The 50,619-nt window shown below is 30.7% G+C and overlaps 4 protein-coding genes across 5 annotated transcripts; 2 read left to right on the top strand and 2 right to left on the bottom strand.

Moving 5' to 3' along the window:
• Positions 1–2,293: 2,293 nt before the first annotated feature.
• On the top strand, positions 2,294–6,846 carry LOC114162708 (1-aminocyclopropane-1-carboxylate synthase 9-like). The gene is made up of 4 exons (XM_028046669.1): positions 2,294–2,434; positions 3,672–3,803; positions 5,576–5,736; positions 5,864–6,846. Exons 1-4 carry the CDS (start codon positions 2,294–2,296, stop codon positions 6,774–6,776), a joined length of 1,347 nt encoding a protein of 448 aa, XP_027902470.1. The 3' UTR covers positions 6,777–6,846.
• Positions 6,847–8,542: 1,696 nt separating this feature from the next.
• On the top strand, positions 8,543–24,012 carry LOC114162707 (CSC1-like protein RXW8). Of its 2 annotated transcripts, XM_028046667.1 has the most exons (12): positions 8,543–8,843; positions 9,878–10,233; positions 10,942–11,088; positions 11,888–11,951; positions 12,074–12,283; positions 15,060–15,251; positions 20,161–20,459; positions 21,186–21,462; positions 21,660–21,938; positions 23,162–23,395; positions 23,473–23,641; positions 23,730–24,012. In XM_028046667.1, exons 2-12 carry the CDS (start codon positions 9,956–9,958, stop codon positions 23,795–23,797), a joined length of 2,217 nt encoding a protein of 738 aa, XP_027902468.1. In that variant the 5' UTR covers positions 8,543–8,843; positions 9,878–9,955; the 3' UTR covers positions 23,798–24,012. The 2 variants fall into 2 exon arrangements, with proteins under 2 accessions (XP_027902468.1, XP_027902469.1); XM_028046668.1 differs by lacking the exon at positions 23,730–24,012 and having other exon boundaries at positions 23,194–23,395; positions 23,473–23,637.
• A 6,995-nt stretch (positions 24,013–31,007) lies between these two features.
• On the bottom strand, positions 31,008–32,723 carry LOC114162504 (transcription factor RAX3-like). The gene is made up of 3 exons (XM_028046422.1): positions 32,361–32,723; positions 32,137–32,266; positions 31,008–31,989 (listed from the first exon to the last, which is right to left on the bottom strand). The coding sequence occupies exons 1-3, from the start codon at positions 32,494–32,496 to the stop codon at positions 31,227–31,229; spliced, it is 1,029 nt and encodes a 342-aa protein (XP_027902223.1). The 5' UTR covers positions 32,497–32,723; the 3' UTR covers positions 31,008–31,226.
• Positions 32,724–43,411: 10,688 nt separating this feature from the next.
• Positions 43,412–49,956, bottom strand: LOC114164385 (branched-chain-amino-acid aminotransferase 2, chloroplastic-like). The gene is made up of 10 exons (XM_028049036.1): positions 49,670–49,956; positions 46,556–46,620; positions 46,263–46,434; positions 45,405–45,581; positions 45,170–45,301; positions 44,973–45,071; positions 44,653–44,769; positions 44,388–44,483; positions 43,851–43,963; positions 43,412–43,659 (listed from the first exon to the last, which is right to left on the bottom strand). The coding sequence occupies exons 1-10, from the start codon at positions 49,739–49,741 to the stop codon at positions 43,545–43,547; spliced, it is 1,158 nt and encodes a 385-aa protein (XP_027904837.1). The 5' UTR covers positions 49,742–49,956; the 3' UTR covers positions 43,412–43,544.
• Between the last annotated feature and the right edge of the window lie 663 nt (positions 49,957–50,619).

The following is a 50,619-nucleotide window of genomic DNA, read 5'->3' as shown; positions in this document are numbered from 1 at the left end:
TTATATGTTAAATATTTTTAATATATTTTAACATATTAAAATTAGTGTATTTTGGAAGACAAATAATATAAAACATCTAATAGAAAATCTAAGTTCGATAATATGATATGATGAAAGTTTTGAGAATAAAAAAATATATTTAGTTATATAATTAAGTTAGCTCTTTAAATTGTAAACAATTTAAATACGAATAAAAACATGTAATGTCATGCTTATTTGACGTCATCATCGGACTAAATCTATAACAACCTAAAAAGACATAACAATTGTACTAATATAACTTATAGTTTTAAAGTTTTACCCAATAAAAGATTTTCAATATAGTTAAAATTTCATTTAATTAAAAGATATATACATACATATATAAATCAACACTACCAAAAAATAAACCCTTGCATTTAAAATTTCCATCAAAACATTAAATCATCTTCTACTCATGTATCAATTATAATCACACTAAAAAACCATGACATATAAATTAACAATGAATACATGCATATCAAAGGGCAATATAAGATTAAAAAACAATAATAAACTTAAGAGCCAAATATATCACTATAAGTCAATATAAGTTGTAAATTTGTAAATATTAGTACGTGTAAGAATTCTTATTCAATTTCTCACACCTAATATATTACAGATTAAGTAAGATGTTCTATGTTATAATATACATTACTCAATATTAAAAAAATGCATACAAGATCTTCATGTATGTAAATAAAACATCAATTACAATTCAACGACTCACAATAAACTAATTCACTTATATATATATATATATATATATATATATATATATATATATATATATATATATATATATATATATATATATATATTATCAACTTGTAAACATTTGATCGAGTAAAAAAGTTCAATAACAAAAATATAAAAAGTTAATTGCTGTCAGGATTTTTAGCTTGAACGATAATTCATCAGATACATAATGTGTATAATTGCTATTTTTTTGATATTTTTTATGACTTTAACATGGATTTTCCAAAAATAAATAAAAATAAATAAATAACATAACATTTACCCAGAAATATTTGAAATATTTATACATTTAACATATGTATGCAAAAGACTTGTATCATTAGTTTTAGGAACTTATATTATGTTATTTTGGTAGACATGACAAATGAATGAATTTGTTTTTATTTTGACGAAAATTTTTAGTATTAATTAAATATGAATATAAGTATTGATAATAGTAAGGAAGATGATAGTTTAACAAAATTTTTTTGACAAATTGCCTTTTTAAGTAAAAAAAGTATTATAGTTATTATTTTATTTTAATTAAAAAAATTAATCTATTTAATTTTATTTATAGAAACTTTGTCAAAAATTTGTTAAAAAAATTTGTCAAAAAGATAATTTTCCTAATAGTAATATTTAAAATTTTCAAGTAGATATGAAGACTAGAATAGATATCTACATACTCGCACTGTCCTTTTTCTCATGCTCCTACCAATGCATATCATCCGACAACTCCTGTCCATGTGTAAATAATTAAAGTATCCATAGTTTCTTAGGTAAATTCTCTCTCTATATAATTCTCTTTCTCTCTTTTCTGATTGTTTGATTTTTTCCATATTTTTTTCTTTTATTACAGTCTTGATTACATTTTTTTTTCATGTACTTATGTTTAAAATGGGATGTTATATTAGTTCAGTGAATTAAATAATCATAAGTCTCACTCATATATATATATATATATATATATATATATATATATTACTTCTTCTTACTATGTTTATTGATTGTTTTTCTTTTTTTTCACATAAAATTTTTTTATTCTCAATATTTAATATAATACTACTTATCAAATATTTTAAATTTAGTACTTATTATAAATGGTTATTTATCTCGAAACACAATCTTATCATCAGTGTTTCTATTCTTTAACTAGAAAGTTATGCTTAAACAAAAAGTTGCAGTACATGGTATGTTTTTATTATTAATAAAAACTCAAAAAAAGTCCATTTTAAATAATGTTTAATTTAAATTTTTATATCTGTTTTAAAAAATCTTCATCGAAAAAAATTTTAAATTTAATAAAAATATATATAACAATTAATTAATATAAATAGTAATGTTTTCATTTGATGCCTGACTTGATGATGTGAATGGAGGAGTTCATTCCCATTGTCGGGTTGATGTCTCTAAGTTCTCGCCCTTATAAATACACAACCCTAGCAGACCATTATATTCATGACACCACACCACACCACACGTTCAAACATTATCTTTCACCACTGACACTCTTTCGCTGGATTTAGTGTTAACAGACATGCTGTCTAGGAAGGCTAGTGAGGAGTGTCATGGCGAAGACTCTTCTTACTTTGTAGGATGGCAAGAGTACAACAAGAATCCTTATCACCTCATTCGAAACCCAACCGGAATCATTCAGATGGGACTTGCAGAGAATCAGGTTAACTTAATTCATTTCCTTCTTTCCTCTACTAACACCTATTACCTATATCTGTTCAACCTGTGATTAAAAGTTGGATTATCAAATATAGATCTGCTTCATGTTCATAAGAAATATCTTAAAAAAAGAAGAAAATGTGGCCTCAAACAAGAAAAGTAAACAAAAAAGTCCCCACAGAAAGACACGAGAATGTTTGAAGCTTTTATTTACAACCATGCTTGACCAGTTGACCTTGCAACATGGGGTTGGGATATGTCAACACAATGTTTTCTGAGTGCGGTGCACATGTAAATTTCTTTGGAGAGCGGCTATATATATATATATATATATATTATGAAGTATATAAAAATATTATTTTATTTCTTTAATTTTATATATTTGTCCCTTTCAACATATTGTTTTCGTTTTTTTTTTATTTTAGGATCGATTTTAAGAAAAAATTGTAAAAATGGATTAGTTAAATTTTTTTTCAAAATGGAGTTAAGTCATCAAAGTGGAGGACGACGTTAAAGGTGAAGTCGTCTTCCACCCAACCAATTTTTGTTTTTTTAAAGTAAAACCGTGATGTGAGAGGCTGGTTTCTATTTATATGAAAAGTGAAGTCGTCTTTGTACAAGACGACTTCACTTTTCACATTTTTTAATGTGAACTTGGAGTTTTAAATTTTTACTTTACGTTATTAGCATATTTAATGACATCTCACAACATTTTATTTATAATATTTATAGAAAAATTAATAAATATTTAATGAAAATCTTTGACAATCAGACTGATTTTAATGTATATTAAATACAAACTAGAAAATGTGGAATGACTTAATTTGTATTTAAAGGAAATCGTTTTAATAAAACGACTTAAATTTTGCATTTAAAAGGAACGTAAAATAAAAATTTAAAATTTCAACATCAAACAAAAAATGAAAAATGAAGTCCTATGTGAGGAAAATTTCACTTTTCATATAAATAAAAAGTGGCCTCCATAGCACGGTTTCATCTTTTGAAAAAAAAAAAAAATTGGCTGGATAGAGGACGATTTCATCTTTAATGTCGTCCTCAACCCTGACGACTTGACCCCATCTTGCAAAAAAATTTTAAACGAACTTATTTTTACAAATTTTACTTAAAATTGACCCTAAAATAATAATAAAAGAAAACTTATTGTTTTCACTTGGATCTGTCACATGTCTCTGTTTATTGTAGGTATAGTTAGATGTTTACTGAACTTTCTTATTTTGCAGCTTTCATTTGACGTTCTTGAATCATGGGTTGAGAGAAATCCTGATATTTTGGGGATGAAGGAAGACGGGATCTCTGTATTTAGAGAGCTTGCTCTGTTTCAAGATTACCATGGATTACCTGCTTTAAAAAAGGTAAGACACAAGTGTTTCTGTTAATAAGGGAATTGCGTGGTATTTCTTTTTTCCTTTTATAATTAACTTTCATGTGTGTGTTTTTTTAATATGCGTTTATTAAGGAAAATTGGGATATAGTGAGAAATAGAAATAGTTATATTACAATAGTAACAAATGTAATAATATTATTATATTCACATAATAGAATTAAAATAAATTATTGGTTAGTTTACTGTTTTTTCTTTTGGCCATTGAATATCTAACTATAAGACCTACCGTTTGTGTGGATATGTATGTATGAATATCAATATATTGTTATAATTGCTATAACTAAGTAGAATAAATGATATATCTATTACTAGTTCAATTCTAATGGGTAAAAAAATAGAGGTACATCATATATGAGAAAGTATATTTTCTATTTTCACTTACAAGAAGCAACATTATATTTCACTTTATTTTATGTTTTCAAGAGTTTAAAATAAACAGTAGGAAATAATAAACAGACTTTTTCTTTTAAAATTATGTGAGCTCATGTGAAATTGTGTGTAAAAGAGTTATAACTTTCTTTTTAAGAAAATTTTGAAGTAACAACTCATATAATTGATTAATGTTTAAATATAATCTCTTAATATATATTTTTAAAATATAATTGATAATTATTAAGCTTAATTTATTCTTTACGAATGTGAGCTTCTTTTTAATTGGAATAAAAATTAACATAATTGATTATTGTTAGAAATAATTGAGTATTTTTTAAAGGTCAAGTTTTTCAAAAACAATATGAAACAATCGATTATCTACTATTCATATCGATTATATGCGAAAGTGAGTAAAATTTAAGTTTGGTCTAACGTGATATAATCAATTATAACTCTATTTTTAACTAAAAGAAGCGTAATATTGTATCTATGTTTTTTCTTTAATACTTGGCCTACAGAGGTGCACCATTTTCTTACATGTAATGTAATCATTCTCTTTTCAAAAGTTGTACTATATATACTGTTAAGGTGTGTTCACTGATAGTTTTCTTAGACGATATGTGAAGACTTTTCTCACGTCCAACATAACATGTTTGCGCTACAATGGTTATTTGTACTTGATCATGAAAGTCATCAGTGTAAGAAAAAAAGTCAACACAAAAGGAAAGAAAAGAAGAGATAAAACTCTGGTACAATGATGCGACTATACTTTACACTCGTTTAATTAAAAGAAAATTATCTTTGTAACTCGTGTTGATTATTATTTCGTAGATAATTCGAAACAAGTCCATTTTTTTTTATTGAAAACAATATGAACATATTTATGTAACACATGTCGAGTTAAAATAAATATATGCAAAATGAAATTTTATTTAGTATTTTTCAATTAGTTAAATATTGTATGTATTATTTGGAGACATTTTGTATCACAAGATCTATCGTTAATAAAAAATTATGATTTTTTAAATTAAGTTACTAGTTTCTAAAAGAATAAAATTGGTTACTAATTTAATTAAAGACTAATTTAAAATCTGATTGCCATAATACTAATGCTAGAGATTAATCTTAATCACAAATCAATTTAATATTGTTATTATTATATAAAAAATCATTTAATATCAATTATATAAAGAAACGCATTTAAAAATAAAATAACGGGGTTGACAGTTAGAGTAAAGCGTAACTCGATAGGAAAAAGATATTTAAAATAGTTAACAAATATATTATTTAACTTTTGAAGTTTGTGTAGTTTATATTTGAATTTAAAAGACGAATAATTAGTTTCTAACCTGTTCTGGTCCCTTGAAGGAACTGGTGGAATTTATGTCGAAAATAAGAGGCAGTAGAATAAAATTTGATCCAAAGAAGCTGGTCCTTACCGCTGGTGCCACTCTTGCTAATGAGATTATGATGTTTTGCCTTGCTCATCCAGGAGAGGCTTTCATTCTTCCCACACCTTACTATCCCGGGTATAAATTCTTCTCTTTTACCTAACCATAATTTGGACTAAACTTAAATATTTATTTAATTAATTTTACACATTTTTGTAAAAATGTGTAAAATAATTTTATATTGTTATTTATTTTAATCGGACAGGTTTGATAGAGATCTGAAATGGAGAACAGGGGTTGAGATTGTTCCACTGCATTGCTCAAGTTCAAACGGTTTCAGAATCACTTCCTCTGCTTTAAAACAAGCCTATAAAAAGGCACAGAAATTGAATCTCAAAGTGAAAGGGGTCTTAGTAACTAACCCCTCGAACCCACTAGGGACAACAATGACCAGAGCGGAACTTAACCATCTAATTGATTTCGCAATCGAGAAGAACATTCACATAATCAGCGACGAAATCTACTCGGGCACGGTCTTCGACGCACCCGAATTCGTGAGCATAATGGAAGTCGTGAACGAGAGAACAAGTAGCATCAACGACATTCGGAATCGTACACACATAATATACAGTCTCTCCAAAGACCTCGGAGTACCGGGATTTAGGGTGGGGATGATTTACTCAGAAAACGAAACGGTGGTGGCCGCTGCAACGAAAATGTCAAGCTTTGGGTTGGTTTCATCACAGACTCAACATTTGGTGGCCAACGTGCTGAAGGACAAGAAGTTCAGTTTTGATTACATTGAAGAGAGTCGGAGGAGAGTGAAGAGGCGCATGGAGATGCTGGTTTGTGGTCTGAGAAACGCAGGGATTCGGTGCTTGAAAAGCAATGCAGGGTTGTTCTGTTGGGTGGACATGAGACATTTGTTAAGCTCTGCGACTTTTGAGGCAGAGAAGGAGCTTTGGATGATGATTCTTTGCCATGTTGGGTTGAACATATCTCCTGGTTCTTCTTGCCACTGCTCCGAACCTGGGTGGTTTAGGGTATGTTTTGCCAACATGTCCGAAGCCACGTTAAAAGTTGCAATGCGCCGAATGAAGGCTTTTATAGATTCCACCGTCGCTGTTGTCAACAACAACGGTTGTACTTGTGAGCAATCTGTGAGGGTCAATTGCTAAGTGAGGGAAGGGAACTCGTATGCTTCATTGATCTTCTTTTCAGTTCATTTCCAGATTATTGCAAGGTGATGAATAGTGAATTTCTAAAATATTCTACTGCAATAAATTATGTTGAAGAGGAGATTCTTTCTACCTGTGATTTTATATTCTTTGAAATGCAATTTATGGAAATGTTATTACTAGAAAATTATTTAATGTACTACGTTTGATTAATTTCTATATTCCAAAGAATACTCCATAAATTCTAAATTAATTGAAAAAATATAATTGGGTTTTAATAAAGTAACTTTCCTCTTCTCCACACACACACACACACACACACACATATATATATATATATATATATATATATATATATATATATATAAACAATGAAAAAAGGAGACGTATACTTAACGCTAAAAATAAAAATAATGAATTTAGGTCATATAGTTCAAAATAGATGTGAAAACTTAGAGCAACTTCAAACTAGGCCAATAAAAAAAAATTCAAAAACCAAATTTAGTTGAGGAAATAAAAATAACTAAACATAGTTAAAGTTATCATCACCAAAAACCGGATCGACAGTTAATGTGGTTAGAAAATTGAAGACAAACAACTTTTAGAAGATATCTATATTTATTGTTTCTCATTTTTATCTATAATTTTTTTTATTCTTATCTTTATTTTATGACGTGATTTGAAATAAATCATCAAATTAATGTATTATTATATATATATATATATATATATATATATTTTTTTTTTTTTAAATAATGACCAATACTACACTAAAAGATAGTGATAATATAATTTTTCTTTATCTAAGCGCAAGTTATTATCTCGTTCATTATCTAATTACTTGTTTATATATTATCTCATTTGTTGCATAAACAGGTGTTTATATTTAAATACACCAACTATATAAGTATATTTTTGGTATATTTAAGTGTATGGGAAATACAATTATAATGTTTTAGACAACAGTAATATTTGATTTATTTATTTTCTATCATGAAATAACATTTAAACAAAGAATAAAAGTGTAAAATATCGCAATTTAAAATCGATACAGTTTTGTCAAAAGCCATTTTTTCTCAATTGAAAAGAAAGAAAAGTTAAGGCCTTTTGAAAGTTTACATGTTTTGTGAACATTTACATGATCAGTTAATACAAAAATTGTACAAAAAATATTATTACCAATTTAACAAAATTTAATAACCATAATTTCAGGATCTAAGTGGGACAATTAAAATTATTTAGATTTTAATCCAGCGATCGTTTGAATTTGTGAATAGTTTTATCATTGTTTCAAAGTCATAAGAGATTTTGTTATACGCCGAGTGAATATAAATCAATTCAAGAAAATAATTTCACATGATTTATTTTAAATATTTAATTAAGAATATTTTTAAAAGAATTATTATTAATATCAGTGAATTTGTATGCTGAGTGAATATAAATGGATTAAAGAAAACAATTTCTCGTGATTCATTTTAAATATTTACAAGGGTTATATAAAAAAAAAAGGAGAAACAATTTTCGAGAACGTTTTTTAATAAGCAGGGATTTTGTTAAACACCTGAATAGGGTAAAATATGATTATAATTTTGTCGTGGTGTAAAAGTCAACAACTATATAATAGAGTATTTTTGTTCTAACATAACAGTATCCCATGCGCTGACGTGACATCCCGTACGATTCGAAAATTAAGAGTTTGGGAAATGCGTGGTATGAAACAAATCTTTGGTGGCCATTCTGGCATGTGGGATTGGGCACGTGGAGAATCCGTTACTCACGCTATTCGTGTGTTGGCTGGCTGCAAAGGAAAGAGAGAGCGACGCACTTACACGATTTTGAAGCGATTCCATGTTTAACTATCCACCACCTTCTTCTCATCTTTCGAAGAGCATAATTAAAGAAGAAAAAAACGCAAAAACTGTTAGGGTTTCGCTTATCGGTTTCTGCACAAAACCTTCCGTGAAGGCGAAGCCCCTCCACCTTCTATTTTCTTCGACATTGTGCTTTCTCCACCCCTTTCGCCCCCTAATTACACATCCTTCACATAGAATTATTTATCCCTTCCAGGTATCTTCTTTCTCGATTGTTTCCGTAACTGCATTTGATCTATCAGATATTTCCCTCATTACGAATGCTTGTGTGCGCATGTTACTCTCTAGTTGTATCAACATTGAATGATAGTATAAATATATACTTGTACCGCACAAATGTTTTGTATTTTAAAGTGATGATGTGCATGTTGATCTCCTTAGTGTTGCCAACTATGTGCGTACACACCGATCTCTTTCATTTCATGGATTGTTTTCGGGCTTCTCTATTATGCTGTTTTGTTTACTCTCTTGACTCGAGGCGAGGTGAAATCCATTGCGATTGGCTTAAATGATGATGTCATTACGAATCATTGTTTCCGTAAACAAAGTTAGTCTGTTTGGTCATATGTTATACATATATGTATATATATATATATATATATATATATATATATATATATATATATATATATATATATATATATATATATATATATGAAATATCTGTTTTCATTGGTGCCTAAATTTATTCAGTTTCACTATTTAGTGTTTATTTGAAACCTGTTCAGTTGAACTTAATGGCAACCCATCCTTCCCCTTTCCTTCTAAGTTAGTAATTTACTGCACAAGTTTTTTTAAACCCTTTTTATATTTTCCTTTTAGTTGAGTACACTACCGGCTTTAACTACGATTTCATGAAAACAAGGAATAGTCACAATATCATTTTTACGAAACATATAGTCTCTCTGGTATTCCTTGGTAGATTGCGTGAGGGTATTAGTTATTATGATGAAAGGTTTATAATACTTGATCCCATGCTGCTTTTGCATTTAAACTTTACGTCTCTTGATTGGTCTTGATGTATGCAAGTTTCAGCTGAATGATCATTCTCTTTTATTTGAAAAAGCTTTGCTTCTCGGTATATTCTACTACTGTTTTTGAGGTTAAATTCGCACATGTTAAGGTGCAACTTAACCAAATAATTAAAGGGAATAACATATGCTGCTTTCCTGAACTTGTCCTAAGAAATCCATATTTACCGGGCCCTTAATTGGAACATTATTCATTCAGGTGGTGAATTTGATTTGAATGTCTTGTGTCTTTCTTCTTGGGTAATGAGATCAGTCAAGCTTGCCTCAGTAGGCAGAGATGGACATTGCTGCTCTTTTAACCTCTGCTGGAATTAATATTGCCGTGTGCGTGGTGCTCTTTTCACTCTATTCAATATTAAGAAAACAGCCCAGCAATGTCAATGTGTACTTTGGAAAAAGGTTAGCTTCCAGGTGTTCGAAAAGCAGGGATCTTTGTTTGGATAGATTTGTTCCCTCTCCTACTTGGGTAATGAAAGCATGGGAAACGACTCAAGAGGAAATGTTGACTACCGGTGGCTTGGATGCTGTGGTTTTTAGCAGGATGGTTGTGTTCAGGTTGCTCAATCATTTTAAAATTGAAACTTTTCAAAGCTGCATGTCTTTAAAGAAATGCTTACACTGTAGTTTTAATCTGAAATCCACAAGATGCCCTCACCTACAGAGTGAAGATATCTTAATCTTAAATAAGTACAATTGAATAGATGGTATATTGTTAGGCTCAATCATTATAATATTAGGCATGACATTATGCACCCACAAAAACTCTGATCAATATTTTTTAAAATGCCCAATGTGAGCACAACACTTTTATGATTTGTTTGTCTCTGAAATAAATGAAGATAAACACTTTGTGCAATAATAACTGGAACTGAGACTTGTGCTCACAGAATAGATACTACGTTGACTATAAATTATGCTTAATTGATATAGGTAAGTCAGTTTGAGTTATCCAGTCACCAAAGTAGCTTTTGGTAATAATGGTCCTTCTATGGAGTTTTACCGTCTTTATTAGTTTCAGTTTGGTAAATTTACTTGTTTGAGTTTGATGCCCGCTACGGAATTTTACGGTTTTTAATAATTTCAGTATGGTAAATTTCTTTGTTTGGGTTTGATGAGTTTGCTTTCTGCACTATTTTACGTTACTGAATTAAAACCATGGTTAATATCCACATAAAAGTACATAAAAATGAAGTGGAAACTAATTTTGTTCATTTTTGTGGCTCTAGTGCTTACTAACTATTGGTATCAATTTTTCTCTTTCAGTATTAGAGTATTTTCTGTTGCTGCTGTCATCTGCACTATTCTAGTGCTTCCAGTGAATTATTATGGTAGGGACAGAATACATAAGAATATACCTTTTGAGTCACTGGAAGTGTTTACCATTGAGAATGTTAAAGAAGGTTCCGAGTGGTATGAACCCGTTACTTTTATTCTAAATGGGAATTTCCATTATGTCAAAGAGTCAATATTGTGTTGAAGCTGAGAAACAATGAACAGGAAAAAAAAGTGATTTCTTGATCTGATAACTTTTGTACCTGTTGATTATATGTTATTTCAGTTTAAGTATAACTACAAATCGATTTCCTAATATGAAATTTATTCTCTCTTATATGTTATAGTTTTTTCTTTGTTGTGAGTTCTTGAACTACTTTAAGATAATTTTTTTTTGGGCATGACTAATTAACATAATGTTAAATCTTAATGAAAACATGAAAGATGTTAAAAAAAAATTTCCCTTAAGACATTAATTTCACATCTTATAAAATCTTTCAAACTTTAATAAAGCTTAAATATATATATATATATATATATATATATATATATATATATATATATATATATTATATTTCAAATACATGATAATTTTTCAAACACTGGGTAAAAAATGAAGAGTTTTAGATAAAAGAAAATAGGCAATAGGAATGAATTTAGTTAACTTCAGAAAATTTTTGTTGCCTCAAAATCTAAAATATAGATGATAAATTAAAATGATTTAAGTAAAATTAGATCTTATTTATTATTTAATTGGGATAGCTTAACCTTTTTCTTCTAACAGCAACTGGAATTGTTTCGAGATAGAATCATTCTTATTATTTATTCTCACTTCCATTTTTAGATGATATTGTGTGAATAGTTAATGATTTCAATCTGGAACACTCCTACAAACTGCTTACTTATTGATTGTATTTATTCTTTTGCTTGATGTCAGGCTTTGGGCTCATTGTCTCGCATTATACATCATAACTTTAACAGCTTGTACTCTTCTTTACTTTGTAAGGAGCTGTGACATGTGACATTAAATCGCAAGATTAATTTCTTTATCTGTTTTCAGAGTGAACAATGCTTTATTTTTCAAATGTTTAAATATTGACTAATGAAGCGGAATAATATTCAGGAATACAAAAGCATTACTAATTTGCGGCTACTGCATATTACCTCATCCCAGCCAAATCCTAGTCATTTTGCAATTCTTGTCAGAGGAATACCCTGGTCTCCAGATCAATCATACTGCGAAACAGTGAAAAAGTTTTTTTCATTCTATCACCCCACAACATATTTGTCGCACCAAATTGTGTATAAGTCTGGTGCAGTCCAGAAACTGAAGGTTTGTCTCTTTTTGAATTTTTTTCTATTTTTATTGTGTTTACAGAATATTTCTGGAGTTTTGTGAGAATGCCATTTTAGTAGTGAAGGGCAAGTTTGATAAAGGGAAAATGGGAGAAAGAGGTACTTATACAGTTGATCACTTCTAGTTCTATTGGTTTAATACTAGTGCTCCTCGTAAAGTTATGATTAGGATTTTTTCCCGGCACATAATTGAATGAATACAACTGTTTTTCTAGAACTTTACCACAAATAATAGTCTACTTATATATTTTAGACCCTTCTAGGTACTACTCTAGGCTTACATTATAAAGATATATTTCTAGAACATGTTTCTAGAATGTCTTTAGAATATTCTAAACATAGTTAGAAATTGGACTTTGTATTATGAAAACTAAAGCCCAAAATCAAGTTCATATTTCAAAATCATGGGTCTTCACATATTCTAGTCATGTGTCCTTTCTCGCAGTGCGTATCAGTGTTCTTACATCATGGTAAACTGAAATGAGTTTTGTGACAAAAGATATAGTTGACTTGTTGTCCATCAAAATATTGGTTTACTCTTCTTGAGATGAACTCAACTCCTTTACGAGATTTTGCAACTAAATTGCATGACAAACACACGAGGTAGCTACCACATACTACAATTCACATGTGGAAAGAGTAATGATCGATTACTTCTTTGACATCCATGTGAAGATAGTGTCTCCCATGTAAAGCACAAAGCCAATTGTCCTCTTGTGATCATCCATATCTCCTCTCCAATCACCGATCAGTGCATAAAAGAAGCTTGTAATAGAGAATAGTACAAGCCAGAATTTATTGTTCCTTAATCCTCCTTTGTCGTCTCACAATTGGTTGTTCGATCCTAACGTAAGGTTCAACCTATGTTCTTGAAAAGTGTGGGATCCGCTCTATTATGCATCTTTAGCTTCATTTCACATTCTGTTGGTGTATCGACCAAACTACTGTCATCCATCTTGAGCTTTTTAATCGTCTCCTTCCATAACTTTCTTGAGTTGTGAAAATGTCTTTGTCTTCTTGCTTTACTTCAAACTCTTTTGTTACCTTTGCATAGCTTTCTTGAGAGATAAAGATGTCTTTGTCTTCTTGCTTTACTTCAAACTCTTCTGTCATCTCTTAAATTTCTTGAATGTGTTTGGATTGCTACATTTAAAGATAAAATTATCTACATTGATGTACACAATTAAAACATCATATTTTGATCTTATATAAATTGCTTCAAATATCTTCTCAAAATATAGTCATCTGTTCCTTGTTAGACTGAAAAAAAGAACCTTTTTGTCTCTCTTTCTCGAGTCTTTCAACCTATATCCCTTCGAGTTTGAGAGAGATTATCCTCATTTTTTTTGGTTCGATGTGGTCAACTATCTCGTGAACATCTTGTGCACTTAGAAGAGTCTTCATCTTATAAGGACCCAATTGTCAATAGTTGCTCTTGTTGAGAATTGGGACTAGGAATAGAACCATGCTGCTACATGCCATCTCTTTAGATAGGACCTTCAAGCTCTAATGTCAATTTGTTGAAATTGTATTTTAGTAATGAAGGGAATTTTTGAAGAATGTGAAGACTAGAATTTTGGAGGGGATATTTTAGTCATATTTGATCACTTCAAGGTTTTCTGGACTTGACACAAACTCTAGGACAACCACCCTATTTATACTAGTGGTTCCTAATAAACCTATAGGCAGGATTTTGCCAACACATACTTAATCTAATAAGTGCCTTTCTAGACGTTCTGCACAGGTACTAGCATATCAACACACTACCCTAGAATGATATCCTAAAGAGATCCTTTGTAGAACATGCTTCTAAAATGTCTCTCTAGAACATGTTAAACATTCTTAGATTTTTAGGCTTTTTGTTAAGACAAGTAAGGCCCAAAATCAAGTTTATATTTCAACAGTTTTTTTTTTCTATTTTAATGTCATAAATATTTTCATAGTTCAAGGTGAATTAGCTTGTATCAAGGCTTATGGAAATAAGTTTCTGTTTTTCTTTAATTTTTGAATTCATGCTATGCAATTTATTTGGTTATTTGGTTGAACTTTTTCCTGTACTTCTTTTTCTTAATGTTCAAATCCTAGGAACTTTTAGTTGAGACGGGTTTCCTTTCTTTTCAACATTTTCATATACGCCTCTTTTTGCATTTTGATATCCATTTTGAGATGATAAAAATATCATCAAAGCCTTTCAAGGCTACGCAATACAGAATTCGTAATAAATTTATGCATAAAATTATCAAGAATAAACTCTTTCAAGAGTTTAAGCTGTTGGATTAAGACTTATGGATGATCTTATATTTAAGGTGCCCTCAACGTGGTCGTAGTTTTTATGGCATTATGTTACGAAAATGCTCTAAAAAACTCAAGTTATTAAATGAAGGCTTATAAATAGTTATCATGGTCCTAGTTATTGAATGTTTTTCATGGTCATATTTATCTGTGACATGCCTCAGTTCCTGAATTTTATCATGGTCATAATTATTGAATTTCATTTGTACGAAGTTAGCGGAATTTCTTAATATCTATGACATCTTTCCCTGTTTCCCTATTTGATGGGGTAATCAGGCTTTTATTTATGATTCAAGAAGTACTAGTGCGAAATATATATCACTTGTGGTCCCAGGCTTGTTATATATCACTTGTGGTCTTAAGAATCTTTCAAAAATAATATAGACTTTTCAAGCATTCTTCTCTCTGTTGACATTACTGTTGTTTAAACTTTTGTTTTTTTTTTAATCTTTTTCTGCTAGGATGATGCAGAATATATGTGTAAAATGCTCAGTTCTGGTTGTGGTTCAATGGAACAGACGTGTAAGCCAAGCTTTACGCAATGTTACTTTTGTGGAGGATCCACTAATTCTTTTAAGATTATTTCTAATGAAACCGATAGTATACATGGAAGAACAGGCTACTCTGACGTGCATTTAAATGCAAGAAAAAAGGTCAATTTCTGGCTGGATTGATTTATATAATTACAATATTAATGTGTTAGTCCGTTTCATTTTTGTGATCTAGTGAACTCCCATGATAAGAATTTTCTTGATCTAATATGAATATGTGAAACCTCTTTAATCTCTATTTGATTTTTAATGATTCACTTATTATTTTCTCTTCTGCCGCATTGTCCAATTTAAACCTCTGAAACAATTATAAATTATTTCTAGTAGACGTTTCTCTAAGCCTCCCAACATCATTTGTCCAATTTAAACCTTATGAACAAGTATAAACTATTTGTAGTAGATGTTTGTTTAGGTCTCCCAACATCATTTGTCCAATTTAAACCTTAGAAACAAGTATAAACTATTTCTAGTAGAAGTATGTCTAGGCTCCCCACCATCATTTATATGACCTTTTAATGTGAAAATAGAAAAGGCAAGTTACTTATCTAAGCTGCAGGAACATGACAATGAAGGCATCGCAAAGAAGCTTCACTCTTTTTTAGTCAGTGGAACAAAAGTCGTTCTTGGACCAGCTCCTCAACTAATATAGCTGATTAGGATGGACTGGTTCTTTATTTAAACAGTATGATAGGTTTGGTATTGTCGGTAGAAGAAAAAAACAAGGCAATTAGGACAGTTATGTTTTATAGCTGTAATAGACATTATAATTAGTCTGTTTTAGGTGTGTGGGGAGATTATGTTGTTGTATCTTAGTTTTGGTGGTAAAAGGTTGTGGAGAGTGAGGCCTCTCGAAATACCTCAGCTTTAATTGTTGTTCTTGTCTATTTCCCTAATACATTGATAAGGAATAGACCTTCATTGAATAAGAAGTATCTCTCTCTGTATACTTGTAAATATTGTTCTTATCAACTGGTATTCAAAGCATAGATCTTGGTTTTGTGGGGGTGGAAGTTAGGTTATGGTAAATACAAGAATGGATGGCTTTTAAAAGATGGTGCAAGAATTTGTTCAAGATTTTGACATAGCAGAAAATGAAAATCATAAGAGGTTCCAGAGGCCTGAAGATTTGATTAGGGGTCTCACCGTTGTGGTGGAAAAGATGTCGTGCAGAGGGAAAATTTCCAACGACGTTTCTGTGATGAACAAAGGCAGTGGAACGAGAGGGGAGGAAGATAGGGGGCATTCGGTGTCTTCCTTAAGGTGGAGGAAATTGGACATCCCTGATTTTGCAGGAGAGGAGGCTTATGGATGGACCAATCGGGTTGAAGAGACATTTCAGGTTGAAGGAAGTTATTGAGGAAGAAAGAATGTTGGCAGTCCTGATTGCATTAGAAGGGAAAGCCTTAAATTGGCTTCAGTGGTGGGAGACGTGCAATCCCAATCCTACGTAGGCTGCCTTCAAGGTTGTTGTTGTGTGAAGATTTCAACCGATGATCCTTTTGAAATTCTTATTGGATTAAGACAAACAGGTTTAGTGGAGGAGTACATTGAGCAGTTTGAACAGTATGTCGGGCATTGAGGAAGACTATTTGGTAGGCACCTTCTTGAATGGGTTGAAAGAAGATATCAAGGCTGAGGTGAAGTTGTATGAACCCAACAATCTTGTTGTGTTAATGATGAAGGCTCAAATGGTGGAGTAAAAAAGCAGGGTCACATCAAAAAGAGGAACTCAAAACGTTAGCGGAACCAATAATGGATACAAATAGTATTCTGTGACTATAAGTTATTCAAGGGATGGAGGGAATTCAGTGGTTGCTTGTAGTTCCAGCAAAGAAAATGGGGAGGCAGTGAATTTTCGAGTACCATGAGTAGTACTCCAATAGTGCAGCGGCTAAGAGGAGCTCCTTTTCGTAAATTGTCAAAAGAAGAATTGCTTGAAAAGATCAAGAAAGGGCTATGTTTTTGGTGTGACGAAAAGTTTGGCCCTAGTCATGTGTGCAGGAATAAACAATTGCACATGCTGCTTATGACCGAGGAGGATTTGTTTGGTTTTGTGGATTTGCAGGACAATGTTGTTAATCAAGAAGAAGATTTGGAGGAAAAAAGATAGGTCTTGCAATTATCTTTGTGTACCATGGTTGGGCTTACAACTAAGAAGTTTTGGAAGCTTTGGGGGAAAATTGAAGATTTGAGAGTGGTCGATTTTCTGATTGTGGAGCTTCCCACAATTTAATTTTGAAAGATTTGATGCCTAAATGTGTGCTAAAGCAAGAAGCTAAAATTCCATGTGGTAGAGGTGGGAGATGGGCACAAGGTGCATTGCCAAGGGAAGTGTCAAGGGTTCATTCTAGATTTACTGGGTTTGCAAATTCAATAAGCAATTTTCGTTTTCAATTTGGAAAGTGCTCACATTGTTTTGGGGTTGGAATGGTTAGCAAGCCTTAGGGAAACATTATCTTATGGGCAGTCATTTTGTTTTCTGGTTTAAAATTTCTCGGTGAGTAGTGTTTGTTGATTGAGGAATAGTTTAAATGGGCTTCCAAGCTCGTTGGGTATGATTTTGAAATTGTTTCAGACCCTGAAAGGAAAACCAAGTGGATGATGTTTTATCATGAAGGGATTATTTTATGGCTATCTCTTTGTTTCAAACAGATGAATGGGAGGCTTGGGAAGCAGAAGTTCAACAAGATGCTAAGTTGACTTCATTAATGCAAGAATTTTTGGTGAATTCTAAAGCTCATGATGACTACAAATTGAAGAATGGGAGATTATTTTATCAAGGGAAACTGGTGTTACCCAAGAAGTATTCTCACATTCCTTTTATCATCAAGGAGCAACATGAGTCTCCTTTAGGAGGCCACAATGGGTATTTTCGAACCTTTAAGAGGGTGGTCGGAGTGGTCTATCGGGAAGGCATGAGGAGAGATGTTAAAGAGTTTGTCATGCAATGTGATGTGTATCAACGCAACAAGACAAAAAATTGACCCTTGCTAGTCTTTTGCAGCCATTGCTAATCCCTACCTAAGTTTGGTCTTACATATCTATGGATTTTATTGGTGGATTACCCAAGGTTGGAGGAAAAGATACTATTTTTGTTGTTGTGGATAGACTCACAAAATATGCACACTTTTTTTCTCTGGCTCATCCCTACAAATGTGGCTTAGTTATTCCTTAGAGAGATGGTGAAATTACATGGATTCCCTTCCATGATAGTTTTGATCGAGACTAGTTGTTCTTCAGTAATTTTGGTGTGTTATTTCGCCAACCAGGCACTAAGCTTAAATTTAGCACAACCTACCATCCTCAATTGGATGGTCAAACAGAGGCTGTTAATAGTTGTTTGGAAACCTATCTTCATTGTATGATAGGCTCTCAGCCTCGACAATGGCCACAGTGGTTGCCATGGACTGAATTTTGGTTTAATACCAATTATAGTGCTTCGGCAAAGATGTCTCTTTTTAAGGCTCTTTATTGCCGTGATCCTCCCTTGCATTTAAAGGGTATTACTATTCCATCTAGAGTAGAAAGTGTTAACCAACTCCAATAGGAATGTCATGAGATATTGAAGGAGTTGAAAATGAATTTATGCAAAGCTCAAGATCAAAATCAAGTTCAGGCCACAAGCATAAGCGGGAAGTGGAATACCAAGTTGGTGATTGGGTTTATCTTAAGTTGCAGCCCTAGCTAGAAAACCCAATGAAAAACTCAGTCCTACGTTGTATGGACCTTACAAGATTAATGAGCAAATCAGGTTGGTGGCAGTCAAGTTGGATCTGCCCGCTCACAGCATAATCCATCCAGTATTTCATGTTTCTCTCCTCAAAAAGAGCAGTCCAGCTAGCTACTACCATCCAGGCCTTACCTGCTACACCCACAGAAGAATTGATTCTCAAAGTTTATCCAGAGCAGTTGTTGGATACAAGGCCAAATAGCCAAGGAGAATTGGAAGTTTTAACCAAGTGACAACATCTTCCCACCATTGAAAATAGTTGGGAAGCGACAACTTGCATTAACAAGGAGTTTCCTGAATTTCACCTTGAGGACAAAGTGAAACTTCATGGAGGGAGTATTGATAGGTTTGACATTCATAGTAGAAGAAAAAAACAAGGCAGTTAGGACAATTATGTTTTATACCTGTAACATACATTATAAATAGTCTATTTTAGGTGTGTGGGGGGATTATGTTGTTGTATCACAGTTTTGGTGGGAAAAGGTTGTGGAGAGTGAGGCCTCTCGAAATACCTCATCTGAAATTGTTGTTCTTGTCTATTTCCCTACTACATTGGTAAGGAATAGACCTTCATTGAATAAGAAGTATCTCTTTATGTGTAGTTTTAAATACTGGTCTTATCACAGTATTTAAGCCTATTTCTTTTTAACTATTTAAGAGCTTGATCTTTCTTTATCATATATTAACTTTTAGTATATGGTAAAGTGGGTCTATGCGTTAGTTAGAGTCCAACTAGAGGCCCTAGCTTAAGGTGGGCCGTGAGAGAAAAAAAATCTTTCAAGTTCCTCAACCTAACAATGTGAGTTATTGGGAGGGTTGGACTTTTGGATAAGGATATCATAGGGTGTGATTAGCTTATAAATACTGTTATTTGGGGTCATTCTCATAAGATCGTTGTCTATTAGATCGATAGATGTGTATCCAGAACTAAGAAATGCAAGAAAGTAACAAGTGGTGGAAAATATTCAATTTATTTTAAGGTTCAACGTATATTTTGCACTGGTTTGTTACTTCGTCTCATGCTTATTATATGCATTTGATTATATCTCTAATTTCTGTGTCGACATATGGTGGTCTGATACGTTAAAATACTTGTAACATCTACTACTTATGTATTAAGCCACAAATGAAGCAGTTATTACCGGGATATTTGTTTTGCCACTAATTATAGAAGTACACATATACTTGCTCTGCTTTGGTCCTAGAATCACAATTTTATGTCATTTCAAATCTGTGTTCATTTAACAAACACAATATGGACATGTTTGGACTTCAATACAGGAATGTGCAGCTGCTTTCGTGTTCTTTAAAAGCCGTTATGCTGCTCTTACGGTTGCTCAAAGTCTTCAAACATCAAATCCTATGCAATGGGTCACAGACCTAGCTCCTGAACCAGAGGATGTTTACTGGTCCAACCTTTGCATACCATACAAGCAACTTTGGATCCGTAAGATAACTACATTTGCGGCTTCTGTCACCTTTGTTCTTGTATTCCTTATCCCTGTCACATTCGCCCAAGGATTGACTCAACTCGAGAAGCTTGAGAAAATGCTCCCTTTTCTGTCAGGAATGCTTCAAAAGTAAGTTGTTGTATTTACACAACGGACAACATTTTCACAATATTTATGGATTAGAATTTGGAAACAAATAATTATGCATGAAAAGTTAAATGTTGATCTTATTAGTAAAAACATTTTTACCATGCGAAGAATTCATTTTATTTGTCTTTCTATTGAGCTTATTAGTTAGTACCATCTGCTCTGTTTGTTTTCTGACCTGGTGTTTTTATATTTGAAATACTTGTTAAAGTTACTTATTATTTGTCCTTCTACTTCACCTAATTTCCGTTTATAACTTCACTCGTATACACGTTGTTTTGCTGATAAAAGAATAATTCATTAAGTCAGAAAATATTTACAACGAGAAGGGTGGATGGATGAAAGGATACTCACTGGCATAAAAACAAAACATTAAACAACAAAGTAAAATTTGTACATTAACGCAGCAAAGCTACCCAAACCCTCCCTGTATCTGCTACGGAAATCTCATTCAAAGACCCAATTTCCTTACAACAAACAAATCCAAGTATGTAATCTTATTGAAAATCGAGAGCAGTGCAATATGTCTCATTTCAAATACATGAGTTACACATAAAGAATGTCAGAACATTGTTTTTCTGTAAGGGAGATTGTTATAAATTGTAGTTGATGATTATTTGTGCATAGGATGTGGAAGGTTAGCTTGTTAATTTAAATCTTAAGCCGTTTTAAAAATTATTGTAAATTGAGCAAGTGTTTGTTTTGCAGGAAATTTGTGGTTCAGCTGGTGACTGGTTACTTACCAAGTGTGATTTTGGTGTTATTTTTATATGCTGTTCCACCAGTGGTGATGCTATTTTCAACAATGGAGGGATGTGTTTCTCGTAGTGAAAGGAAGAAGAGTGCATGCTCCAAAGTTTTGTACTTCCAAATTTGGAACGTTTTTTTTGTTAATGTTTTTGCCGGGTCTGTTATCAGCCAACTCGCAGTATTTAGTAGTATAACAGAATTACCTTCCCAACTTGCCAAGGCTGTCCCTGCGCAGGTGAGATGCCCATATTTACTTGGCAAATGCCTATTGAAATGCGTATCCCTTGTGTGGACTTCACTTGCATAAATTTTGTTGGCATCGTTAAACTAAGCTTTTTTTTTTTTTTTCCCTTCAGTTTTTTTAGATCAATGAATTAGTAATTCTTCCATGATTAGTTCTTCACTTTAATGTGACTTTTTCATGTCATACAGGCTACCTACTTCACAACATATGTTTTATCATCTGGTTGGGCAAGTTTGGCATTTGAAATTATGCAACTCTTTCCGCTTTTTTGCAATCTGTTCCAAAGATTCATACTTGGGTATAATGAAGATACCATGAATGGCTTCCTAACTTTTCCATACCATACAGAAGTTCCAAGGATCTTACTGTTTGGATTCCTTGGCTTCACCTGTTCTATTCTGGCACCCCTGATATTGCCCTTCTTGTTGTTCTACTTCGTACTCGCATACCTCGTTTACCGAAACCAGGTTAGTACTTCTTTCATGGTTTGATCCTTTTAATTTGATTCACCGTGAAGTTAAATTGCGTTAATGCTTTTATATATGCATACACATTTACCTTTGTGGGCATATATTTGTTTTAAGGTGGCTTAGTTGTAAGGTTGGAAGGGAGAGTGGAAAACTTTACCCTCTAACACTTGAGAATTATAAGGTTGGTTTGATGGGTTTGTATGGAAGATCGGAGAGGTTGTGAATTCAACTTCTTCCTCGACCAAAATACTAATAACTAACATTTGTTGATAAAAAAAATTATTTTTTTGTTTTAAACTGTTTTAATTTGGGCATTGATAGATTTTGAATCCCTTTCCAATTTGACATTTTCATGTGGTAACAATTTTCAAGCAAATTTATATTGTGATATTTAATGCAATTATTATGATGGGATAATACGAGTTCAGGGGTCAGAAATCCACAGTTTTGGTGTCACCTTTTTTTCCGAGTAAAATTTACAAGGTTGAATGCGTTTTCTTTTACCATGGTGTAGTGTGATATCAATGCATCACTCGAGGTTTTATTCTGACATTTTGTAGTTTATCTTGTGAAAGCAGCAACTATTTCTGCGTCCATGTTTACATGCAAAAACGTTTAGCAGGGGTATGAATGCTTTAAACCACCTCATTTTGTGATGAAATGCCTCAAAATAGCATTGTTGCACGAGGTATAAATGAAAGGAATATTATGGTGGTTACGAGTAGCTGAAATAAACCATAGGACAGCTTACATAGTTCAAACCAAGGTTCGCGAAATTGAATCGGGCTACAAGGTGGAAATAGGAATATAATTTGAAGGGATTCTTGGCATAAGAGAAGATCAAAGTGAATGCTTAATTTGATTCCCTTTGGACTATAAGAACAGATAGACTAGTCGCCTGAAGACATCAGTCGGATTGAGAATACAATCGTAGAAAATGATTTGCCTCATTTTGTAGATCATGTCCGCAACTTTAGAAACAAGACACTTTCTGCGTATGGTTTTGGTTAATTGACTGGAAAGCTGGATATAGAATTTGATTATCTTGTTTACTGTGTGTGTGGCAGTTTCTTCACTTTAAATTCACCTTGGGCAGTTTCGTAGAGAAAAATTTTTACTCTACCTTGTGTGACATCATGACATGAGTGAACTTTTAATGTTTAGTAGTAAATTTTTATGATGATAGAAAAAAAGGTTCGACTTAACACTAGCATTTTCAGATTCTGAATGTATATATTAAAAAATATGATAGCGGGGGACAGTTATGGCCCATTGCTCACAACACAACGGTCCTTTCGTTGCTCGTCGCTCAAGTTATTGCACTTGGGGTGTTTGGCATAAAAGAGTCACCAGTTGCATCAGGGTTTACCATTCCATTGCTGATCTGCACTGTACTATTTCACCAATATTGTAGGCAACGATTTCTGCCAATATTTAAGAACAATGCAACACAGGTACTTTCACTTAATTACCCTTACAATTCCTACCCTACTCTATTCCTTTGTACGACTACTTGACTTGTTTGTTTTAGGTTCTTATTGACATGGATAGGAGAGATGAGCGTTGTCAGAGAATGGACCAGATTTATGAACATCTTAATTCAGCGTATTGCCAGTTTTCTAGTTCTAGTCAATCCGAATGTTTCAGCAGTCATAAAGGGGAAAGAGAAGATGTTGGAACGCCGCAAGATATGGAGAAAGGTTTGCTTCCATATCCAGTGCAGGTTTTTCAATTTCTATCTGAATTTAATGATATGATTTCATATATTATTTTGTTTTTATTTTTCAGCCAAGGAAATGAGCCAAGAAATAGCATGGCCGCCTGTTCTTCATAGTTTCGGCCAAGGGGGGAAGTAATTTTAGTTTTTACACCTGATGATGTTGTAAGAATTTTAGTGTCTCCAAAAAGGGGTGGAGCATCATGGATCAACAATTTTGATAAAAGATAAAATCTGGGTTCCAAAACAGGATTTGGATTGTCCCTGAAAGTTCAGTTGTGCAACGGACACTGCCAATTCTGTGAAAAATACAAAAGCTATATTTTGTTTAGTGATAAATGTGCACTTCATCTATTTCTTCCTTGCTATTTTGGTTTCGTCAAAGACAACAACGACGAGGATCTCATTTTTAACGTAATTAAGTTTTCATGATATTAAGGAAATTTAGGGAAACCTGATAAACTATCATGGTTTATTGTAAACTATCTTGTAAACTATGGTGTTAAAAAAACGAAATTCAACTAGACTGTAAAAAGCAGTTATTCTTTTATTAAAAATTAATTTAAAGTATTATTTCGTTCAATTTTAAAAAAATGGTTTATGGCCACAACGTAGAATTATTATCTGACTTAAACTATTTGCATAATAATTGTCTACGACTAAATGCACGCATTTTTTAAGTTCTTGGGTTTAAAACTTCACCTTTTATTGATATTGTTTTTATATTATAATTATGATACTTTTATATATTTATTAGATATAATTTGTCTATGAAAAGAATAGTTGTTGATGGATAAGATCATTTTAGGCACTATTTTGAACTTTGATATTTTACTTACAATCATTTACAATGACATAAAAATTTATTAACAAACAAAATAGAATAAAAGAATGTAATATATGAAAATTATACAAACCCATGATAAAATTTAAATTAATGTATAAATTTCATAAAAAATTATTAACAAACAAAATAGAATAAAAGAATGTAATATATGAAAATTATACAAACCCATGATAAAATTTAAATAAATAAATAAATTTCATTAATGTGAGTGGAAAGAAATAACTTTTTTTATTATAGTAGAAATTTAGTTATCATTGTGTTAAGGGGGGCGACGATTTGACATTAAATGTACAATTTGACAATTATTTTTAGGATATTTTGGTTATCTAAAAAGTCAACTTTTGTATTTATAAAGAAGAGAACGAGAAATTGAGAGATAAAATAGTAAGCAAAAATGAGTAAAAATTTATTAGATGTCAAAATAATAATATTCATAAATATAATCGAAAGGTTGAAATAGAAGGAATTGCAAGATCGAATTACGATTAACAAGTCTTCTATTATTTCTTATCCAACCATTTTAAGGGGTTTCTTCTTGCACTTTCAAGTTTTCTTCTACACTCTTAAAATACTTTTCAAATTCTAAAATCACATTTACGTAAATCACACTCCAAAAATTGCTTCCGAATGTCGATTTTCACTAACCGTTACTTTTGGATATCAACATCCGGTGAAAATTGTGGACTTCTGAATGAATACACCAAATGTTAACATGCATGAAATGTTCACGAAGAGGATGCATGCACAACAAAATACATATATATGTTGACGAATAATTTCCTGGAAATCCTAAATATATCTCTTTGATAACTATGCACAAAAGAGTAATTATGTTGTCAAAAATATGTAGAGTGTTGTGACTAGGGCTGGGCATAATTAATTTAACTGTACTGTACTACAGTTAATTGTATTGTTTTATATTAAAATAAACTGAATTGATTGTATTAAAAATTGATCTATACTATTATCCGGTACAGATTTTAAGAACTAAACTTAAATGAGTTAACTATAACTGAACTGCTTTTTAGTTTTTTCTGTGCTTCACGCTTAGATAGTACTGATAATGTACGACACTCTGTGATTTCCTCGTCTCATGTACACTATGCACAAAATTTACTCTTTGATTTTTTTTTTCATTTCATATACAATAATAAAAAAACGTACGTAACACTTTTTAGTTTATGTTATAATAATATATTTAAGTGAATTTTATGGTTATATTATAAGTTATAGTTTACTTGATATTAATTATTTTATTTTATAAAAAATAGTCTGTAATATTTGTTTTATTTTATAAAAAATAGTGTTATATATAATTTATATTAATTTATATTAATTAATATAATTATCTATGATAAAAAAAATTTAATACTTCCAACACTTATTTTCTAAATATTTTTTTATATCGAACACAAAATAAAATCTGTCTCTTCTAATTGTAATTTCCTCTTTTCCTCTTGAATCAAATGTGGTTTTTTTATATATCATATAATTACTATTATTCATGAAAGAGGGTATAATAGTGGAAGAATTAAATTTTATAAATAATATCTTAAGTTTTATTTTTATTATCGCTTTAGTATGTAACAAAACACGTTAATTTCAAACTATTGTACATGAATACGTATCGCAAAAAATACTTTAACTTAATTCGTTATTAATATACTTGTTAAGTTTATTAGCAAAACAACAAAAAAATTGAAGAAAAAATTCAACAATTTAAATTGATGTAATAATTTATTAACAATTGAAATGATGAAGTAAATTTCGGTTCAAAAATAATACAATTTGGTTCAAAATTAATGTGGTTTGGTTAAAAAACAGTTCAAAGATAGTGTAGTTCAGTTTAAAAATAGTGCAGTTTAGTTTAAAAATAGTGCAGTTTGTACAACAGTTCTGTTGATAATAGTTCAATTCACATTATAGTGCAATGCAGTTCAGTTCAGTTTATTAGACAACAAAAACAGTTTAGTTCAGTTTGTCTGAATTGTTTTTCAGTTGAGTGCAGTTCAGACGAATTATTTTTTAGTTCAGTGCAATTTTTAATGGTTTAGTGCAGTTTAGTATGTTTTGCCCAGCCCTAGTTGTGACAAGTTAACATTTCTGAATTTTGTAGTTATTATATTATTATATTGTGAGTTTTTCATTATATTATCATAGTAAGAGATATAAAAATTAATCTTACACTATTTGAATTATTTGTGATTCTTTTGTTTTTTGAATTTCATTTTAAATATATAAAAAAAAAGTTTATTTATTCTATATATGCATATGACAATGGACTATTGCACAATGAATCTGAGAAAGTAATTGTGATGGCTGTTTATAACAGATACATGCAGAAATTTTCAAAAAAATTAACCTTGAATGCTACCATTAGTATTGTGATGATTTTGGATGTTCTATTATTGCTTTGATTAAAAATATTATAAAAGTTAATACCACATATTCTAAATCATAATTATCATTATTATTTAAAATATAATATTTATTCTTGACTTCTTAATTTACTTATAATTATTATGAAAAACAAAAAATTCAAAATACATGTTATAAAAGTGAAGGAGTCAATGTTGTGATTTGAAAGCTCTGAGAGTAAAAGAACCGAGAACAAGTACCGAAATCACCATACATAGGCCCAACAACAATTATCAGAGTACGAAAATGAATGCTTTCCAACAACAATTATCACACACTTCGGAGAGAGTACGAAATAAGCATTCTTATACCTGGAATTTCATCGGCAATAGTACGGTATAATAAAATTGTGCACTTGTATGAAATTTGCTCCTTTACAGAAAAGAAGAAAGAGAATAACATGTTACCCAATCATATGTTGTTATGTAGAAGTATTTTATTTAAAAAGTTTCATCATATCTAGTGAGTCATGTCATAAAAATCTTTACACAGATAATATACAACATACATAAACTAAAAGAAAAAAAGAAAGAAAGATATTAACACATGACTCAAGGTGGAGGAAAAGAATGAATGGGGATTCTAAGATAAGATAGATTACTTTTGGCTCCTTTGACACACAAATAGAGTGGGCCAATGTCGGCTATGATTTTCTCGGAAACGGTATTAAAAATTGTCTGCAGCCATTCTGATGCAACGTTGTAAGAAATGCAATTAAGGAACAAAACATGTTTGTCTGGTTTCTGAAATTTGAGAAGTTTACATGTTAGTGAGTGTCATTATCAGAGAATAAAGAAAGAAGGGTATTCCAAATTCCAATTCATTTAAATTTGCTTAGGATTCAGAATCCAGATAGAAGGGGACTTGCTATTATAAAAACGATGACACATGAATTATGATATAAGAGAAGTCGTCGTTTGGCTCTTGTCATGGTTAGGGCATGCCCTTCCTATATGGCCTCAATCACGGATCTCTGCTAATTGCTTTTGTTTTCTTCTTCAATTCTTAATTATTATATTTCTGTAAAGTATCAGCTAACTCAGTACTCAACTTTTTAATTCCTTGTTTTTATGTTCTACGATTGTTCTTTCGTGTTTTTTCTGGCTTTGGGATATTCCTTTTTACTTTACAGAGCATGATTATTCATATTTTGTGAACTTTCTTTAAATAATTATTACAAATTTCTTATAGCTATATTAAAAGCATGTGTTTTTTGGATTTCATTTATTCTTTGGCGTGCTTCAATTCAATACGTTTAACTACTTGAAAGTTCAGTGTGTGTGCGTGTCATCAGTTAATTAGAAGTATGCAAAAATATTGGTACCTTATTTCTAGAATCACTATAAGTTAAACTTTTGTTGTATAGATCATGATATTTTTTCGAAATTTAGAAACATTACGTGATTATTGAAGGAAATTATAACGGATAAGTAAGTTTGAAATGGTTGACAAAATGATTTGCTAGATATATATATGTCAACCAATTCTAACAAATCATGACCATTACTTACGAGACAGTATCCATAGTCAACAAAAATTCATCTACATAAATGTTACAACTGTAAACAACTACATATTTATGCACACGCAGTGGCCAAGACAAATATGACAGTGACTGCTTTGAACTTTTGAGTAAAAAATGGTAGCGGTTGGTCCATACACTAAATATTTTGTATTGCTTTTGTTTCATCTTTTCTTTGTTTTTCACACTTAGCTCAAAAGATTGTGAATAGGCAGAATATATGTGAAAGTCACCTACAGGAGGTCTACAATATTCTGCGTCAAGATCGATGTTATCATCAAAACAAATCACTTTTTTTCAATCTTTCCGAACAATGTCAAAATCCCACATCGCTTCAATATATGTATAAAGGTTTTTCTGAGATATATGAATTCTCCCTTCTTAAAATAACTCTTGAAATTTAGTAATAAGAACTCAAAAGCATTAAAATTAACAGTATAATGGTAGAAGATAATAAGTCACACGTTAACATTATTCTAAGATGCTATTTTAGTTTTTTTTTTTTGCACCTGGTTTCTACAACATGTAATAAAACTATTTATGATTTTGGCATATACATGCATTTTAATCGTGCAAACTATGATTATTTGACTAATATTCTGAAACTTGCTGCATTCTTCTACATCCATATAATTATACAAAGTGACTTCTCAGTGAAAATATAAAATATTGAAACTTATGTCTTTTGACATCCATATCAAATGTCCAAATTTTGACTATAAATAATTTTTTATTGTTTATAATAAGATCAGTTAATATATATATATATATATATATATATATATATATATATATATAATAGATACAAGATTTATAATTTTTCTTGTTTTAAACTACGATCGAAAACTGGACATATACTTATTTGAACAAATCTTCCTTGAAAGAATTTTTAGAAAGTAAGAAGAAAAGTGAAATAAAATTTTTCAGAAATTTAAATCAACTTATGAATTAATTGATAAAAACTCTTTCATACAACTTTGTACATTTTTTTTAATTAGTGTTTAACTTAAGTTAATTTCTTTATCTTTTCTTCTAAAATTATGGATGTTAAGAAACTCATCCAAAAATTTAGATATTAATTAGAAGGTATTTTGGTCAATTGCAACCTTTGCATTGTTACATGTAGGATCTGACTGAATTTTTTGTTGTTCACTCAAAAGCTCATGTGTTAGATATTGCTGTTAGATAGATAGGTATTCATTCCCAAAAGAATGCTATTACAGTTGATAAAAGAAGAGTGACGAAAAATAGGTTAAGTTCTCTATACACAACCAATTAATATTATTTTTGTTCAGTGATACTAAGATTCAAGTTACAGAACAGTTTGAGACTACTCACCAATGTTTCACTTACACAAGCATAAACATAGTTATCAAACTTGCAATTTATTTCTGTAAAATGACATGAGTTTACTCCGGTAAACTAAGAGAATCTGGAGTAAACTCAAAACTTTTGTTTGGCTTTTTTTTAATCAAGATGACAGCACCAAAGTCATCTTTAGGTTATGACTGTACAGAGAAAGGGAATTCTAGAAAGCAAATAGGGTTTGACATAGCCTTCTCATTTTTTCTTCCATCTTCTTCCTCTTGTCACAACAACCTTCGACCTTGTCTTTTCACCTTCGTCGTTCAATTTCCATGCTGACCATGACTTGAGTATGTTGAAGTTGGAGGTTTGAAGACTGACTCATTTTCTTGCAGCTCTCCCGGATTCTTTTTCTTCATTTTCTTCCTTCTTTTTACACTGTTTTAACTTCTGCGTTTTGTTCAAGGTGTTAGCTTCATCCCTTTCCTTTAATCTCCATGCTTTTGTTTATAAGTTGAAACAATTTTAATGTTCCAAGTAATACCTTACTGTTTATGACTGGAGTTATGTTCTGCATTTTAATTATCTTGATGGTGGTCTAACACATTATTCTCACAGCAACAACATCCAATAACTCATATATATATTCTGCTTAAATTCAAATTTAAATGAGTGAAATTAACAGTTAACTTCCTACACTTCGTGTCCAACCCTACTTGATTACTTGTTTTTCGAGGTTTAGCATTTTATTTTATTAGGAATTTAAATTAAATTTATTATAATATTTATAAATATGTTAATGCTTTTTACATAAAGTAAGCATTACTATTCAATTAGAACCTGCAGAAAAAAGCTCTAATGAAACTCTGAATTTGACAACCTTGCCGATAACATAGATAATAAGCTACTTATCCATAGCCACAATATATATTATGGTAAACAGAAATGAACTTTTGAGCATGAGTGATTTGACCAAAGAACACCTTGCATTTAAGAGTCAAATATGTCTTCACCTACCATATTATCAAGGGATGCTCCTTCCAATTTAATTTTATCTTCTGTAGGCATGCCTACGAATAAATAAGTGTGAAAATAAAGCATTACGTTCATGCCGGTAATAGTCAAGTTTTTCTGACAAAATGCTTATCTTCTGCTGCCATGGCAGTAACTAAAAAGGAAATGATTCCTTTGTCTGTCAGTGCTGCAAAATATGTAGTTAGAGCATATATTCAAACGACTCTTAAAATTACAACCAAATAATACAAACAAATCAGATAATAAACTGCACTGCCACTGATTGATCAGCACATGAGAAAGTCTGAGATAGCAGACACATGCTAGTTAAATATCAATCTAGCGGATTTTATTATCTATGTGGGAAATTAAACACTAGCTTCCCTTTTTCTAACTTCAATTGATACATATAATTCCAACTTCCATCAATAGAGATAACAAATGATGTACACAAATATGATGCTATGGGTAGCTCAACTCTTGAAAAGCACTTTGTCGTGGCATCACTCCCTCGAAACTTGAAGCAACAAGAGGAGGATACATCACAGAACTCGTCTCACCCCAATTAGTAGTTTGGCCACAACATGAAGATGCACAACCACCACCCATTATCTTATCGTTAATCATTTCCTCTCCATACAAGAACTCCAACCCTCCTAATAACCTTTGAGAATAATCATTAGTAGAAACCATTTCCCCAATACCTACGGAACTGAAACTCACTTCTCCTTGCACCAACTCAGAACAGTACTCATTATTACTCTGACCAAATTGTACTTGGCTGTTGCCATTGCCAATAGAGTTCATGCACCCAGAAGAGCTAACATGGACCTGCTCCTCTTGAATTTGTTGTGTTGATGAGAAAGAACCCTGTGGAAACTGAACATTATTCAACCCTATGGGTTCATAATCATCGGAGAATCTCCCTCCAAGCTTGATTAGAAGTTTCCTAATAGAGTCTTGGTCGTTGAAACTTGGAGTTTGACTCGTGTACGATGAAAGTGGCGGCGCCGGAATCTGTGGCCAGCAAGGCTGTTGTTGAACACTGTTTTCCTGGAGCAAGAGTGAGGAATTGTTCTCCTGCTTAACGACGCCGTTTCCTTTGTTACGTGCCTGCAGTTCCTTGCGGTGCTTCCCTAAAAGCTTCTTCTTCAGCCTCGTGTTCCAGTAGTTCTTTATGTCGTTATCAGTTCTTCCTGGCAATTGTGCTGCAATCACCGACCACCTGCGTTACATCACACAAAACAAAACGGTTCATTAATCATTCTACGAGAAATCAAACTATCCCATGTATCAGTTTATTGTTAAAAAAAGTGAAAGATTGTTTTTCTTTTTCACACATGTATCCTCTCCCAGAAACAATAGTAATTACCTGCTTCCAATGCTAACGTAGAGGCTGCAAATGATGTTATCTTCTTCCTCAGAGAAGCCACCGTGCTTGATGTTAGGGCGGAGGTAGTTTAGCCACCTGAGGCGGCAACTCTTGCCACATCGTTTGAGGCCTGACTCAAGAAAGAAAGAGAAGTTAATGGAAAAGTGTAGCTAGGTCAGAAAAAAATAGGGTTATATTTGAGTATGGTATGTGTATAATAATACCAATCTTCTGAGGCAAAGCGATCCAGTTGCCTCCGGTTCCGTGCTGTTCGATGTAGGATTTGAGTTTGGCATCTTCTTCCGGCGACCAAGGACCCTTCTTCACGTTTGCTTTGTCACAGCAAGGTGCTCTCCCCATGGTGGTGGTGTTGCTCTGAGAAAGCTTTGATTGATTTTTGGGAGAAGGGTTGTATTTAGGGTGTGAATAATTGAGAGAGAGAAAGATATTTAATTATAAAAGTAGGAGCGGATAAACATGATTCCAATTGAACATCCAATCGTACAAATTTTATATAAGAGTGTGGCAGAAAAGAAAGGTGTTTATGTAGAAAATTCCAGCTATTTAGTATTGGTAGAATACGAGAAGGATGGTGCTTCTTCTTGTCTTTCTTAAACTGGAATCAAATTTTCTTCCAACTTTTTAAAGTCCACTCCACTCTCACCCTTCGCTGTCCAACTATAAACTAGCATTCGACATGCCTATTACTTTTCCTTTTGCTCACTATTTCCCTCTTTCTATACAAACTCAATTGGTTTATGTATAATGCACTAACATAAATTATGTCATTGAGTTTTCGTCTAAAAATAACATCAATTTATAACAAGTTCATCACCAAAGAAAAGATTTACCGAGTCGAGATCACCGACTCAAACGAATTTAATACTAATAGAAAATATTAATCGAATAAAAATAGAACTATTTTTTCATCACTACAAAAAAAAAGCTTCTTTAGTAATCGATTTTAGTGACCATAGTCGCTATAATGACCAATTTTGATACCAATTCAAAAAGTAAAAAATTATTGGTTACTAAAATAATCACTATTATGAATAAAAAATTATAATTGGTCACTAAATTGGTCTTTAAAATTAGATACCATGGTTTTGACTACCAAAGAAAATTGGTCACTAAAAATTAGCTAGGTTGGTTTTAGCTACCAAAATAACTTAGTTTCTAAATTGATCTCTAATTAGTTACTGACCAATTTAGTGACTAATTATAACTTTTTATTTATAATAGTGACTATTTTAGTAACTAATATTTTTTTATTTTTTAAATTAGTATCTAAATTGTTCACTATAACAACTAACAACTCTTGGTCACTAAACTTAGTTATGAAGCATTTTTCTTGTAGTGCATATAAACGTTGCAAATTTTATTGTACAAATTAATTTTGTAAAATTATATTAAATTTAAAGTTTATTTATTAACATAATATTAAAGTCATGAATATTAGAGTCATGAATTAAATCTTATTTTTACAAAGATTATTTATTGTTGAGTCTATTTATTGTTGAGTCTATTGTTTGGACTGTTACGAGACTATCATTAATATTTATTTCAACATGGATTCATATTTGTTTTGAAAATTCTGGTATTCGGTCTCATGTTAAATTATATATAGAATTTAATTGAAACACAGTTAACATATGTTCTAAGTGATTTTTCACATTTTTTATTGGAAAAATTGAATTTGAGTCTAACAATTGAGTTGAAATAATTTTAGCTAGCGTTTTTAGTCGGACCAAAAATTTATAAATAGTGTTAACTTGTTTTTATAATTAAATATTTATGTATAAATTGTATTAATTCAAAATCACTTAATCTCAATTAGTTTTGTAAAATCAGTTTCGTTGGAAGTTAATGTTGTCAAAACTCATCCACAACACACTAAATCTATCTACAATCACATTCAAACAATAATACACGTAACCTTCTTCAACTATTTAGATATGGGATTTATAGCATTGTTAAAAATTGTATTGTTTTCTTACATTCAGTACTTTCTTCAATTGTCTAACAGAAGAGAAGAAGGAAAGAGTTGAAACTTGTGAAAAGTTAGCATTCCAAACACTTGTGCGTGCGTGTGTTTTTCATCTTAGTAGTTAATGTTATCGCACATGCATGCCTTTCTTATAGGGTGAAAAAAAAAATTAGGGTATTCTTCCACTGGGAATCCCAGATGATATTACAAGATTCTGACATTTTCTTAAGAAATTATATCTCTCAACAAATTTTTTTTTTTTTCAGATGAGATGTTGAATAGTTAATCATACGCTTAAGACACAAAAATATCTATTTAATTAACGCACGTGCTTTGCACTAACATTTTGAACAAGAAAAAACAACACTTAAAAAAAAGTGAAAATAACTCTTAAGTTGTATTTGAAAAGAAAAAAACTACATTTTTTGTTTGGAAGTAATACTAGAAGAAATATAGATGTTAATTGTTGTTGTTCTTTGAAAGAGAAAGGCTTGACCGTAATTAATGATCAACTAATTTTGAAGTGCGGGTGCTTGGAAAAGGATACTATTAAGAGGGTAAAGTGGAGAGAAATTATTAGATAATGAATACCCAAGACAATCTATGCTTAGGAATTATGACATGATTTATTTTTTCATTTATAAAAAACAATAATCAAGATCATTATAGTATTATAAATAATATAAGTGTTCTATTACACTTTATAACTTTTTTTAATCTTTCTTATTTCATGGTTTAATAGCAAATATTTTCTGAAAAAAAAAACTTATTTTAAAAATAACTCTATATAAAATGTTATGTGCACATGTATATTAGCTAAATAATAAACTAAATGAATACAAGTTTATTTAAATAAAACTGTATTATATATGTTTATTTTAGCAAATGACAATGAAAATTAAGAGTAATTACAAAGTAAATTTATTTATAAAAATAAGTGAGAATGTACTTATCAAAAATTCAATATTTACAAAAAAAAAAGAAGGACAAGTTCTACATTTACTTAAAAATGAAGAAAGTTAAATAATATATAAGAAAAAAAAAAGACTAATAAATTTATTATTTACATATTTTGAGATAAAGTATCAAAGTTTTTGTTTAAGTCTCATTATTACCGAATCCCACTCAAAAATTATAAATACTACAAAATTGAGAAAGAGGATTAACATAATATTATAAGAAAGAGAGAGTAAATATTAAAAAAATATATATATTAACATATATATCACACTTAATTCATCATCATATTTGTAATTTTTCTTTTTCGCTTATTAGTTGATTATATCTACCACGGAACTTTAGGTTCACATTCAGCAATAGTTAATAAATTTGTAGGGTCTTGAACTCACTAAACTTCTCCGAAATGAGAAAATGAAAAGCAAGATGTTGAAAATTATGATGAAGTATGAAATCCATGTGCATTTTATAATTGAAAGGTTATAGAGTTTCTAGAAGGAAAGAAATGAGACCTTAGCGGCATTGAAAATATATGAAAAATCGTTGGTTTTGGGTTTTGGTTGGTGAACAAATGACCAACAAAGCAACAACATGAGGACCGAGGCAGAAGGTTGACCACATTCATTACACTCACTATCAAACATGCCAACGATTAAACTCAAAAATTAAACTTTATCTAATTTCTTACTGTTAACTTTTGAATAAATTACAATTTAAAGTTTTTTTTTTGCTATTATTTTTTCTCTTAAAAGTATCGTGAGGACATATTCAACATTTTCTTTCTCATCCTCTGTACTTTACTTTATATCTTTGTTATTTTTTCGATTAAATATGATTTTGTCCTTCAAGTTTAATTAAAATTTTTGATTAATTTTTTTTTAAAATTTTTGATTAATTTAATTTTTTATTTTTAAAAAAATGTAAACTTAGTCATTTTAATCAAATTTTGTTAAATTTGTTTGACATTTCAAGTACATTTTATGATATTATTTGAATTGTTTACACCCGTTTGACACATCTTCGCTTTAATACTAACTGAAATATTATCATAAAATACATTTAAAATGTCAAATAAACTTAACAAAATTTGGTAAGAAAAACTAAATCCCTAAATTCATACATTTATAAAAATGAAGGACTAAATTGGTATAAAATTTCAAAGAGAGACTGATTTCAAAATTCTGTTAAACTGGAGGGATCAAAAATATATTTAACATTGTTTTCTCTATCACATTAACAATAAATGTTGTTTACTTTCAACCCAAAGTTTGATTAATATGAATTCCATTAGGACTCATTATATTAAGTCTGAGAAGTTACAGCAACAGCCATGACTGGCACTTATTGCATTGTTTATTTTCAAGTGAAACTTTAACTAACCTGCACAAGGAATTACAGAGTCAACGAAGTGTTACCATATAAAAATAATTAAGATTTCGTTATACATAAGGAGAGACCTAACTAAAGCTAGGTCTATATGTATGATGAAGATGTTTTGAAATTGAATAAAAGAAAGATGCAGTCACTAGTGCAGAATTCTCATTTTACCTCGCCTTATATGCCTCGGTTGGCTAGGAACCGAAGCATATAATGGCGCGGTGGCATTTTTGCAATTACAGCCAAGTTTTAGGCCTCGGTTCTCCAAATACCTGAAGCCAAAGAAGGGTATAGGCCGCGGTTCGCTCAAAACCGGTGCCAAAGAGGTGTTTAGGCCTCGGTCCATCAGGACCCGAAGCCAAAAAGTGGCTGGAAGTCAGGGTATAGGCCTCGGTCCAAGGAGAACCGGTGCCAAAAGGGGTCAATGGCTTCGGTTCTTCTAACAACCGAAGCCATAGGGTTTATTTAGGGTTCGAAAATCGCGAACCCTCTTCTTCCTCCCCGCGCCAGCCTCTGCAACTCTCTCTCTCTCTCTGCTGCCTCTCTCCTCTGCACCACACCTTCCGACCAGTGCAACCACCACGCGACCTCCTCCTCCGGCCACCATTTTGTGTCTCTCTCTCGCGCGCTCTCTCTCTCGCGCGCTCTCTCTCTCGCGTGCTCTCTCTCTCTCTCTCTATTGTGGTTTCTATCGTTGGGACTTCCGGCAAGGGTGTTCCATTTTGATTTGATGCAGGAACGTTATGCAGGTTCGAATCTGGTGCTGCAATGGATTTGGTGCTGCAATGAATCTGGTTCACACGCGTTCATGGCGGTCCGGTGACAATGGCTGACGACATCAGGTTTCCTGGAGCTTTCATGGCTTTTTTTGCAGTGAGCGACTTCAAGAGCGGTGTTGTTTCGTTTCTAGTGCAGGGATGGCGTTGCGGCAACGAAGATGCTGGTGCGTGGTGCTGATTTGTGGAGGTTCGTTCATGGTGTTGCTCGTCGCTGTTGTGCGTTGCAGGTGCAGTGGCTATGGTGGCGGAGCTTCTCTTCTCCTCTGGTAGCTGCTGGTGCGCGAGTATAGAGGCGCTGTTGCAGTGTAGTGGTGCGTGGAGAGAAGATGGAGGTGCTGCTCACGAACGGTGGCTGCTTGCGACGTTGACGCTGCAGTGCGAGGCTGATGGCAGTGGGAGGCGCTGAAATGGTGGTCCGGCGATGTGGCTTGTGCAGGTGCGTGGTGGTCGTGACTAGTGGTGGCTGCCGGCGAGAAGGATGGAGGAGATGATGATGTGGCAATGTATGATTGGCCAGATTTAAAAAAAAGAAGCCCATATGGCCTCGGGTGGAACGTAAAACCGAGGCAGAAGGGGACTCTATGGCTTCGATTCTTAACCGAGGCAAAAAGCTATGACTTTTTGGCCTCGCCCCAATATGCTTCGGTTCCCGAACCGGTGCAGAATATTGAAAATAACCGCTACCAAAAACCCTTTCTGCACTGGTGAGTAAAAACAAAAGGTTGAAGAAAGCTGTAATGTATAATGGTAAATAAAGAATTGAAGTGTAACGACAGATGTTTGAGTTGATGAGTTGGATGATATAACGTTGTAATAATTTCCATGCTTGATTTGACATGCAAGTTTGAAAAATCAATCATTTTTTGACAATCTTGTTCCTTAGTAGTAAGTAATACAGCTGAAGCCAACTTTAGTTTTAGTGTATAATATTTCGACAAGACAAAAATAATGTTATTGGGTTAATTAATGGTCGTGTAGTATGATCAAGAAAAAGTGTTCCGAGGAGAAAGAGATGAACACTTAACTCGAGGTTACTTTACATCTGAAGTGGACTTTGTTTCATACAAAAGAGAGAATATAAAAAGAATTGAAATAAAAAATAATAAAATAAGGAAAAGTTAATGTAAAAATTTAGAAATATTTTATTAAAAGGAAATACAAAAACTTTAGAAAATAAAGCAAGAGGTAGTGAAAATACGTGAAAAGAAAGAGTATAATAAATTCTATTGTATAACTTAATTTTATTTATTATTTTCTTCTTTAATTCTCTCTTACCAAACGCATGGTGAATAAGTAAAACTTTCAATGCCATTCTTTCGTGTTTACATGGGGAAATGAAAAGAGGTGTATCCAAGAAGATTGTTTAACAAGTCAATATGAATCAAAGTCTATGAAATTTAGATATGAGATTAGGATATTTTATTTTTGAATCAGGATAAGCTTATAAATATATATATATATATATATATATATATATATATATATATATATATATATTTGACTTAATTAAGTTTCAAATTTTTGGTAAAATTTTGGATATTTTTAATTAGTTGTTGTTAAAAAAATTATATTTTTTAATTGAGTATTTATATTTTAATTTTTCCAATTAAGAATCTTGTGTGGTTGTTATATTATCTCACTATTCATATATTTGTCGGTGGATAATAAATGTTAGATTCCATATATAAAAAAGTATGGTAAAATGATAAAGTGATTTTTTTCCTTTCGACTTCACTAAAATAAATAAAAATCATTTATCATTTTATATTAATCATAATATTATTTTATTTAATTACAAAGTCTCACATAGAGATAAGTACTAAAATAATAAAGTAAGATAACATTTCATGTCATCTAATTTAATAGAAAAATTAAACAAGGATATAAAATCAAATAAGAAATATAAAAATTTGGAATAGTTTGATAAAAAAAATTTAATATGAACTACACTGAAGACATTATAAACTTCTAAATAATATCGTTTGAAACATCATTCTAAACTTTTACATCTCAATATGCTGCCCTTCTAATAAATATTATAAATTTAATAAGCCTTTAGTAAAATAATAAGAATTATTTTAAAGATATGAAAATAAATTTTTTCACTTTCATTCCATTAAAAATATAATTGTTGTGTAATAAATAATTCATATTTTGAATTTTATTAAAATACACTAACACAAAAAAGCCTTTTAACGTCCGACATTTTCGACCTTTGACGTCTGCCCAAACACCGACGTCGTATCGGGTGACGTCAAAATAACGTCGGCAAAATAGCAGACGTCACTTGACATCGGTCCTTTTGGGAGTCCGACGTTATCCAACGTCGGGGCCAGTAATAGCAGAAGTCAAATTTTGCACCAGAAAGAGGGAAAAAACTGAGCAATTTAACGTCTGTCAGAGACTATCAGACGTTAAATAACGTCGGCCCTGCAACAGTCAGACGTTAAATTACGTCGGCCCTGGTACAGTCCGACGTTAAATTACGTCTGTCAGGGCACACCAGACGTCAAACTGCACCATTTTTTTTTAAAAATTTGGCTGTTTTTACAATATCCACACACCTGAAAATCAGAAAATTCCCAGAACAATTTCATAAAACTTTCAGCACAATTTTAGAGTTACAGTTATATATAATAGAACTAAAGTTTCAACATATATTCTAAACTAATATAAATAACAACAAACTAAAAGTTTCAACATGAAATTCTTGTACAATAAAGTTTTTAAAACGAGTTCTAATTCATGTGGTATCAATTCCATCTCTCCAATAGATATGCTGCCCATTCTTGTCTTAGTGTGTGGATAATGTCATCTGGTAGAGGTGATGGATTCTTGAATCGCTGAAAAAGTAATACAATTTCATTATGTATGAATATCATTCTTTAAAGTTTGATATGATTTATAATATGTAAAAGATATATATAATTACCTCTATCCATTCATCTTTAACTGCAGCTCGAATGATTGTTCTTATCCAAGACATGACATAATATCCACATTCCCATGAATCTTCTTGCTTGTTACACTGAACATTACAAATAAAATAAACACATCAAAGTCATAAGTTGACATACAGAAATTAATAACTTTAAGTTGACGTTAAAGGCCTTTTTTGTCTTTTATATAAAAGATTTAAATGTTAAGGAGTCATCAGAATGTAACTATTTTCCTTTTCACTAGAAAAATAATTTTGTCTCCAGAAAAATTATCAAAGGAAATAAAAGAAGAAGAAAAATTGTTAAAAGAAACATTCTTAAACTAGTTTAGAATGGGTTCGAGTAAGTTATTAACCTTCTATAATAAGGTTAGAGATAAAAAAAATTAAATATATTATCAAAGATCTCATGATATTTTTTTATGCTAAACTAAAAAATTACATATAAGAATAATTTATTTATCTTACATTAAGGCCATAAAGTATTCCAGAATAGAAAGTACTCTTTAAAATAGTAAAAAAGAATTGAAAAAAAAATACTAATTCAAATCAATTATATGTGCATGTGCATAGTTTTTTTTTTCTTGCTGTGTATGTTAAGTTTAAGTGCAAATCAATTGACATGAAATTGTTTTAGGTTAATAAGTGATATTATTATCAAATTTGAATTTTGAGTATAAAATTGTATTAAATATTAAAAATTTTCTTATAGTAATCATCCTACCTTGTCAAATAAAATAAAATAATGTTCAGGATTTTGTTTGGATTCCCAATTGTTTCATATCATTTAAAAGTAGAAGAGATAGTTTAAATGTTTGTTTTGCCTTCAATTATTTAAGGCGTTTTTTAAGAAAAAATAAAATTATGACATGAGTTTTATGTCTCAAACCCAACAATGTCTCGTATGTAATAATTAACTCTAATTATGAACTTGAAATATGGATGTTGTTTGTGGAAACAAAAACTCATTTTTCCCTTGACTAAGAGTTTATTTTGATATTCAAATAGTCCATGATTGGAGTTTGTTTCTGATATATAAATAGTTTCATATAACTTAGAATTTAAGTTTAAGGAAATTTGTAATTATCTTTTTCATTCAATTTTCTAAGATGTTTTTTAAAGATAAAACGTTGAGATAATTTTAGGATGTGTTTCTTTGAAAATATGGATTTGGAAGAGAATGTGAGGATGATTTGGATGGATATGCATAGATTTGGATGGATATGAACCAATTTGGTTCATCTCCAAATTAACCAAATTTAATTTTTATATTAAAATTTACTTTTTTTATTAAATATTTTTATATAATATATTAAAATTCACATTATTATAATTTTGATATAAAAATTAAATTTGGTCACATCTTCGATAAGGATAAAACTGATCAATTTTAAACAAAATTGGGACTAAATTGAACAAAAATAACAAATATAGAGAACAAATTGAATATAGAACATTGACTTTGATACGTGGCACACTACTGGATTGACACGTGGACATTTAAAACAAATTCAAAAAAACCACGAAGTGACACGTGGCAGTCAATGTTCATGGCCGTTAATGATTTAAATAGTGTTAACAAAAGATGACCTATTTGAACATAAAACCAAAATTAGAACTTATTTGACAAAACTTAACAAAAATCGGAACAAAAAGGTATTTTAACCTTAAACTTGAAAACAAAAAATACCTCAAAGCAATTATTAATCTTAACAATGTATTTTAAGGAATTTGAGGTCGGATTAAGATTTTAAAAAGTATGTTAATTATAATTTTGTAAATTTGGTAAAGCTTTCTTTGCTGCACTAGTCTACTTCTTGTGAAGAAATTAAGTATTCCCACTGGACGTAGGGGTTGCATTTGGTTAAAAAATAACGAAAAAACACACAATTGAACTTAAATAAAGAATATAGGTTTGGTTGATATAGGGTCATATTCAGCATTGAAGGAGAGAAAGAGGTATGGTTGTGATAAAGTGAATGAGGATTTGGAATATTGCAGAAGTTCCTCGTGGAAAACTTGTTGGCAGTGAAAAACGAGAACGAAGGGTTTGAATAGTCCTACAACTTGACTTTTTTCATGATATGATTGGATTGGTGCATTGAACAGTTACTACTATGCTATTTATACTACATGACGGCTTTGAATATAGATCTGCATGTAGGTCCTGTTTGGCTTATTTCGTTCATCACCACTCTGCATCAATCTTTACTCGGCCCACCTAAATATATAACTGTAGTCTCATCAATTTAGATCTTTTAAAAACATTAAATGTCAGAGTTAAATTAATCATTTTCGTTTCTGTTCTTATCGAAAAATTCAGATAGGATGTAAGATTTTTATGGTTACGATAAACCTAAATAAGATGCTTCTTAGGATTGAAATATTGAAATATAGAATAATATTTATGTGTAAAAGACTCTCTAACACTCAACTAAATAAGATAGTTAAGATCTTTTAATAAAAAAAATAAGTATAAAAGAAAAATTAAGGTGGTATTTATCAGATTTTTGGACTCAAGGATCCAAATGCTATAACTCATAAGTATAACATAATATCAAATAATATAGATAAAACAATAATTTACCTTAATTACGTTATAATCATAATAATACTGTGTCATCGTATCTCTTATATGAAGTATTATGTAAATATATTATATTAAGAAGTATTATAGTGTAATTAAACTACTCTAATTTGTCATAATTAATTATTATTAATACGAGGATATTAAATTTTGTGGAAGTATCTTCAGATACTTTTATATTATTGAGCTTAATATATTTTATTGAACAGTATTATCGGACATGGTACGTGCAATTTCTACTTATCTTAAATTAAAAGTTCCATTCATCTATTTTTCCACACAGAAAAATTTAAACAACATTTTAATTTGATGATCGCATATATTTGAGAACTCATTTTATATAAAAACTTTATGAATCAGCACACTTGTAAAAAAACTCATTTTATTTTCTATAGATATCTCATTTATCGTTAAAAAAAAACCTTAAAAAGCTCTTCCTTTTAAGTCACACAAATATAACATGTTCGTTTTCAAAGATCTAATGCATGTTTTGACTAGAACTACATTTGAAAATAAATATTTGAAAAAGTGATAAAAATACATTATTATTTAAAGATAAAGTAAATAAAGAGCGCAATTCATATGTTTAAAATTGATAATGACTTGTTTAGAAAAATTGACAATGATTTAATATTTTTGAGAGTGATAAGTTTTTATGAATATAGGAATATAACATTATTGGATAATGCGCATATACATACATAATATCCTTTTTCTAAAGGAAACAGCATTATATCTGCCATTTTTCATAGATTTAAAGTAAACAATCGTGAACACCCTTGCTTAATCTACTTCAATAATCCATCCCTTCTTATCTTCAATAGTACCAGTTTGAATTCCTGAAATGGTATCGTTCAACTCTTGACAAATGGTTCCAGAGCCCGTTATATATTCCATCCTGCATGTATACAACTTGATGTTTCAGCATCATTTTTAAAGATCCGGTGTGCCAACATTCAAAATGTAAAATAACATTTAAATCAGAATTTATTGAGGTTGCAATATATAGTTTTAGAACTTAATTTATCTCACTACCCTGCATTTATATTGTTTCTTAGTTAGGTGGATGTGGATGGCTTCGTATTTTACCTTTTATCCTGATATGTGATACTCCCAACAGGGGCAACACCTACAGCAGTTCCTGTGCAGAAAACTTCATCAGCCTCAATCAATTCATCCACACCAACAGCACGCTCTTCTACCTGAACCAAATTGGTCAATGTAACAACATATCTCAAATAACAGAAAGTCACAAAAACAATACAAAACTTTATAAAATCCATGATGTGTTAGCCAGTGTTTCGAATATCAGGCCAAAACAACTGTCTTGTGGTCATTTTTGAGCTTTTTAAATTTCATTGTCTCCGGCTAACTAGTTTTTTTTATCACTGTTTGTATTATCTTTGAACCAACAAGATAGATAGATCAAACAGTAAATGTTCACGCCTTTCAAACTCAGTACTCATATACATAACTAGTATATAAGTAATAGTTTCAGCACTCACTTGAAGCACAATAGAGAGATAGATTAAGGACTCTTCAAAACTTTAAAGAGCATTAAGCAAGAAACAATTAAAGGATAAAAAGTTATCACGTAGAAGAGACATATATGTAATTATATAATACCTGATAGCCAAGATCACCCGCAATTTCAATGACACTTTTTCGGGTAATTCCGGAAAGAATAGTCCCATTGGTAGCAGGAGTAGCGATGCATTTTCCCTGTGAAGTAGAAGCAACTAGTTAAATCAGCCTGTTGTAAACGTATATGGCTGAAGATTTGTCCTTAGAGTAATTTTATTAAATCGTTTAAAATGTGCACAACTGAGAAAGTAACACTTTACCCAACTGCAATTACATTGAAGGGGAACATGAATAGTTGGAAGAATACCTTGGCAATAAAAATGTTACAAGAAGAGACCTCCTCCAGATTTTTCTTGGTGGCCGAATCAAGGTACAAAACATCTGAAAATCCTCTTTTCTTGGCTGTAGTTTGCGCCATCAAAACCTACACCTCAAGACGAAATGCAAAATTGAGCACTCTATTACAAGATCTCAACCCCTTGAAGTTCACATTTGATTAATTTAGCTTGTGTGTGATGGGTTTCCTAGTTAAATTAATCCAGGATCTACTGCTAAAGAAAAAATAATCCTCTATTATATACACGAATCGATTGACTTTTGCTTTTGAGTGAGACGTGAAACGCATACCGGTGCATAATTGGAAATGGTTTTAACGTTTCCAGTGCCGCGGCGAGAAGCACGGTCAAAGTTCTCCTCAACGTGCAAGTTGAGCGGAGCCGAACCCTCCTGTGGTACGCATAAAATAAAGCACTCCAAATGTTTGAGAAAAAGTTGAAGTAATTGTTATGTGTAGCACAGATAAAGAAAAGGAAGTTTTGAGAGACCTTGAAATAGTTGCGAACAGGGGAAGCGTATATGAGGAATGTGTATTCTGGTGCGGGAGCCAAACCCAAAACTGGACCCGTTCCCAAGAGCAGAGGCCTAAGGTACAAGGACCCTTTTCCCGGTGGAGGAATCTGTTTAGATTTTACAATTATCAGTTCAATTACACATTCTGTGCCTTCTATTTTTAGAATTGAAACTGGAAGTGATTAATAGTTGAATAATTAGTTGTCGTACCCAACGTTTATTAGCCAAGACAGTTTGTTTCAAAGCATGAACGAAATGGTCTATGGAAGGAGATGCCATGCACATTCTTTCTGCACCCATCTTCATTCGAATGGCATTTTGTTCCGGACGGAAGAGTAGCACGCGTCCATTTTCTTTTCTGTATGCTTTTGTTCCTTCAAATAATCCCTGTTTTCATATTTCAACAACAATTCCACCATTCCAACATAATATCAAAGAAAACTAAGAATGACTATATATATATATGGTCCACGTTCCATACCTAATTTTAGAAAAATCAAGTATTTATATTTATAGTCTATAAAGTAAATACAAAATTCCTATAAAAACAATATTTATCGGTACAGATACATATCTCATCTTTAAGAGAAAATATCGTAAGAAAATTTAAAACAATTTATCATGCGCTTGTTCATAATTCATGATAGAATTTGTTGAAATTTAAATGTGATAATTCATAATATCGCCTAGGCAGTAGGTGGAATTAATTGCATCTAGTCTATAAGTAAGGCTATATCGTACACGTGTCTATGGCCCAACTTAAGGTCTATGACCAAACTTAAAGTTTGGTTAACCCTTTATTTTTTTCGTGTATTACGGAAAGCTAAAGTTGGATAATTGCAGAGTCTTTAAAGTTTAACGAGCTAACTTGTTTAAATAAATGAATATAAATTGTACTTTTAAAATACTATTGTCATATTAAATTATATATCTATTTACTTTTAAATTGTTCATCCACAAACAGGTAAATATCCATATTGAAGTATCAAAAATGGCAACACATATATAAAGTTAAAACGTAAGTTTCTTAAGAAGAGAATAGCAGATAGAATTGGAAATGACACAGACCTGACCATAATTTAGGACTCCAGCAGCGGGGCTGAGTTCGATATTCCCATAACGGCTGAGTTGGCCTTCTCGAAAATGTTGTCCCTCACAACATTTAGTAATGTACATATAATCAGTAGCCATCAATCCAAATCCAAGGCTGTCCCAATCCACATCAGCATACTCATCATCACTGTGTTTGTTTTGTTTTTAATATAAACAACAACAAAGAGTTACTCAATAAACATTATTTCAGAAAATTATTCAAAATGAACCATTACTTATACTGGTAATACATGATATAGCTATTATACCTGTAAGAAGGGTTGGGACTCTCAAGAGGGTAGGGCTGAGAAGTAAACCAATTGTATGTTCCAATCTGTTACAAAACAACGTAAGATAACAATTCAAATAGATGTTTTAACCCACTTCACAATGATTCTACCCATACTCTTCATTTAAGTTCTTATTTAGGTTCGGGAGTAAAAGGTTGGTGCCCAATTTTCCATTTTTAAACAAACTTCCACCTTTTTTCTCATTTAATTGCACTTTTATCATTCTTTTAATTTGTATGTAGTTAGCTTGAATTTTCTTCATTGCTATTGTTCAGTTCTCTGATTTGTAGTAGTTGCTGTTAATTAATTTTTTATTCAAGAGTTAATAAAAATTACAGTAAAGGTATAAATTATGTTTAGGATTTTGTTTTTGAGATAGAATTTTCTTCAAGTTGTGAATAGAACGATTTGGATGCGTATTGAATTAAATGTGAACTAACCATATTTATATATAATAAATTGGTTTAGATTTTAAATAAGAATAATCAGCTAAACCAATTAAGAAAACTAATAGATTATTTAAAATGAATGAATTCCATTTGATAATCACTTAACTTGTTGAATAAAAAAGTAGAGAACGTGGCAGCAGAAACGTATAATTTGAGAACACTAAAAAGTGAGAAAAGAGAAAAGAAAAACAGAACACGAGAAACATCTTCTCCAAAAGGATAAGGGAGGTTGAAACATGTCCTCATGGGCATGCATTAATGGTAAGGAGCCAACTACAATTAAAAACATTATCTTCAATTTCATTTGTTGATGATAATAAACTTCATTTAATATTCTTAACTAGATTAATCATGCCGACAAAAAAATGTATAATTAAATTATATTTTTTTTTTTTAATTATTGTATAAAAATTTTAAAGAAACACAAATTAACTCAATACATTACCAAAAAAAACTGAATGTCGCAGGACAAAATTTTTAGAATAATGATTTAAAAAAAACAAAATAAAATTTCATTATATATATATATATATATATATATCAAACTTTAATTATTAATATTAAATTGTCTGGTGAGAAATATAAATTATAAATATTAGTTTACAAATTTTACAGTATGAACCAAGCATTATCTTTAGAATGACTTTTAAAATAATTATTATAAAATTAAAAGAAAATCCTAGTGTATATAATAATTTATAAATACATGGAATAATATAAAACTTTCTTGATATATTCTTTATTGTTCATGAGACTCATCATCTAACTTGTTAATTAAAAAACAAACAAACAAATTATTAATTTAATAATAAAAGATAAAATGATAATTAAATTAATAAGAAACAATTTATTAATGATAATTATTGTTAGAGATGAAAAATAAATGTGTTCTATAAGTATTATTTGTTTCGATTATGATAAAAAAATCGTATTAACAGAATACAATTGACTTGATACAAGTATAAAAATTAATAATATTTAATTTATTTGGATTCGTTGACTATGAGCACAACCTTCAAAAAATTATATATTCACTACTTTAGCTTATCTTTAATTCTCAACTATGTTTATTTTACACAAAAATTTGTTTGATATATTATTTCTCTAAAGAAAAAATTATTCTCTCTCAGTAAGTTTACTTAGATATTCTTTCTCTCATTATAATTTTAATAAAAAAAATTTGTGATTTTATTCAACCAATATATTAGATTTCAAGAAATATTTTTTTTTTAAATTTCATTATAATATATAGTTTTTACAAAATATATATATATATATATATATATATATATATATATATATATATATATATATTCATGTTAAATTCGATCGAACATTTATTAATATCATGTACATCGATTTTTATATTTTAAAATTTTATTTAATTAATATTTAATAAAAAGCAAGAGAATGAGAAAAACAATATGAAAAAATTTCTAATTGTTATTATAAAAAAAAGTTAAAGTAATTTGTTTTTAATTAAAACTATTTTTTTTGTCTAAATTTAAAACTTAATGAATATAAGTTATTTTAAACTCAATTATTTTAATTTTTTTATTTGTCAAACCCAGACCTTGACTATTATCGAAGTTAAACGAGTTAAATTATATAAACAATAAACAACTCAAATGTTAGTAGGAAATATATTAAAAAAAATAATAAAATTGGGTTATGTTTATTTATTTTTAAAATTTATAAACCAAAATATATAAAAGTTTAAGATAAAAATAAATTTTAATTTTACATCAAAATTTAAAAATTAAAAATATATTTAACCTTAAAAAATATTTTATCAAATAAAATTTCAGAAAATAAATACATATTTAAACTTAAAAGAGAATTTTTTTATTCATCAAGTACAAGTAAGAGCTGTAAAAAAAGTGAAAATGGAAACATTAATTATCATTTTGATTGAATCTCCAAAGCACACAAACTTAAAGGGGAAGAATATTCCATTATCATTCATTTAACTGGAATTTCATATTAAAAAAATCCCATTCAGTGAAAAATACCCATATTATCCTTTTAATGTAAATAACAATAACATAATTATAAAATCTGCTTTAGTCTTTTATATTATTTAATTTTTATCCTATACTGTTCATTCAAAACAGAAAAACAAAATTCAATCCTAGTGTTCAAAACGACAACGAGTTTTTAGGCGCACTTGAAGATAATACACACAGTCGTCTTTATCTCTCTCTTTGTCAGATGAGCATCGGCAGAATTTGTACTGTGGTGCAGAGGGCACAATGGTCCATCAAATAATATCTTTGTATCTTTGTACTATTAAGAAAATTTACAACAGTCATGTGGTTTGTCTCTTCTTTACCCAATAGTGAGGTATAAACTTAGAATCATATATGTAACTAGTTAGATGCATTGTAGTGCATTTGAATTCAAATGTATTGTTTCAAGTCATACTTCTGATCATTATGCAATTGTCTGAAAAGATTATATGAACTACATATACATTAATGTATAACGAATGTTAATGTCATTCTACGGCATATGCTAAACTTGTTGTTTTCATAATAATCATCTTAAAAGCCTGTATCTGGAACAGTATACGATGAACCGCATTCTTAATAAAAGGAAAATTATGGTATGGATGCTAAAGATAACGTAGGAGAGTAAGACAGACCTTGGAGAACGCAGAAGCAGAAACACTCTGAGGAAGCAATTTCCTGAAACTGGGAAAGGATGTTCGAATCATTGTGGTGGCTACAATGGTGAGGGAATTAGGATCCGAAAATTAGCACTGGTGTGTGTGTTCGAAACACTGTGAAACTGAAACGCCCAAATTATTGAGAAAGAAAGAAGATATAATGGAAAAATTGGAGAGAGAAGAGGGGTAACAGGTATAGCCAACTCTGCAACCTAAAATACTATTATTTATACACACTCACGAGTTTCTTCTTTTGGTTTGACATTGCATGTGGAAAACATATTTTAAACTTTATATTAGAGATTGGACCACTCAGCTACTTCTCCTAAAACACGAGTAAGATTAATTAATTTTTAACTGTAATTTAATCCCTTGGTTATTTTCTTATATATTAATATAAAATGCTAATACAGTAGTTAAAATAATTGAAAATTTGAAGATAAGGATAATGAAAAGTTTACTATCTAATGTTGTGGTGTAAAAGGTAAAAGGATGAATCCTAGAAAGCCAGCTCCGATAGAGGTGGCTGTACGTATCCAAAATCCATTGCCCATTACATTACCCATATCCACGTGGATCCATATCCTCTTTAAGCTGTTAGTGGAAATTAATTATTCATAAATATCTGATAAAGTGGAGAAACACATCAAGCCAAATCCAATACTTCAATTTTATTTTTGATTTTATATTTTTAATTAATAATTTTTTTTTTATATTTTCAGTGATTATATATATTTTTTACATATTGAGTTCCTATCTTTTCTAAAATCTGATTCAATGTAATTTATTCTATTAGATTTATTTTAGGCGTCAAAATTTAAGTAAATTCTATTTTGAGAAAAGTCATATGTCAAAATTATAAAATTTATAAAGAGAGACGTAACACTTTCTTCGAAACGATGTGAACATCAACCTAATTAAGTCTA

Source organism: Vigna unguiculata, chromosome 9, assembly GCF_004118075.2.
Source record: "Vigna unguiculata cultivar IT97K-499-35 chromosome 9, ASM411807v1, whole genome shotgun sequence".
Taxonomy (NCBI): Eukaryota; Viridiplantae; Streptophyta; class Magnoliopsida; order Fabales; family Fabaceae; genus Vigna; species Vigna unguiculata.
Note: the sequence above shows the minus strand (reverse complement) of the source record. Positions and strands in the feature narration are given on the sequence as shown.

Excerpts from the sequence above, each read along its gene's own strand:
- LOC114162708 (XM_028046669.1), top strand. The coding sequence starts at position 2,294 with ATGCTGTCTAGGAAGGCTAGTGAGGAGTGTCATGGCGAAGACTCTTCT. Across the intron at positions 2,435-3,671 it reads TGGGACTTGCAGAGAATCAG|CTTTCATTTGACGTTCTTGA; the intron begins GTTAACTTAATT and ends CTTATTTTGCAG. Across the intron at positions 3,804-5,575 it reads GATTACCTGCTTTAAAAAAG|GAACTGGTGGAATTTATGTC; the intron begins GTAAGACACAAG and ends GGTCCCTTGAAG.
- LOC114162707 (XM_028046667.1), top strand. The coding sequence starts at position 9,956 with ATGGACATTGCTGCTCTTTTAACCTCTGCTGGAATTAATATTGCCGTG. Across the intron at positions 10,234-10,941 it reads AGCAGGATGGTTGTGTTCAG|TATTAGAGTATTTTCTGTTG; the intron begins GTTGCTCAATCA and ends TTTCTCTTTCAG. Across the intron at positions 21,463-21,659 it reads CCAAGGCTGTCCCTGCGCAG|GCTACCTACTTCACAACATA; the intron begins GTGAGATGCCCA and ends CATGTCATACAG.
- LOC114162504 (XM_028046422.1), bottom strand. The coding sequence starts at position 32,496 with ATGGGGAGAGCACCTTGCTGTGACAAAGCAAACGTGAAGAAGGGTCCT. Across the intron at positions 32,267-32,360 it reads CGCTTTGCCTCAGAAGATTG|GCCTCAAACGATGTGGCAAG; the intron begins GTATTATTATAC and ends TTCTTGAGTCAG. Across the intron at positions 31,990-32,136 it reads TACGTTAGCATTGGAAGCAG|GTGGTCGGTGATTGCAGCAC; the intron begins GTAATTACTATT and ends GATGTAACGCAG.
- LOC114164385 (XM_028049036.1), bottom strand. The coding sequence starts at position 49,741 with ATGATTCGAACATCCTTTCCCAGTTTCAGGAAATTGCTTCCTCAGAGT. Across the intron at positions 46,621-49,669 it reads CTGCTTCTGCGTTCTCCAAG|ATTGGAACATACAATTGGTT; the intron begins GTCTGTCTTACT and ends GTTTTGTAACAG. Across the intron at positions 45,072-45,169 it reads CTGTTCGCAACTATTTCAAG|GAGGGTTCGGCTCCGCTCAA; the intron begins GTCTCTCAAAAC and ends TGCGTACCACAG.